The following is a 72089-nucleotide window of genomic DNA, read 5'->3' on the forward strand; positions in this document are numbered from 1 at the left end:
ATCAGATGCATACATGCATATTTTATATTTTTATATTGTGTATTATCTATATATCTTAAAACATACAATTTTCATAGCAGCACAATTTACAATAGCCAAGTGTTGGAAGCAACCTAAATGCCCATCAGTAGATGATTGGATCAAAAAGTTATGGTATATATACACAATGGAATACTATGCAGCAGAAAGAAAAAAAAAACTACTAAACTTCACGACAGCATGGATGGAACTGGAGAGCATTATACTAAGCGAAATAAGCCAGGGGGCAAAAGACAAATACCATATGATCTCACCTACAAGCGGAACCTAACCAACAATACAAAGATGCAAGGAAAATAAGACCAGCAACACTGAAAGGAAAAGAAATCAACAGAGACAAGAGGGAAGGAGGAAGTGGGGGCAGGGACAAGGAAGGGAAGGGGAAAGTCAAGGAACACATAGCAAGGACTCATGGACAAAACCAAAGGGGAAGAACTGAGGGAAGGAAGGAGGGAGGGGGCAAGGGAAAGTGGTGGGGGGTTGGCAGAGACAAATGTATTTGAAAAAATAAATTAAAATAAAATTAAAAAAAATAAATAAATAAAAGGGGGAAAAGCATACAATTTTAAAAAATGGAAATAAAATATAAAACAAAGTTAAAAGTTAATATTTTTCATTGACCAATTATTGTGAACAATTTTTCATGCTTTTAAATATTTTTCTACAATTTGATTTTCATTGGCTATGTAAAACTCCATTCCATGATAAAAAATTCCTTCATTGTACTTTAAATTGTTTCTAATATTTGCTATTACAATGAATAATCTGGATATATTTTTCCTTTGGCACATTTATATAGTTATTCCTTATATAAAATTTTAGAAGTAGAACTATTAGATTAAGAGATACGAACATTGTATTATATATAATTTTGATATTTTGATACATTTTGATAAATGGCTATTCAGATAAATTATACTAGTTATCAATTTCACTCAGAAGGTATGAGAATTCTCCCCATACTCCATATGTTATCATTTAAACACATTATTATTTTATTTTTTAAAAATTTTTATTGTTCATATACATTGTCTTCTTTTACCCACCACCACTTTCCCCTTCCACTCCCATAACTACTTTCCACCTTCAACTCCTCCCCACCATGTGTTCTGCATACATGTTCCTTGATTTGACATTTCCCCTTCTTTTCCCCGCTACCTCCATCCCTCCTTCCCTCTTGTTTCTGTTGGTTTCTTATTTCTTTAAGTGTTGCTGGTTATATTTTCCTTGTTTGTTTTGTTTATTAGGTTCCACTTATAGGTGAGATCATATGGTATTTGTCTTTTACCCCCTGGATTATTTCACTAAGCATAATGTTCTCCAGTTCCATCCATTCTGTCGTAAAGGGGAGTAGCTCTTTCTTTCTACTGCGTAGTATTCCATTGTGTAAATGTATCATAGTTTTTTGATCCACTCATTTAGTGATGGACACTTAGGCTGTTTCTAGCACTTGGCTATTGGAAATTCTCTGCTATGAACATTGGGGTGGGTAGGTTCTTTGAACTGGTGTTTTTGGGATTCTTAAGAGATAGTCCCAGCAGTGGAATTGCTGGGTCAAAAGAGAGTTCCATTTTTAGCTTTTTGAGGAAATTCCTAACTGTTTTCCACAGTGACTGTACCAGTTTGCATTCCCACCAATAGTGTACTAGGGTTACCCTTTCTCCATATTCTCGCCAGCACCCATTGTTTGTTGATCTGTTTATGATGGCCATCCTGACTGCTGTGAAGTGGTATCTGACTGTGGTTTCAATTTGCAATTATCTGATGGCTAGTGATGAAGAGCATCCTTTCATATGTCCCTGGGCCCTGTGTATGTATTCCTTGGAAAAGTGTCTGTTCAGGTCCTTTGCCCATTTTTTAATTGGTTTGTTTGTCTTCCTGGAGTGGAGTCATGTGAGTTCTTTGTTATTTTGGAGGTCAAACCCCTGTCTGAGGTGTCATTGGCAAATATATTTTCCCATACAGTTGGTTCCCATTTCATTTTGCTGATGTTTTCTTAAGCCATGCAGAAGCTTCTTATTTTGATGAAGTCCCATTTGTTTACTCTTTCCCTTATGTCCCTTGCTCTAGGGGATATATTGGTGGAAATATTGCTGCGTGGAATATCTGAGACTTTCCTACCTAGGTTCTCCTCTAGGACTTTTGTTGTGTCATGACTTACATTTAAGTCTTTTATCCATCTTGAGTTTATATTTGTATACGGTGTAAGTTGGTGGTCAAATTTCAATTTTTTTCATGTAGCTGTTCAGCTTTTCCAACACCATTTGTTGAAGGGCTATTTTTACTCCATTTTATGCTTCTGCCCCTTTGTTGAATATTGATTGGCCATAGAGACATGGGTTTATTTCTGAGCTCTCTACTCTGTTCCATGGTTCAATGTGTCTGTTCTTATGTCAGTACCAGACTGTTTTGATCACAGTGGCCTTGTAATGTAGTTTGATGAAAGGTATTGTGATCCCTCCTACATTGTTCTTCTTTCTCCATTTTGTTTCGGCTATTTGGGGTCATTTATGGCTTCATATAAATTTTTTAAATGTTTGTTCTATGTCTGTGAAATATGCCATAGGTATTTTAATAAGGGTTGCATTGAATCTATATATTGCTTTGGGTATTATGGACATTTTGATGATGTTAATTCCTCCAATCCAGGAGCAAGGTTTCTGTTTCCATTTCTTTGTGTCTTCCTTAATTTCCTTATTCAGTGTTGTTTAGTTTTCTGCATAGAGGTCTTTTACCTCATTGGGTAAGTTAATTCCTAGGTACTTTATTTTTCTTGTTGCTATAGCAAATGGGAGATTTTTTCCTGATATCTGCTCCAGAAATTTCATTGTTGGTGTACAAAAATATCTTTGATTTCTGAATATTGACTTTGTTTCCTACTGTTTTGCCAAATTCACTTATTATGTCAAGTAGTTTTTTGGTGGAGTCTATGGGCTTTTCTATGTACACTATCATGTCATCTGCAAACAATCATAGTTTTACTTCCTCTTTTCCAATTTGGATGCCTTTTATTTCTTTTTCTTGTCTGATCGTTGTGGCTAGGACTTCCAATGCTATGTTGAATAGTTGTGGTGTAAATGGACATCCTTGTCTTGTTCCCAATCCTAGTAGAAAAGCTTTTAGTTTTTGCCCAATGAGTATGATGTTGGCTGTAGGTTTTTCATATGTGGCCTTTATTATGTTGAGGTATGTCCCCCTTATTTCCATTTTGCTGAGTGTTTTTTTAATAATAAATTTGTGCTATATCTTATCAAATGCGTTTTCTGCATCTATTGATATTATCGTTTGATTTTTGTCTTTCGTTTTTGTTAAGTGTTGTATTATGTTTATAGATTTGCAAATATTGACCCATCCTTGCAGCTCTGGGATGAATCCTACTTGATCATAGTGGATGATCTTTTTAATGTATTGTTGGAAGCAGTTTGTCAATATTTTGTTGAGGATTTTAGCATCTATGTTAATCAGCAATATTGACCTATAGTTTTCTTTCTTTTTTCTCTCTTTATCTGGTTTGGGGATTGGAATGATTCTGGCCTCATAAAAAAAGTTTTGGAGTCTTCCTTCTTCTTGGATATTTTGGAATAGTCTGAGAAGGACAAGGGTTAACTCTTCCTTAAATGTTTTGTAAAATTTTCCTGTGAAACCATCCAGTCCAGCACTTTTGTGCAGTGGGAATTTTTTGACTACTGCTTCAATTTCACCAGCTGTTATTGGTCTCTTCAGGCTTTCTACTTCTTCTTCTTTCAGAAATTTGTCCATTTGATCAAGGTTTTCAAATTTCTTTGCATATAATTGTTTATTGTAATTTCTTAAAATCCTTGCATTTCTGTGGTGTAAGTTGTTATTTCTCCGCTTTCATTTCTGATATTATTTATTTAGGTCTTCTCTATATTTTTCTTCATGAGTCTGTTTAAAAGTTTGTTGATTTTGTTTATCTTTTTAAGGAACCAGTTCCTGGATTGGCTGATCTTTTGAATTGTTATTTTGGTCTCTATGTCATTCAGTTCTGCTCTGATCTTCTTTATTTCCTTTCTCCTCATTGCTCTGGTCTTTGTTTGTTGTTGTTTCTCCAGTTCTTGAAGCTGTAGGGTCAGGTCATTTATTTGAAATGTTTTTAGGTAGGCCTGTATTGCTATGAACTTCCTTCTCAGGACTGCCTTCACTGTGTCCCCTAGGTTTTGGACTGTCGTGTGTTAATTTTCATTTGTTTACAGAAATTTTTTGATTTCTTATCTCATTATTGACTTATTCATTGTTTAATAGTGTACTATTCAGTCTCCATGAGTTTGAATGCTTTTGAGTTTTTTCCTTGAGGCTGGTTTCTAGTTTCAAGCCTTTGTGGTCCAAGAAAATGCTTGTTATGATTTCAAAGTTCCTGAATTTGTTGAGGTTTGTTTTGTTTCCTATCATGTGGCCTATCTTTGAAAGTGTTCCATGTGCATTGGAAAAGAATGTGTGTTTTGCTTCTTTGGGATGAAAGGTTCTGTATATGTAATTTAAGTTCATTTGATCTAGTGTGTCGTCCAGTTCCACAATGTCCTTGTTGATGTTTTGTTTGGAAGATCTATTCACTTTTGACAGTGGGGTGTTAAAATCCCATATTATCAGTGTGTTGCTGTCTATATCTCTCTTGAAGTCCTTCAACATTTTCCTTATATATTTGGGTGCTCCTATTTTGGGTGCACATAGGTTTACAATATTCATATTTTTTGATGGATTCTTCCTCTGAATATTAAAAAGTGTCCTTCTATGTCTCTTTTTATGGCCTTTGTTTTGAAATCTATTTTGTCTGATATAAATATTGCTATCCTGGCTTTTTTTTCCCTGTCCCTTTGCTTGGAGTATTTTTTTCCATCCCTTTACTTTCAGTCTGTATAGGTCCTTTGTTCTGAGGTGAGTCTCTTGTAGGCAGCATATGTGTGGGTCATGTTTTCTTATCCATTCAGCTATCCTAGGTGTTTTGATTGGGGCATTTAATCCATGTACATTTAAAGTTATTATTTGAGAGGTACTTATTCATTTTTTCCCTTTGTACCTGTGTTCTTCTCTTTCTCACTCTTTTTTTTTTTTTATCTTCTTAAAGCAGTCCCTTTAGCATATCTTGTAGTGCTGGTTTGGTGGAGGTATATTCTTTTAGCCTTCTTTTGTCTGGGAAACTCCTTATTTCACCTTCCATTTTAATTGAGAGCCTTGCTGGGTAGAGCTGTCTTGGTTGCAGGCTTTTGCTTTTCATTACTTGGAATATTTCTTGTCATTACTTTCTGGCTGGCAGTGTTTCTGTTTGGAAGTTTGTTGCTAGCTGTATTGGGACTCCCTTGTATATTACTACCTGTTTCTCCCTTACTTCCTTTAGGATTTTCTGTTTGTCTTTGATATTTTCCATTTTGATGATGATGTGTCTTGGAGTGGGCCTCTTTGGGTTCCTCTTGAGTGGAATCCTCTGTGCTTCCAGGAGTTGTGTGACTTTTTCTCTCCTCCAATTAGGGAAGTTTTCCATCATTACTTTTTCAAGCAGATTCTCTATCCCTTGCTCCTCTTCTCCTTCTGGTACCTATTATGTGGATACTATTACATTTCAGGTTATCTTGCATTTCCCTAAATGCCTCTTCATTCTTTTTGAGTCTTTTTTCAATTTCTTGCTCTTTCTGGGAGGTCTTTTCTGTCCTGTCCTCCTGCTCACTGAGTCAATGCTCTTCTTCAGTTAGCCTGCTTTTGATTCCTTCCACTGTGTTCTTCAATACATAAATTGAATTCTTCATTTCCACTCCCTCTTGTTGAGAGTTTCTGTGTCCTTTTTCATGCTAATATAGTTGGTAGTGAGTTCTTTGTAACTTCGCTGTAGTTTTTGGTAATTCTCACTAAACTCAATGAGCTCACTGAGTTTCCTTAGAACCATTGTTTTGAACTCAGTATCTGATAGTTTACTCTCAGGGGTGTGGTCTGCCTGAGCAAGATAGCAGCTGCCAAATGTGGGGATGAGTAAGCACTGGGACCCTGCTGGTCACTTTCTCAGTTCTTTCCTGGTAGCCTCCCTCCCCAGTCTCTCCTCAGGCGGCTCCAGCCCACCTCTACTCCTACCTTTGCCACAACCTGGGGTAAGAGGCTACTACTACAAATTTTTGTGTTTAAATGGCTCTTTGTGTCTCCAGCCGCCTGTCTCTGGCAGAGAGCACCCCCATCCTTTTCACGTCTCTCTGTTGTCTGCGTGCTTTTAGGGGGCCCTGGTGCTGTAGGCTGGAAATCCCTGCCTATGTCTTAGACTCCACTCTTCTCAGGGGGATCCAACTGGCCATTTCAATATCCCTCTGGTGCTTCCACCTGTGGGTGCCCAGCCCAACTTCTCAAGCCTCTACTGCTCTCTTGACCAGTTAGGCTGTGCTAAAGCCAATTCCTCTGTCCAAGGTTCCAAGGCTCCTCTCTCACTATCGTTCTGTTGTTTTCCAGGTGATTTCTCCACAATTTAGTTGCAACTTCAGTTGGGTCCTGGGTGCAGGCCAGAGCGACTTCCACTCACTCCTCTGCCACCTTGAAGTCTTGCTTTAATATGACAGCTTTGATGGTTGTTGAGCAAGATCCATTTCATTTATTTTCCATTTATATTCTTCTGGTTTGAATTGCATTTTAAAGTCTTTGGTCTTAATTCTCTTGAGGTGTTTAGTAATAGCAATTTATTTTGGAATATAAATATTTAATATTAACAATAATTTAATAAGCATAGTAGTAATCATGACAGCAAACATTTAGTAAGCCTTTCACTGTGCTGTCATGTATTATCTCTTTTAATCCTCACAATCCTCTTAGATATATTCAATTATTATTTTCATTAAAATGATACAAATTTGTGAAGATTCAATGAACCATCCAAACTCACAGTTAGTAACACAGGTTGACTTATTCAGAGCTTTATTTAGAATTTTAACCACTTGCCTGTCTTATTGTTTTAAGTTTTCTCCTGGTTTATTGTTCATTCTTTAATTTAATTAATGCTTTTTTTTTACAGAAAATTTAAAATTTTTATATAGTGCTTCATGTTAATTTTCTCTTTACTAAACATATTTGTGCATATACATGGGGACACTGTCCCTAGTAAAAATCAGATAAGTATTTAGCTATACTGTATTCTAGTTTTTTATTGGTTATTTTCAGTATGTAACTCTGTAATTAATTTTATCATTCATCATATGTGAAATTGTCCTATATATCTATTTGGGTTTGATCTTATAGTTTATCCTATTCATTCTATTTAGTTGATTTGTCATTGATCTTACTCTAATATCATGTTGTCTGAATCACTGCACCTTTGTAACATGTTGATATTCAATGAGGCATGCCTTCTCTTTCTTTGGTCAAAGTGTTCTTGGCTATTTCTCCAGATGGCTTTTAATCAAGGCTCATTCTGTGTAGATTTATCATAGGGCTCTGGCAAGTTCAATTGTAGTTACCCTACTGATAACAAAATTGTCTGGCATTTGGTTGGTGAATCAATCTTTTGAGGTGTTTTTTGATAAGTGTGTGGCTTTGCATTCCTTTCAGATAGAATTGAGGAACCATTCAATGAAGAATCTTACCTGACCCTCTTTGGCAGTTGGTGCCTTGCTTCTCTGAGCAATCTGAGAACTGGCAAACAAGACTGGAGACTTCACAAACTTCCAAAACATATGCAGACTGGTTGTGTTTTACTTTATTGAGAGCTGCTCTGAGTATTCTTCCTCAGCTCTTCACCAATAACAGTTTTTGTTAATCTAACAGAGTTTCTATCTAGACAAACATTTGCTGGAAGAGTTAGCAATCTCCATACCAGCACATATGGTATTCAGGTGACCTCAGAAATCCCCAGAGATGCCTGGGATAACATTAAATAAAAACTAAAGGACCTTGGAGAGGACCTATTCCAATCCTGTCATTTTATAAAGTGAAGCTTCTCCAGCATGCTTCCTCCCAAATAACTGTCACTCTTCTAACAGCTCCAAATGGTTAGCGAGGAAACTAGCACTGGAACTCAGGGGCCCTGATTTATACTCCAGTGTCTTTTCTTTGGGACTAACAGACCTTTCTCACCTAGGATTTTCAGTGGCAAGGATTAAATACATTCATCAACATATGGAAAAGAATTCTCCATGACTTCTTAGTTTTCTCCTTCTACTCAAACATACAATTGAGTCTTATTTTGGTTAAATTTTGGCCATTTTACTATCAACTAAGCCCCTGGTTCAGCCATTTGGGAAACTACTTCATTGGGACTGGCTGGAAGAAACATGTGGCTGCTGTGCTGAAGATACTGTTACATGGCTAATTAAAAAAAGCAGTGCAGTTTTCCTACTATGACAACAAACTACTGACTTTGGGAGACAATATCAAGGTCTTAACAATCCAATGATGTCCAGGCCTTACTTGTAGTCATAAATAAAATATTAAAACCTTGGTTATTTTCTTCTTTAAAACTAGCTATTTACACTCACCATTCCTTACTGCACATCTTTTATTTCTTCTAAAAATAGAATGGTAGAAGAAACAATTGGTTTTCATTTACCTCCACAGTTAGAAATAATTAGGAACTAATTTTTGGGAAAGTAATATACAACTAATTTTTTCAATTAGTTGTATAATTGAATAAGTTTTATTTTTTTTCAAGGTTCTATTTATTTATTTTTAGAGAAAGAGAGGGGAAGGGCAGGGGAAAGAGAGGGAGAGAAACATTGATGTGAGAGAGAAACATTAATTGGTTGCTTCTCATATGTGTCCTGACCAGGGATCAAACCCACAACTCAAGCGTGTGCCCTGACTGGGAATTGAATCAGTGACCCTTTGCTTTGTAGGATGATGCCCAACCAAGTGAGCCACACTGGTTAGGGATCAACATAAGTTTTTGAACATATACTATGAGCTTGACTCTGTGGTAGGTGCTTAGCAGAAAAGTTAGTGAGCAAAAGAAAGATCACTGTCCTCACAGAACACAAATTCCAGTGAGGGAAATTAGGCAATAAACAACAGACAAACTAAATTAACACACTTTATAACACATTAGGTTATAAGTGTTATAGAGAAAGAAAAATTAGAGTAGGGAAGGGGAATTAGGAAAAACTGACATTTGAGCAAAGATTTGAAGGAGGCAAGGAGGTTAGCTATATATACTAGTGGGGCTGCCTCCAAAAAACTGGAATTATCTTCTGGAAGCTGGGCTCCTTGTAGTGCAGACATCTGCAAATAGGTGAGTGTTCTAAGAATCCATCTGTATAAGTGTACCAGCCAGTGTTGTTGTGGGGGGCTGAGTTCAGCTTCAGTGAATTTTTTTCCAAGACTCTTTTAATGCATTTGCTCATTTCATGATGGGTGATCCATGAGTGCACTTGCCCCTATTGCATTGAGTGTTCAGCAATATTTGACCAAGAATGGCATGACCCCTGTACCACACCCTCCTTATTTAACTGATCTCACCAGAATGACTTCTTTTTTGTTTCTCTTGATGAAAAAAGTCTTCAAAGTGAAATGTCTTGTCTGTGTGGAAGACGTGTAACAAAAAACAGCAGAAGCACTAAAAAGCATCATAATCAATGAATTCAAAAACTGTTTTGAGCAGTGAAAAAATATCTTGATAGGTGTATTGAATTAAATGGAGAGTACTCTTTAAAAAAATTTTATTTTAATTTATTTTTTCAAATACATTAGTCTCTGCCTACCCCTCACCACTTTCCCTTGCCCCCTGCCTCCTTCCCTCCCTCAGCTCTTCCCCTTTGGTTTTGTCCATGAGTCCTTGCTATATGTTCCTTGACTTTCCCCTTCACTTCCTTCCCCCCCCCCCCTTTAAGCATGTAAGAGTAAATACACAAATTTTTATAAATAAATTTTGGGTTTTTGGGGGTCCTTCTCATATGTGCAAGGAAGAATGTGCCAGATATAGGAAATTATTTTTGGATATGTAACTTACACAGCAATCCCTATGCACACCGTACAAGGAGCAAATGCTCTTTGAATGCATATTGAAGAGTATTGAGTACACAAAAACACATCTCCCACACACATCTCTTTCTCTAGAAAAAGAAATAAGAATTTAATGTATAGATTAACAATTATTTTGCAAATAAACTCAGAGATATAGAAAACAGAAGGATGCTTACCAAATGGGAAGAGGCTAGAGGGAGGTTGAAGAGGGTAAAGTAGGTCAAATATATGGTGACAGAGGCCAACTAGATTTTGCTGGTGAGTACACAATGCCATATATAGATTATGTATTTTAGAATTGTACACTTGAAACATATAATACTATTAACCAATGTCATCCTAATAAACTTAACAAAAAACAAAAACAAAATAATTCTTTTGTACGTAAACAATTATTAGGTATGTGGGGAAATTATGGACACATGTCCCTTTGTGCACATGATAATGGGAAATGAGAAAACCCGAACACTTCAATCTCTCTCTCCCTTAGCCAAATGGGTGCATGTTGATCTCTCATAGTTGCATGTTACTGCTTGTTCTGTCTCAATTTATACCCAAAGAGACAAATTTTGGAAAGAATCCAAGAAAGAAAGTAATAAGAAGGGGTATATAGGAGGAAAAGGAGGCATAAGCCAGAGGAGACCTTTCCTTCTGCCCTTCTGTATTGGAAATGTGGTCCCAGGAAGACAAGGCTACAGGACCATGGGACCAGAAGCATGCAGTGAAGAGCTGTGGGTGTTCCTGATGCAGATATGGCTCCTGTTTGGCCCTTAGCCAATCTTCAGAGGTTGTCTTATCTGTTGGGCATCCTGGGGAAGAAGCCCCAGGTAGCATTTGCTCTGCTGTCCTGCCGTCTCTGCTATCAGCTGGCTCTTGAGAAACCATGGGAAAGAATCCTCATCTTGAATTTTTCTCTGCTATCCTACTCTATGCCTTATCAGTTATACCAAGTGTGAAAACCTGTAGGTATCCACAGTCATGATTGTCTTATCTTTAATTTGTCATTGAGACATCTCCCTACCAAAACTGGTAGATCTTGTAGGAAATCAATTGAACCTGTGCAAATGAGGACCTCTCATCTATATTTGGTCATTGTTAATGATGCTTGATTCTCATGGATTCCTCTAAGGTTTATGAAAAAAGTGAGCAATGAACTAGGAACAGCAGCAAGACATGTGCTATCCAGAGCTGCATGATTCATCTAGCAGGGGTGTACAAACTTTCAGCATCTCTGGACCACAGCGAAAGAAGATGAGTTGTTTTGGGCCACACATTAGATACATTGCAACACATAATCACAAAAAAATCTCATAATGTTTTAAGTAAACTTACCACTTTATGTTAGGTCATATTCATAGCCATCATGAACTGCATGTGGCCCATGGGCTGCAGGTTGGACAATCCTGATTCTAGAACAATGTGTATCAAACTTCTAGACCAAGATGGAAAGGTAGAACCATCATGACTTGAGGGGTGGAGATGCCCTAAAAATCCCCTTCAAAGTAAAATATCATGGAGTCTCATGTTTTATATTCAAATTTCTTACAAGTTTTATATACATTATAAGTTATCCATTCTTAAATATAAAAAAAAACCTTGGACTTGATCTTAAACCAAAAGACAATTTCTTAATTCCCCTTTTACCCAAATCTTCTAGTGAAACATGCTCAGGAGAAAGTATTCAATGCTTATTGTTTATTTATATACTAAATATCCTAGTATATCCCTGCTTCCTCCTGGTGTAAAACCCACTCTAATGGACAAGCATGTACCCCTGAATCTTTGAAAAGATCATGTTCCAGGCACCAAATTGAAGGGAGTTTTGGGTGGGGGTTCTTGTTAAACCTCATCTGCTGGTTGTCCTGGTTCTGCTTAGGTTTGACTAAGTGCCCAGGGTGTGGTAGAAGTAGAGGAAATAAGAATTGAGAGCATTAAAAATAAACTAAATCTAACCATTTTCTTTCCAATATCCAGCCATCATCAACATCTTTTACATATTAATTATACATTTTATAAAAATTTGTTTATTTAAATAACCAAACTTCTGAAGTCTGCCTGGTCACTGTCAGTATATTGCTGGAGAAGAATTGTTTTTTCTTGACTTCAAGGTTGGCATTTACCAGGTTTGTCATTCCAAGACTACACCTGACACTAACAAATCTGATTTTTTTCCCTGCATATATTACCAGGTACTGAACTTGAACACACAAATGTAGATGCTCCCATGTTAAGTTGTTTTCTGCTTGTAGCCCAGGTTGGGTTCTAGTTCTCATTTATTTGAAAGGAACAGAGGGACTTAAAGTATTGTTAGTGGCTGACAAGGTGCCACTTTTTTGGCTGTTTTCCACAGCATTCAGATTCATATCTGAGCTTCACATGCTTTGCATATTTTTCTCCACATGCTGGAACAGGCTTGTTTTCAGAGACAAACTTCAGGAGTGGGGGAAGAGGCTTGTTTTTACACATGATCATCAGCATGAAGCAATCTTCCCTGGAAATGGGAAAGTTCCACTCACTGAAGATGTGTTTCCCTTGGTCAGCCTTTCTTCCAGGAGCCTACTGAAGGATTTTCACTCCATTCCCCAACCCTGGGACCCACCCTTTAAGTGAAAAAAAAAAGAAAGACAACATTTCTACTCCCTTTTTGATACTTTATCTGAATCCTTGGCAAAAATCTAGCTTATATATTTTTTAATTAGGATGCCCGTATTTGAAAAGATGGTGACACGGGAGCTCCAGGCACATCTGGTTTATCACACGCTCCAGGACAGGTATAGGTTTGGATTTCAATCAAGTAATAACATGAAACCAGGATCTGTGATAATCTAATTATGCACATGAACAGAGGCTTTTTGAAATAGTGATGCTCTAGTGACCAAGACCTCCAGTGTCCTTTCACACTATGACCTTGGATTAAAATTTCTCACCAGTAGTTTGAACTTGTTTCTTACCTTGCAAAAGATTATCTTTTCTTTTGACAACAATTAATATTTTGGCTCACATGGGCAAATCATTTAGAGTATAGGTATATTCTACCTTGCAGGGAATTTGTCAATACTTAGTTCAAAGGAAGCTACCAAAACTGTATAACTTGAGGGCTGTCCTGAAAGGCCAGCTTCACATGTCCTCACAAGTTGCCTGACATCTTCGTTCTTGGACTCTCTGGTCTAAGGCAGTTATTGGAATGCCAGCTTGGGCATCAAAAGCTTATGCATCGTTTTCTCTATATGCCAGATTGTCCCATTTCACTGCTGGGCCAAGATTTATTTTGCAAACTGTTTGTAGAAACAACTTTTTCTCCTGAAAAACAACAATTATGTGTACAGGTCCTGCTGGAACATGGTCTTTAGCTCCAGCTGCTTCTGACTTGCCTGGAAGATCCCCGAGGTAAACTCTTCCCACTTGAGATCTATGAACAGGTTGATCAAACTGTTTGGGCTGATGGAATCCCAGGTAAAGCAGTTAATATCCAACCCATAAAAATTAACCTAAAATAAGGGGCGTAGACCCAATGGAAGAAATAGTACCCCCTGAAAGAGGAGGCTCTAGAGTAGATTAAGCCAATATTACAAAAATTCTTAAAATCAGGGCTAATTTTGGCATTCCAGTCTCCCTATAACACTCTTGTTTTGCTAGTCAAAAAGCCTCACTTTGATGAATATTGATTCGTACAGAATTTTAGAGCCATAAGTGATATTCATTCATCCGGCAATGCCCACCCTTATACTCTGTTGACCATGGTGCCTGGAGATAGCAAAATGGTTTTCAGTCCTAGATATCAAGGATGCCTTTTTCTGCATGCTAATAGAAGGACAGGCTTAACTACTGTTTGCCTTTGAATGGCAAGACCTGGAAACTGAAGTCATGCTCCAATATTGATGGACTGTGCTGCCACAAGGATTTAATAACTTCCCCCTATATTTGGAGAAGTGCTGGAAAAAGATTTAAGGGATGTTTCAATTGAAATTAAGAGGGTTTTTTTTACAACATATAAATGACATACAGGGTCTGGCAGAAATAACACCCCATTTTTATTACAAAATCAAAAGCATGTAATTCTGTAACATAACAATATCACACTCAAGCACACCATATGACATTTTAGGTGAAATGTTTAAATTAAAATTATAAATTAGTACGCCCATATTGTTACTCCACCAACCACACTCAAGTAGGCTTTACTTCTGCTGGACCCTGCATAGATAGCTAACACTACCTATGAGGACTAATGGTGTTTGCTCAACACCATCACTGTTCTAAATCATTTGGAAAAAAGGAGAAAAAGGTATTGCCCCACAAGGCACAGATTTGCAAACAGGAGGTGGCACATCTGGGATTTCAACTGAAACAGGGTACTAGGAGCTTGATGGAAGATAGAAAACAAGACCTTGATGCAGTAAAAATCCCAGAGAACCAAGGCAGCTTCGTGAGTTCTCAGGGATCACTGGGTTCTGCTGAATTTGCATTCCAAACTTTGGACTTACAGCAAAACCCCTCTACAATTCTTTAAAAGGCCTAGACTCTGAACCCTTTGAATGGACAAGTAATTGTCAGGTAGCATTTGACACTATAAAGGAAAAGCTAGTTTTGGCTCCCAGACTAGGATTGCCCAATTTACAGAAGCTTTTCAAATTGTACGTTCATGAAAGTCAAGAGATTGGAATGGGTTTATTAACCCAGATCCTGGGAAGCATCCCTAGGCCCATTGCCTATCTCTCAAATAAAATGGATCACATGACAAAGGGGTGGCCACCATGTCTTTGAGCAGTAGCAGCTACCTGTGACATCTTACAGGAAGCTGAGAAGTTTACTTTGGGGCAGCCTACTATAGTATTGGTACACCAGGTCCTAACTCTGTTGGAACAGAAAAGAGGGTACTGGCTGACAGCAGGGCACATGGGAAAATGTCAGACCATTCTGCTGGACAACCCACATGTTTCTTTACAGACTACTACAAACTTGAACCTGACCACCCTGATCCCAGACACAGAGACTCAGTCCTCAAGCATAACTGCTTGGAAATCATTGGTCAAGTTTATTCTAGCAGGCTGGATCTACTGGATGAGCTACTGGCATCACCAGACTGGAGGGTACATACAGAGAGGAGTAGCTTTGTGGACAATGGCCAATGATGAGCAGGGTACACGGGACCCACATTAGACACTGTAATAGAAACCCAAACCCCTGTGCTGGGAACCTCAGCACAAAAGGCTGAGTTGATAGTCCTCATAAGAGCCTTAGTACTGCCCTAAGGAAAGAAGGTTAACATCTACAAGGACTCCAAATATGCCTTCACAGTAGTCCATCTCTATGGAGCAATATGGAAGGAGAGGAGGTTCTTAATCTTGGGGACCAAGGATGTCAAACATGCAGAAGAAATTTTACAATTGCTAGAAGCAGTGAATCATCTACAGAACCAGGCTGCCATAATGCACTCCCAGGACACCAAAGGGATGGTTCCCAAATGAGCCAGGGAAACCAAACCTTTGATAAAGTGGTGAGGAAAGCAGCTGGAGGGCCACCACACCTGGGGGTTTTTATCTCCTGCTTGGACTTGGCAAAATTTAACCCCCATTACACAAAACAAGATGAGGAATGGGCCCATGAATGAGGATGCTCTAACATTGATCTCAATTCCATAAAGAAGATCAACAGCCCTGGCATGATCTTACTCACCAATGCTCTAGTGTATCCCCTCTTCAAACACCAACAAGAAAGGACCCATTATGGAAGGGATGCTTTGATGTACTTCATTAGACCACACATGAAGGGCCCTCATTTGCAAAGGGCTGTTCAGAGGATCACACAAGCCTGCCAGATATGTGCCAAAAACACTCCTAAGGCAGAATGCACTCCAGCAGAAAAGGGAGTGTAATATAAAAGGTTATGCCCATTTGAGGATTGACAAGTGGACTTTACAAAAGTGTCTAAAACCAGAGGGAATTTCAAATTTTTAGTATTTTTTGTGGACACTCTTTCTGTATGGGTAGAGACATACTCCATTAGAACTGAGAAGGCAACTGAGGTAGCAAAACTTTTACTTAAATATTACTGGGTTTGGACTTCATCACAGCATTCAGAGTGACAGTGGATCATTGTTCACTTTGGAGATCTCCCAGAAGGTTGGACAGGCACCACAAATACAGTGGAAGTTACATGCATGTTGGAGGCCTCAATCTATGGAAAAGACCAAGAAAATGAATCACATGATAAAGAAGACCCTGGAAAAAATACGCCAGGAAATGCAGTTGAAATGGGACCAGACACTCCCCATTGTCTTGCTCTAGATTAGGGTAGCTCCCAGAAGTGGACTTAAATTAAGCCCTTTTGAAATAATTTATGGAATACTCTTCCAAATTTTGGTTTTAGGAGTGCCCTCTCCCCAAAGGTTTGAAGCACAAGTCAAAAATTAAACAATATGTGCAACATTTAGGGCAAACACTAATGTTTTTGCAAAAGTTTGCTCCTTGCAGTTCCACCTATCCACATGATGAGCCCTCATACTCATTCCAGCTGAGGGACTGAGTCTTACTAAAAACCTGAAGACTCAAGGCCCCAAACTGCAGCTAGCTAAGCAATGGACTGCTCCCTATGACATCCTATTGACAAAGCACTCTTCCCTGAAACTCATGGGAGTCAAGTCTTGGATCCACCATACAAGGATAATATAGGCTCACCCAAGAAGGACTCAAAGCCTGATGCTGTGGTTGATGCTGAAATGGAAAGCTGGACTTGCACTCTGGAAGGAGATTTGAAATTTCTCTTTCAGATGAAGACAGCAGGCCCCAATGCAAAACTACAACATTTCTTTTATGTTATTTATGTGTTTGCAAATCTAGGAACTTTTAGCTGCTTGATACTGAGTTAGAGTATGGTCCTTCCCAGTATTGAAAAAAACAAGGATTAAAAGTGAGTTGTGACTAAAGCTGAATGAGTATAGATAGTTTGAGAGTTTTAAGGAAAGAAATCTCTTCTCTTGGTTCCATGCTTGATTTCTGATTTTGTGGGAACTACTGGGAACTTTGTTGCTTGGTTTATATCAGGAATCATCATGTCTCTACTGTCAGGCTAGTTGGTGCACTGGTAGGCAAGAGAATGTCTCTATCATTGCGACTTTGGGCAGCTGGGACCTAAGATGCTGGTGGGCATACCAGCTGGAGTTAGAGGGCATGTCTCTGCTATAAGACTAGTTGCCACAATGGGGGCTGAGAGAATATCTCTACCATTGGGTTTTGGGCCATTTGGACCTAAGAGAGATCTGTGGGACTGGTTGGTGGGATTGGTTGGTGTGACACAAGATTCTAAGGCAAGTTCTGGTCCTTTCCCTCTTTTTTCTGAACCTTTGTCTTTGTTTCTATTATTAAAAGAAACTGAGGGTCTGTAAGAGTTAAAACTTCACATTAAGTTGGAAAGAAAACAATGGAAAGCATAAGGCATGGAAATGCAATTTTGGTGGATATTGGAAGGATAAGTCTTTTCCTTTTTGCTTTGTATTTTTCTCCCTATCTGATACCTCCAGGATTTGGCATTCTTAATGGGTGAATAATGACATAAAGCTTCTTTGCATGAAACCAGTAAGACACACCTCAAGTTGTGGTTTTAATAACAAGACTTTGACTAGAATGTCATGCCCAAAGGAAGCATGCCTGGGAACAGAGATTGACTTTCAAAGACCTTTGCTAGAAAGCCACTGGAGAAATGGCCTGGTACCTTGTTTGGTCATGTGGTTCATGGCAGTTATTCCAGGGAAGGAACGAAGGTTGCTTTCCTGAAAGATGGTTAAGGTATTGTAGGCAAAGCTGGATGGCAGGTGTGGTGTATGGCTTCTGTGTCCTGAAGGGCTAAGTGTCAATCTAAAGGTTCTTTGCGGAAGTTCAAGGAAAGCAGATTTAAAGAGCTTAGGTGATCAATTGCTGTTATTGTTATGGTCACACAAATGATGAGGCAAAATTAAAAACTAGCTGCCTCTTTGATGACAATGAGGATAATCTTAGGGAGAAAAATTAGATATCAATGAAAATCATAATGCTAAGTTGTGAATATCAGAACACAGCTAACTGTATTCAAAGTTTTGTTTTCACTTGGCAGCTGAATTGGCTTACCTCAGCACCTGATGACATCACCAGAGATGTTTAATTTACAGGTATGAAGGATTTGTCAAATTCCACTGTTTGATACCATTCTAGCAAAGGTCTTGCAACTGCATGTCTTCTCAAAGGACAGTTTCGCAGACTCAGAGACAGGTTTGTGATTTGTTGTGTGAATTAACCTGTGTGTCCTTCCTTCTGTTTTCATAGGGTGAGTGCCTATGACCTCATTTACCTGGGTGTTTGCTTACACAGTATAAGCCCCACTTCGTAAACCCATCTGCATCACTGCCTCCTGAAACTCAACAATATGGTTGGACTAAATAGTTGAGTTGGTGAAGTATGGGGGAGCCTATTGGCTTCACTTTACAACTGCTTTCCTTTTCTGACCTAATGGTTTAGACAGAAAAGGCCCAGAAGTGTTAAAGAGTGGAATTTCAGAATGTTTCCCTCAGCCTAATTTAAGTGTAGTGGGCAGTAGGGCACCAGACAGATGTGACACTCCTTGCACACTTTCCTCCAAGGAAGCAACTTTTTCTTAATTAGGGGTACTGTAGAATTAGTCTCTACTTTTATCATTTAGTTGTTATGGTTCTGATTGTGCCTTCTAACCCTTTTGCTGTATTTGTCACTTCTAGAATATAAGATTTCTAACTTGTCCAGCAATGCCATCCTTTGGATATCACACACAGCACTTCCAGGGATAACCAACTGGCTTGGACTTTGCAAGATCTTTCTCCCTTGCATAAAGGCTCTCCTCTACTCTGGAGTCCTTTTTGTTAAGGATCTGTGGATCAAGGGATAGGTAGGACTATGTTTCTGGCCAACAGAAAATTGCTACAGAAGAATGAGACTTTCATCCATTTGTCTATGTAAAATTACAAAGTCTAGATGTGTTAAAGGTGGGAACTGTAATGTGGGGTCTGGCCAGATTGCTGGGCACAAGAGAATGGGAACCCCAGGAACAGCATGAGAGGCTGTACACCAACTCTCCAGCACAGAGATTGGGGAGGGGTTGAGGAACGCTGAGGAATGTGCATGAGCAGTTGCCCTGGCAACCAGACAATGAGCAGTTATGGAACTAAGTATCTTCCTGTGTGCTTCTGCTATGTAGAGGATTTCAAACCAGACTATATCAAGTGAAGAGCACAGAAATACAACTCTCTTTGTTCGCCTCTCTTTCCAGGCCACCAGGGACTCAAGTCGCTAGAGACCGTGTAGTCCATGAATGTTCCTGGCATCCCTACCCTAGTTCTGCATGGGCCTGGTTGGCCAGAAGAACAGCAGGTGCTGGGCCAGTTTGGGAGAAGGGGAGAAAACCTGGGGCTCTGAAAGCTGCCTGGCCAGGTGACAAGCCCCGTGCCCCTCTGCCACACGAGAAGCCAAGGCAGCACAGGTGACTGGAGCTGTGCTAGCTGGCTAGGTACACAGACACACTGAAGGGCAGTTGCCAGAGGAAGAGGGCAGCTAACCATGAGTAGGACACCTGGATGTACGGACTCTGAAAGGTGCTTGAAGCCAGACAGTGACCAGAAACCAGCTAAGCCACCTGCATTTCGTAAAGGATGGTACTTTTTGGGTGAAGAAGAGGTTCTTGGTGCAGCCTTGAACTGAGCCTGCAGAGGGTGGCATGGTGATTTTCTTTGGGTGTCTTAGAGAAGATGGATTTTGAGGCAAAAACTTGTCATTATTTCAAACTGTATTGGCTTTGAATAAAAGATTCCTTTCACATATAGCAAGGACTCATGGACAAAACCAAAGAGGAAGGATTGAGGGAGGGAGAGGGAGGAGGGGGCAAGAGAAAGTGGTGGGGGGAAGGCAGAGACAAATGTATTTGAAAAAATAAATAAATTAACTTTAAAAAAAAGATTCCTTTCCCTTTCCATTGAAGTCTGCCCCCAAAATTTTTGCCTGCTGGAGGCAAGCAGTAAGACCTCACTGGTTTTTTGGTTATACTTTTTTGTTGTTCTTGAAGGCAGAAGAGCAAATCTGAATCTGATCCCTGTTACTCCATCACTGCCAAAAGTACATATCCTGAATTTAGTTCTGTTTTAATTTCCTTACGATTAGTACTGATGCATTCTCTTCTCCAGTTTCAGTGTCCACCATCAGTCTGTTCTCCAAATTGTTTCTATTTTTTTGGTTGTTTATTTTGTTTTTCAGATTCAATGAGTAAGTGAAATCATATAATGTTTGTTTGACTTATTTCACTTAGCATAATACCCTCTAGGTCGAGGTAATATTTCATTCTTTTTTTCTGGCTGAGTAGTATTCCATTGTGTATTTGTACCACAGCTTTTTTAATCCACTCATCTAATAAGGAGCATTAGGGTTGCTTCCTTTCTTGTCTATTGTAAATAATGATACCATATAATTTCACTCATGTGGAATCTAATGAACAAACTGAGCTAACAAGAGATAGACTCATAGATAGCAGGATGAGCTAGTTGTGGAGGATTAGGGGATGGAGGGATTGAGCAAGAAGGAAAAAAGACTTATGGACATGGACAACAGTGTGGTGATTGCTGGGGGGAGGATAGTAAAAGAGAACTAAATGGTAATGGAAAAAATATAATAAAGATTAAATAAAAAATTAAAAATAAAAAAATGAACATTGAGAGTGCATACATTTTCTCAAATCAGTGTTTTGGGTTTCTTTTAATATAGTTCTAGAAGTGAAATTGGTTCATGAAGAAGTTTTATTTTTAATTTTCTGTGGAATATTCACACTGTTTTGCATAGTGGGTGCACCAATCAGTATTCCCACCAACTGTGCACTAGCATTCCCTTTTCTCCACATTCTTGCCAACACTTGTTTGTTGATTTATTGGTGATAGCCATTCTAACAGGTGTGAAGTGGTATTTCATTGTTGTTTTCATTTGTATTTTATGATGATTAGTGATATTGAGCAACTTTTCACATGTCTATTAGCTGTCTGTATGTCTAATTTGATTTTTATTTTACTTAAATCTTTAAAATCAGGATTCTCTTTATTCCTCTTGTTTCCCTGTTGAAATCTTGAATTCTGAAAATGTACTAGATCATCTTTGTCTTGTAATTGCTAAAATGTGTCTGGAAATAAACTCCTTTCAACATAGAGAGAGGCTTTTTCTTTCCTTTTCTTTTATTTTTAAATTAATTTATTCCACAAACTTTTATTGATCACCTATTATTTTAATACTTCCCTGTTTAGAAGATTGCACCATATTTGGGAGGGTTATCATAACAATATGGTAAGTATGATGACAGGACACAAGGTACCATGAGATGACAGAGATGGAAGTCAAGTCTAATTTTCCTGGAAGAGATCTTACCAGAAGTAGGAGGAGAAAGAGTTTAGCAGGCAACTAGTTAGAAATGAAATAATTTCTGTTGTTTTATTTTTCTTCTAGATGGCAGCCTTTAGAAAAATGATAGAGATTAGAGTACAACAATCTAAAATAAGGTATGAAGTTTGCTTTGGTTAGATTATAGAAGGACAAGACAGAAATGATAAGGGTCAAACAAGAAGACATAAGAAGGTGACAGGTCTTGAAGGATATTGCATGGCATGTGAAAATTTTTGGACCTTTTACAGAAGTGTTTGGAGAAAAAGTTAAAGCTTTTTTGCTAATGAAGTGATAAGACCAGATTAAATTTTATAAAGATCATTCTGGATGCTGTGAAGAATGTATTATGTCAGAGCAAAACTGTAGGGAGAATGACAGGGAGGCTTGGTTTATTTCATATATGAAAATATGATGAACTAAGAGTGGCACTGGGAATTGAGACAGAAGAGATGAAATCAGGGAATATGTGATGAACTGGCAGAACAGAGGAAATTGGTAGAATTTGGTGACTGATTGGATGTGGCGGGAGAAAGAGACAGATGATTCAAAGATGACCCTTATGTCTCTAGGTCTAATGGCTGTGAGAATATCTGGGCTATTCACTGGAAAGTAGGGTACTAAAGAAAGAATGTATTTGGACTACAAAGATAATGAACTCGATTTTAGATATATCAAATTTGAACTGCTTTTGACATATAACTGTAGTTGTCTGGACATATATTGTTGCAGCTCTGTAGAGATATTTATGAGTGATATAGGGTTCTTCGGTTTATAATTGATAGATTTAGATGGTGACCCTGGAATGGATGCAAGTTATTCCTAGGGGACAAATTTGCACTTGTATCTGGAACTTAAGTACTTTGAATATCTATATTCCATTATTTTCTATTTCTAAAGAATTATGAAAACAAGACCTCAATCATTGTGTCTCTTTGTCATTACATCTGACATCTAAAAGAAAATTTGGCAATTAATTAAATAATTTTTCATTAATAATTGCAACTTGCACATGCACATTTTTCCACTAACTAAGAAAAAGCATGAGGCTTTAAAACCATATAGATGTAAACTCTGTCCCTGTAGTGGAAATATGGGGGTTGAGTTAAACACTTGGTCTTTAGTAACCTTTTGGAATGTTTTTACTGTTAAACCCATGACAATGAACTTCTTTTTTATATAGTCTGTCCTGTGATTCCCCAAAACAATAGATATCTTTCTGAGTTTTTTGACCTATATTCTCATATTGCACACAATCTCATATTGCCCTATTGGCCAATCTTAATCTTATACATCGATTATTTTAGTTACTATTCATGTAAAGTTGGACTTTTTTAGAACTTTCCCCTTGTTTTTCAGTGCAATATGACCTTTGAATTCAGACAGGCTTGTCTGAGCCCAGCTCTGTTACTGACTGGCTCTATGACAACAAGAAAACCCTTGAACCTTTCTGAGTCTGGATTTCTGCATCTAAAAATTGAGGATGAAATGAAATTGTTGTAGGGTTGTTGCAAGGATTACATTATATAATACATATGAAGTGCTTGATACAGTGACTGAAACATACACATACTTAATAAGTTGGTCATTGCTGTTTATGTTGTTACTGTGTACTTGGTGTCTTCTCTAGTGATCAGTCTAATTCAGTCTCACCAGCACTTGGTGAGAACCTTATGCTTTGCTCAGGCCCCACACTAGAGGCACATTCAAAGATGAACAAGCCCTAATTAGCATCCTGAAAGAATTCACCCTAAGGTTTTATCACCATTATTTCTTACTTTACATTTGCTTGTGGTATCCAACCCCTTACTCCACCCAGGGGAAATATTTTTAAAGCTTTTTCCAATCATCTTTGGACTTTGAGAGACTTTTGGTCTGTGGTGACTGGGAATTCTCACTTGGAACTCTTTGTTCAGGCCTCTGTCAGAAAAGAACACACACACACACACACACACACACACACACACACACACACACACTATACTAATTTAGGAAAATAACATTTGGCAGGAACTTGGCAATAATTAACCTTTGTTGCCAGAATTCTTGTTCACAGTGTGGGAGGCTCAGATGACAATTAAATGCATTTTCCTATAAATTCTCAGTAGTATGCTTAGTTTTTATTGGTGGCTAATAGCTACCCTATCTCTAAGGCAACCAAAATTCACAGCTTGCATAATAGGCGGATCAGCATACATAAATATCATGTTGCATTGTTGGAGCCCAGCTCCATTTCTCATCATTTTTGAGTGACATTGGACTTATCTATATTTTTTTTTCCACTTAGTGCTTTGTCATTCAGTACTTTCCTTCTATCTGAAAGACCAAGATACCTATTTAATAAAAAACAATACCTACTATTTTGAGTGCCAACTGAGTTATGAGCTGTACTCAGAACTTCATATTCATTATCTGATTTAATTTGCACAGCTCTTCAAGGTAGGTATTAGTATTCCCATTTAAAAGATGGTGAAAACAAGATTTAAAGATAAGCAAGTGCTTAGTTTAAGGTGATTCAGCTGGAAACTGATGGATGTGAAGAGTCCTCTGAAATATTTGTCTGAGGCCAAAGCCCGCAATTGTTCCTTCATACTCTGTGGACTTTATTAAGGTAAGGTGCTATCATGTTTTTAGATACTCTCATTGTACCTGTCATCACACAATGCATTTCCAGAAAATTACTGATGCATCTATTCAGCTCCACAGCTCACACTTGAGCATTTTCTGTTCAGTACAGGAACATTAAGAAGATAATGCAGAAAGACAAAGGACAAAATACTTCCCTGTCTCCTTCCTCAGCTGCTGTGTGGTGCCAGGTAAAATATTTAAATTTGTTTTTGTCATGTTTTTGAGTTACCAAAGATGTTTACTTATATACACACACAGCTTTTTATATAATTGAAGACAAAGGTAAAGGTTGGCCAAAAGCTGTGAACTGGAGCAGGGAAAAAACATGAGATGCATTAGTTGTTTGCTCTTAATTTGCGGTTTCTGATCTTGTCTGTTTCTTTGTAGGTTTATAGCCTAGTGGGAGGAGCCATACACATTAGCACAAATGATATTTTTAACAAATATTTTCAACTTTGTCTCCTCTGATATATTGCTATAGATTTGATTAAATACTGTATTTGGGCTTAATGTGAAAAGATGTTTTTCAAGGTCCAGAATTTGGCAACTATTTTCTTTTAGCACACACTTTGTGACAGCATGGATGGAACTAGAGAGCATTATGCTAAGCGAAAAAAGCCAGGGGGCAAAAGACAAATACCATATGATCTCACCTATAAGCGGAACTTAACCAACAATACAAAGAGGCAAGGAAAATAAGACCAGCAACACTGAAAGGAAAAGAAACCAACAGAGACAAGAGGGAAGGAGGGGGGGGGGGAAGGAAAGGAAGGGGGAAAGTCAAGGAACATATAGCAAGGACTCATGGACAAAACCAAAGAGGTAGAGTTGAGGGAGGATGGGAGGGAGGGAGGGGGCAAGGGAAAGTGGTGGGGGGTAGGTAGAGACAAATGTAGTTGAAAAAATAAATTAATTAATTAAAAAAAGAAACCGGATACAAATGTATTTGAAAAAATAAATTAACTAATTAAAAAGAAGAAAAAAGAAACCAACAGAGACAAGAGGGAAAGAGAGAAGGATGGACAGGGAAAAGGAAGGAAAGGGTCAAGTCAAGGAACATATAGCAAGGACTCATGGACACAGCCAAAGTGGGGAAGGGAGAGGGAGAGGGGCGGGGGGGCAGGGGAAAGTGGTGGGGGGTAGGCAGAGACAAATGTGTTTGAAAAAAAAGAAAGAAAGAAAGAAAGAAAGAATTAAAAAAAAATAAAGATCATTTCATTATCTTCTGGATTCTATTGTTTCTCCTGAAAAGTCTATTATAGGTATAGTTTTTGCTATTCTGAATGTGATATAGTTCCCTCGTTACTGCCTTCAGCTCTCACCCCTGGCTACTTTTAAGATTTCTTTTTGTTTTTAGTTTTCAGCATGTTGACGTATGATGTTGTCATACTGATGTAACTCTGAGGTATTTAAAAGTATTTTTTCTCTTTTGTATTTACCCTACTTTAAATTTATGGAGTTTCTTAAACATGTGGAGTAATGTTCTAACCATTTTGGAAAAATTGTTGGCTAATTCCTCTTCAAATATAGCTTTTGGTCCTTTACATCTTTCTTTTTCTCTCTTCTCCTTAAACTACAGTTACTAATAAGTTAGATCTTTTTCACTGTGTCATGTATTTCTTATGCCCTTATATTTATTTTCTACATTTTTTCCTTTGCTTCAGTCTTTTAACTAACTGGTTTCCCAATCATTAATTCTATCTGCTGGTTCTGTTTTGTTTATCATTGAGTACATCTTTGAATTCTTAATTTTGATAACTATATTTTTAATTTCTAACCTTTTGATTTTTAATAAGTTGTTATAAATATAAGTTACCCATCTTTGTCATCTATTTTTGTGACTGTATTAATCATAGCTATTTAAAAATTCTATCTGATAACAACAATACTTAGATCACTTGTGGGTCTGTTGCTATTGTCTACACTTTCTCCTATTTTTCATTCATTTTGTTCTATTTATCAACATACTTGATAATTTATGATTGAATATTGCAGATAAAATCATATATTCTCTAGTAATGTTACTTTTTATCACAGAGTATTTACTTTTTATTCTGACAGATACATAAGGGCAGATCATCTTGATCCAATAAGGGGTTGAGATGCTTCAACTCTTTATGTGGGCTATTCTATTTCTAGTTTTCTCTTATTATCAGGGCCTACATCTTCAGGTGTTTCTCTTTTCTTTCAGATACCATGAGTTTTCTGAAAGCTCTGCTAAGTTTTGTTGCCTCTTGGCTGATACTCTCCTACTGGCTTCTCAGATTCATTGCACAGTTTGGGAGCTGACAAATACCTCAGGATGAAATGCAATGCAGGACCTTGTGCTCAATTATCTGTGATTTCTGTGTCTCCAAATTCTTGGATTCTTTAGTACTGCTGCCTTGGTAGTCCTGGATTCCAATTTCCTCTCCTTTGTTCTGTGACACCTGATGGAAGCTGCTTTCTGCCTGTGCTGGTGTTGTTTAGGATATAGCAAATGCTTCAAGGGGAAAGCAAAAAAGAATTCAGAGCTCACCTATGTTGTTGTTTTTGTTGTTTTCTGAGATCATTCTTCTTCAAATCTTGGATGACTTGGGTACTGTCTTTTGTCTTTCAACAACTGCTTTTGTAATTTCTTCAGGTTTCATAGCTGTTCTAAATAGGTTGGTAAGATTGAACCAGGCTACTACTACTTCAGAGCTAGAAATAAATGTCCTATCTTAATAATTTTGAGTTAAGAGCTCCATTTCTTTTTTAGTCTCATTTAACCTACTCAGATGATTAAATACTTGTATTTAGGTCACAGCACTAAAAATAAAATAAGAAAATTGTGTTTCATTCCATACTCAAGTATAAAATGTTGTGATAATGACTTTCTGGTCTCAATCCCCCCATCTGTAAAATGGGCACTCCTTTTTCATTTATATAATTGTCAGGGCCACTGAATCTAAAGAAAATAGAGATTTTTTTTCCTGAAAAAAGGTGTTATTATTCTTCCATATCCTCTTTAAGTTAGTTTCATGTGGAAATTGAAAAATGAATTCTTTTTTTTTTAAGGATTGCTTTTTATTTCTGCTGGGAGATTTCCCTTTGGAACTCCCATGTTGGTTCTGAGAGGATGACATGGAAGAGCCACTTGAAGAAAAGGAAGATGATGATGCCATACAAGAATTAGATGATGGTGTAGTTTTCAATGAGCTTGAGGAGCCTAACCCTGAAGATGACTTCATGCCAGTGCTTGAACCAGTTCCAGATGTATGAGAATGACCAGAACATGAACTGATAGGGAACTTGGCTTTGGAGGATTGGAGAGTCCTGGGAATGGGCTTCATTGGAGAGGCGAGCTTATCAGAGCCTCCAGGTGGCCTTAAATGAGAAGGGGATATGTTTGGTTTACTTAAAGGATTCATAAGTGATGATGGCTTTTCTTGAAGTTTCATCTTGGTGCTGCTGGAGCCACTGCTCAGTTCATGCTTCGTAATGGGAGAGGAGCCTGGCTTTCCCCCAGACTGGGATGAATTTTTGGACTGGCTAGACCCAGAAGACCCTTGGCTAGAATATATGCTGCTACTTAACTTGGAACTTGAATCTTCGGATTTACTGTTTTTAATCTTGCCTGAGTTGAAAGCAAAAGATGAGGAAGAGGAGGAGGAAGAATAGCTATGGTGGCTTTTGCTGCCTGAGGAAGACACAGAACCATTTCTGGCCTGTTGACTGTGAAAATAGGGCTTGCCCACCATCACAGTTCCCTTAGGAATCTGAATAGTGATTTTGGGAATAGATAGTGTGGCAAAACCTGGGGGAGTCTGAGATCTTCCTGAACTGCCTGGAGACTTGGATCCATCTATACTGGTAGATGGGGTGAAAGGTTGGTTAGAAGAACTGTGAGATGGGGACTTCCCCTCAGTGTCTGCCTTCTTCTGTTCTGGAGGCTTATCTTTGCTTTTGCCATCATTAGAAGGGGTCCTACTGAACTTCCCTTGTTTGCTATCTAATCCTGGCCCTGACAGACTACTATTACTGGTGCCATTGCCTTCCTTCACTCTCTTTTGAGTCTCGTCTTTCCCTAAGTCCCCAGTGGTCAGTAAAGGACTCTGGCTACCACTGTGATGCTCCAAAAGATCTGCAGAACCCCAAACCTTACCAGCCACTGCTGTAATACTGAAATTGACTGTGTCAGCTTGGCTATTGCCTTTAAACTTAGTCTCCTCATTATGACCTCCACGCATTGGCACCCTCAAAATTCTTAGTGTCTGAAATGCACATCCTTTAAAATCATCATTATCTCCACTTTGGTTGCTTTAATCAAAGTATTCTTCTCCAAACCACTTTGGCTCTGGCTGTTCAACAAATAAGGATTGAAATCTACTCCATCAGAAAAAAAAAATGATTGGTAGGAGAGTCACTACTGGGGCTTCCAGCAGCATCTGCAATAGGTCAGCTGGATCCATGTATGGATTTTCATTGTTATTGGTTTGAAAGATATCAGGGGTATCAATGGGTGGGCAATCATCACTAGTGCTGGGAAGCTTAGAGGCTTCTTCTGCAAAGTCTGAAAGGAGATCAGTTACATCTGGGCTGATGCTGTCTGAACTGGATAGTCGGACTATCCTTTGAATACTGGGCTGGGGCAGAGGTACTGGTTGTGGGTAAGTTGTCAGGGGAATACTACAGTGGCTTGGAGCTGGAGTTATGTGTGGTGTATCCAGTGTATCAGCTGTCATGTTGACATCAATGATAGGGTTCTGTGAGTCAACATCCATTGAAAATAGCTCCCTCTGAAAGTCATCTTCAGTCTGGTGCTTGGGTTTGTCAGGTAGTAATCTTGATGATTTCTTCTTTGTCTTGTTGCTTCTCGAGCACATTTCCATCTGGGGTGAGCCAGAAGGGGAGTTCTGCCTTTCTAAAGGACTGCATCCATAAAGGGTTGAGAAATCCTGGGCAGGATTATCTTTAAGAAGGTTCATGAACATTGAGTGGTTCTTGGTGTTGCTGGCCATCAAAGAGACAGGTAGCAGCATGTGATGAGGAGGGGTTGGACTCGAGCCAAGGGTAGACTCCCAGTTCCCTGTGATTTGCAACAAACTGGTAAGAATTGGGTTCTGAGACACCTTGCTGAAGTCCTCCCCATGGCCAACTGACTCATGTTGATCTTTGATGCTCATGTTCATATTAAATAAGGTGGGACCCCCCTGAAAGGTGTTGGTTGGTGTAGTGGTACCACTCATTGGGTTGTTGCCTGTGGTCTGCTAGCTGGGGGCAGGAAAAATGAATTCTTAATAAAAAATATTGCTATAACAACCACCAGCAACAGTAATTCTCACATTGTATGATGCCTGTGTTTATCATCTCTCCAACCATTAAAGAAAACCAAAGAGAGGAATGAGCAGATGTTAACTCAGTGTGAAATTGTAGTCAGACTGCAACTTATGTTGAATTTGTATTTTCTTTACAGACTTGGCTTGCACAGCATTTGGAATAGATTTCAAGATATTTTCAGAGTAAAAATGAAATGGATTTGTTCACAGAGGTGACTCTTACCTAGATCATATGTGTCCATCAGATGCCACAGAGAGCTATGAGAGTAGATATGTGCCTGTTTTTTTGAGCACTGCTAAGTACATAAGTAGGTAAGCTGTTAATGTATATATAATCTTGGTAATCTTAGTAAGCCAAAATTGAGTCTAGGTTAATCTAATGTAAAAATAACACTTTCCTCTCTTATTAATAGGCTAGTTATTATCTAATGCTTGCTGTGGGTTCAGGGCTCCAGAATAAGTCATGCTTTGATGATAGGGTGGTTTGAGTTGTGCTGAGTTATTCATAAAGGGCCTGGACACAGAGTTTTGGTCGGCCTCAGGTCTCAGCTGAGATAGGGCTTATCAGATCCTCAGTCTTGCTTATCTCACGCAGGAGGAGGCACAGGAAATCTTGTATTGAATGTAGCAAGAAACACTGTGTGGTTGCAGTAGGGCAAAGAATAAACCATCTGAAAAAATATTATTTCTTCTTCTAGTTCCACTAATATATTTTGTCCCATTATTAATTCAAGTCATGAACTAGAATGAAAGTCAAGATATCCTAGAGATTAACCCTAGGGTATACAAGGTCTGTCTAGAAGGTATCTCACCATGTAATATGAAAAATAGAGACATTTATTGAAGAAAACACAAGATACAAGAAGCATTGTACATAGGAAAGTGATGCTTCAGTCCCCTTCAAAGTAGGCACCTTGGGATCTCACATAGTTCTTCCAATCACCATCAGCTGCCACATCGTATTTTCCTGAACTTCATCAACACTCTGAAATCTCTTCCCTTTCAAAGGTGATTTTAGTTTTGGGAGAAGCCAGAAATCACAGGGCACTAAATCTGACCTATAAGGGAACTGAGTCACCTGGGTGATTTGATGTTTTGACAAAAACTCAGCATAAGACATGATCCATGCACAGGCGCATTGTTGTGAGGAAGCTGCCAATCACCAGTTGCTCATACCTGTGGCCACTGAGTCATCTGAATAGTTTTCTTGGAGGAATATTTGAGCTTAATGCAAAATTTGATGCAGGTTTGTTGCTCTACTCACCCAGTCTTTTTGAATGTGACAGCCACACAGTACACCTGCTCACTCAATGATGTCTACTGCTAGATGAACTCCACTGACTAGTATGGTGAAGTTGCCATTTTTCATGCATGCATATTCCAGTCCACTCTTCCTGGCTTCTAGGTTGCATTGATGTGGTGCAAACCACTCTCATTATATTAACAATGGCTGGAATTTTTCTGGACAGACATTGTATATACACCATAGTCCTTCAAGTTCAGTAGTCCTCCATATATTTTAAAATATTCCCCAGTATAGGGGCTCTATGTCCTTCTCATTTTGACAATGTCTCATGGCCCACTACATGGGACCAGGGAAGATCTGAGCTGGAAGAAAACCAGGGAAAATAGATTTTGAATTTCTGATGGAGGTGGAGGTAGAGGCTATTTCCCCTGACCTCATTGACTGAATTTGTTCAGCAAGATCACTCTTGTAACACTTCAAATAGGCCCAAGCAAGATGAGAGAAGGCATGTGTCTTACCCATTTTTTCATCTTTCATGCTTAGCACAGTGCCTGACACAAAGGAGGCACCCAACAGGTGCTGAACTGAATGAAGAGGCTTTAGAATATGTCTCAGCATAAGCAGGGGTATTTCCATTCAAAGAACAATGAAAAGATATACTGTGCCTGCCTTCTCCTCTACCCAGGTGCAAAGCCTTTCTTTTATTACCCAAGTCTGATGATCTAGTAAAGCAATAAAATGACTGGCTATTTTTTTACATTACATGTAATTTATTGATATCTGTTGCAGCCTTTGATCTCAATAAGATGTGAAAGGAGAGAAGAGTGATGAGGTATGCATGGGGATGGGTCAGCTGGAGAGATGGCTAGTAACAGGTTGAAGGGAGAGAAACATGAAGAGCAGGAGGTTAAGGCTGAAGATACAATTTGATGTGTGTTCCAGTTTGTAACCTGCAGCTGTTGCCCAGCAATACAACCTGGGAGAAGGTATTTGAATGTTGGTCTTGCCACAAGAGCCCACGTTTTATTATTATCTATATTCTCTGCTGGGGAAAATGGAAGTTCTTTTAGTCCCATTGGAAAGTAAGTCTTATCCTCTTTATATTTTAGGCACTTCAGGGAATTTTGCTGTGCTCTAAATTTGGGTACTTTTTCAGATTACTTTCAGATGATCTGGAATGATGGCTGGTCTCTGGTGGGTTTACTTTTCTGTTAGAGAGCTCCAAGGTGCAACTGTTGTGGATGATATTTGTTTTGTTTGATTTGTGAAGATTTGGACCTTGTCCTTTACTGTCATTGTCTCAAAGGATTTAATCAAAGGCTATATGGAAGTAATGTCAACTAATTAGCTGTTTAAGTTACAGGGTAACTCTCTCTTAGTGCCTCAAATCTTTCACCTGAAACACAAACATGCATTAATTGTCAAGGAAGATGAGAAGTATATCAAATCATTTGCTGAGTTAAGGCCTCCCTGTTGACATAAGTACAGGAGCCCACAGGCTTGTGCAAGGTGGCTTGCAGCTGCAGATCTACTGTGCCGCAAGCAAGCTATCCAGCTGACAGCAGGTGAGTAACAAGTCTGATCTCAAGCAGGTTCACGAATGAGAGCACTATGATCTTGGCTCAGTTGCATTGTCTCTCTGCTCTGTTCATGGACAGTACTTGTTACAATCAGACTGCACACAACTCCTTTCTCAAATCAGAACTTTCAAGAGAAATATGAGATGGGATTTAAATGCACTTTGTTTATATTTTTAATACTTGTTTGTGGTTTTATAAAGGGGCCTTCTTTCATTCAGCCAATAACATTATTTTAGCACCAAGTATGTACCAGATAACATAGATACAAAGATCTGAATCCTACCAAGAAAGGGCTTGCAGCCCAGAATTGGAAAGAAATAGGAGATAATTACAAAACATCATTTAAAAAGTGTCTTGATAGGCAATGCTCTAAGTTTGGCACTTTACTAAGTGGATGGAGGTGAGGAGGTAGAATCAAGGGCTTTATACCACAGACTTAAATGAAGAAAAGAACTGTGTGGGTATTGACAGATATTGCCATATTTATATATGACTGATTTGGCTTAAAATCTGAGTGTGGCTCATATGAAAATTACCAGGCTAATATTAGCCACATTCATTTGCATTCAGGCTGTGGGCAGTCTACCTCTCTCCAGCTTCTTAATGTGTCTAACAATGCTGTTTGTATAGCCTTCACAATGAATCTGTTTCCCTTAACATTTTTCTGGATGATGAGATTATCCAATGTTGATGTTTACTAGTTTCAACATTAGCCATTATCTGGTTTGACACATATCATCTGTTTAACTCTGTATTTGTGCAATATAAACCAATTGACTTGAAGTTTTATAGTTCACATGTGTAGTAATTTGGACAGAAGTTGAACTGATTCACTTTGAACTACTAGCCAAAGGTAGAATTTGACAAATAAATCGATAATTAAAGAAAATTACAAGGGCTTATTTAATACTCTCAAAGAAAACCAATCATTTTAAAGCCTTTTAACTTGACAAGTATCCATTTTCTTTGAAAAGGATAAGAATTTTATTTCATATATTTTCCTGAAGAGCTACACATAAGTATCAGAGTCTAGTTCTATTATTCAAATTTTTAAAAAGATACTCAAATTGAACTTTTTAAAAAATCTGTAAGATTTTTTTCCAAATCATAGTGTAAATTAAGGTCATTTAATCGTTTAATTGAATTATTAATATTAACAGAATGATTCAAATAAGGATCAAGTTGGTTGATGTAAGAGAATTGTTCTTAAACTTTCTAAGGACATGAACCTTATGGACAGGCAGACTTACATCATAGTCGTAGTGGAAGGAAGGTTAGTTGCGACACGGACAAGTGATTTTGAAACTTCACCCAAAGACCACACATGGAACAGCAGGGACTGGAAGGGACCCTGAACCCTTTATTGCTCTCATCAGACCCCCAACTCTGGCTCCATGAAGCTACTTTGCAATGCTGTTCCCACTACCACTTGGTGGCCACAGTGGTTCCCTGGAATGAGTGGCAGCTCTCCATATCCACTGCTGGGCCCCACGTGTTATTCTTATTTTGACCCACTCATAATCAATTGTCCTTTAAGGTGGAGGGTTCATTGCTGAAGCCAAATGCTTGCAGATGAGTTGGGTGGGATCCACATCCCATAAGTGACTGTGACCTGAGTGAACCATACCTTCCTTCCACCATGTTCACTGGGCTCCTAATCCCAGGACCTTGGTCCTGACACTCTCTTCTACCAGTCTTTCTTTGAGTGTCCTGGTGCTATGTGGCCTTGCCCCACTCCAGGCCCCGGTGGGTGTGTGCATGTGTTCATGTTTTTGCAGTCCTTCTTCATGGCCCTTCTGCAGCATGCAGTGGCTGAGTGTGAGCTCTGGGGTTGGTCTGTCTAGATAGGAAACTTATTGTCGCTTTCCAGCTGTGTGACTTGGGGCTGAGTTTCTCATCTCTCTGTGTAACTTTTCTTTCACCTATAAAATAGGATGATACTAGTACTTACCATCTGGGGTAATTTGAGGATTAAATGGGTTAATACACTTGAATCACTTACAACAATGTTTGGCCATGGTAAACAGTCACTAAATATTCATTATTTAACTTGACAAATTAACAATATTCATACTATTCATTATGATCTTTATGTCCAAACTGTGTGAATGGGTTTGTGTGTGTGTAGGGGGAGAGCCTGTCAGTGAGTGGATTTATTATTTATCCTTTTGCCTCAGTTTCTTCATATGTAAAGCAGAAATAAAAATTCTGCCTTCCTTGCATGATTTTTCATATTAAGCCCTTAGAACAATACCTGGCACATAGAATTCAGTAAATATTTGTTGCTATTTTTGTGAATATGATTTATTAATTATTCACTCAAATTTAGAATACTGGTCTCTTGTGTTCATGAAGCCTTCTTGCTCAAATGTAATTCATGGATGAAAATAGATTTATAGAATGGAGCACGTAAGACCCAAATACAAAAGGATATTTAGTTGGAGGAGTGAAACTTAATTCTAGGACAGAACTGAAACTGTAGGCTCTTGTCCAAACAGTGTAAACAAAAAAAAAAATCCTGATAGGATGCTATCTTAGTTTCTTCTAGCTATTATAACAATTTACCATAAATTTAGTGGCTCAAAACAACACAAATTTATGCTCTAATATGCCTGGAGGCCAGAAGTCCAAAATCAGTTTCCTTGGACTGAAGTCAGGGTGTCAGCAGGGCTGGTTCCTTCTGGAACCTCTACAGGAAAATCCCACCCACATTCCTTAATCATATCTGCAAAGTCTCTATTGTCAGATAAGGTAATTTCACAAGTTCTAGGGATTTGAAAGTAGACATATTTGGGGGAGCCACTACTTAGCTGACCATAGATACTGAGAATATACCTTGAAAATGTCTCTTCCAGATTAGTTTCTTCACCTTCCTTTAAAATGAGAGTTGCCATTTCCTAAAATGAGTTCATCTAAGACAGAGTGCTGGGAGAAACTGTAACTCTTTAGGCTCTGGATGGGCAGAGGGGAGGAGAGCCTGGGGAAGCTTTTGGATCACACAGATTGAGAATAGACATAGTTTATGGCAATTATAAAATAAGAATGGACCACTCATTGGGTTGGTATATAGCAGCTGATAGAACAGACTGGGATGGTGTGGCTGGGTGTTTATTTGGCTATTTTTCTGTGCATTTACAGAATACACCATGACTCTACCACATTGGTGGTTCCATATCCAGACATGACACGGTAGGGAGGGGTGGTGGACCTAGGCTGTGGTCTCAGACAACTTTAAAAACCTCCAGTCATCTGAAATAACAGGGTCAAGCTCCAGAAGGGCTGACTTGGCCTCTTAATGACCTCATCCTGTCTGTTCTACTGATTCACTGGGCTTTCCTGACTTCTATAATGAAGATGCAGAGGCTTTGGGCATAACCATGCAACACCTGGTCCATAGGAAAGATAATTTGTGACCTGATGGTCAGAGAGTCTGTGTGATGAACTGGCTCAAGAAGGCTTGGAGGCTTTAAGAAAATGATTGGATGACAATATAATCACATGTGCTTTCAATAAGAAAGAAGAGAAAGCATATAGAGAAACAAATGCTGACCCTGGAAGCAGCTGCATGACTTAGGTTTTAAAGGAAAGATAAAAGGAGAGCCTGATAGCCAATGATCCATGCAGTCAGGAGAAGTGGGTGGGAGAGCAAAAGCAGAGAAAAAGCTGTGGCTTATGAAAATACTAAGGATGCAACGAGAGGTTTTCAAGAAGCCATTGTTTGGAGTAAACTCCACATGGAATGTGTAGACTCTGAGCTTGAGGTGGTGGGCTGATGCTGAGATGAAAGTGTGAACACAGAATTATTTAATCCTCAATTTACATCTGCCTTTTCCTTGGAGGAGAGTGATATTAAAACTCAAGTAAATGGGACAAATAAAAGATCATTAAGAGGGCTTTAAAATTCAAAATAAATAAGGAATAGTTTGCTTAATTATTAAATGAGATTTAGTTTTGGCATGACGATTGATGGTATCTTCTGATATCCTAGGGTGGAGATATAAAGATATGTGGGTTGAATTATAGGGCATTGTGATGGATTTATGGCTGACAGAATAACTGCAGGTATGTAAATTTGAAATGACATGCTGTGGTGTTGGACTTGGAGGGACAGTGAAGGCTACAGTTCAGCCTTGTGGGGTCTCCCACATGCCCCTGTTCCATGTGCAGGAACCAGGCCCTCAAGTGCACCTGGACAGCCTGAGAAGGATCTCTCCATTCCTCTCACTTTGGTCACGTGGCCATGGGCTTGTAAGAAAAGATGACTAATGACTATCTGCTTCTCAGACAGATGGTGTTCAGTCTTCCTTATTTTAACTTACTTTTATTTCCAGTCCTGAAAAGGACAGTTATGAAAGTTCCTGAGTCTTTGGTGATTTCCTGATATAATTTGGGCTGATTTTCAGCCTTTTCCTTCTGATACCTGTGGATTTAGCTTTCTGGGTCTGTATGCTATTTACAATAATTTCACATGTGCTTTCCAGCTTCCAGCATGTGGTGGCTGTTTTCTCCTGCTCTCCCCATGGGTTTATATCTTTAAATAACCCTTGACTAGTTTTAGTAAGATTTCCACAGGAATAAAAAGTTGCATTGATTCAAGCAACTTTCTTAATCTGGAAGCCAGTGCTTTATATTTCCTATAGTCACACTATGAGGTGGCTCACCAAGTATGTCAGAGTGAAAGAACTTGTGTGCTTTTTCAGGATGGAAGCTCAATAATGCCAATGATGGCACTGGGAATTTTCTGGAGAAAGTTAAAGTCTGCAAAGTGTATCATAAACTGGGAGTTTCTATGGATGTTTTCTGCCCATTTATCAGTTCAATATTTCAGGTGGCAAAGATCCCAATGACAAAGAACCTTTCAAAATTACCCCAGAGCTTGGGGGCCCATAATACAGAGGAGGATCCATGATTCTGACATTCAGCCATGTCTCCCAGCTTTAAGCTGTCCCTTTCAGACAGTTTGTTATCTCTAAGTTTCTCCCCTGTCTTTTTCTGTTTTATACCCCAGCTTTACCTATTAGTAGACACTATAAATATCACTTAGAGTTATTAAGTAATAGAGACTGCAAACATCTAAGCAGTGTAAAGATAGTCTTTGCATTTGGTAATATTTGCACACTGTATTTGTGGAATTTCTAGGGGAGAAACTAATTAATCTGTTAAGGGTAAGCATTTAAGTCACACAATATGTGGTTTAATTGGCTCCATTAATGCTTGAGATGAAAACCTTAGCTTCTATCTCTTACATGCTTAGAATGAAAAGTATGTGTAATTTAAAAGGAAACTGATCCAGTAGTCATGAAAGTACATCCTGAAGAGTAATTATAGAAGATGTGGCAGCTGTCAGCCAAGAAAATGATAGAAAGAGAACAGAAGAGTTTGTAAAATCATATTACAACCTATTGGAATGTTCTTGTTTGCTCTGAGCTGGCTTTGTGGAAAGTGTGTGCCTTTGTTGGCTCTGTCTGTCAGCTGCACACTGGCCCCTGGCCTGAAAGAGGGATGTCATTTGTGGAGCAGATGACTTTCTTCTGTTAGGATGTGACACTCTGTTAAGGTGTGAAAGTCATGTGCTATTGGTCCTGTTACTTCATTGGGGCCATTTCGGAATTTTGGGTTTGGCTCCTGCCACTGCTTTCTTTAGGAACAGACTGTGAAGTCTCTGAATGAGGCCCATATGCCTCACTCGGCAATAATAAACTGGTTGGAACTTAACAGATATCAGTTGAATGTCCAATGACCACTGACCATTTCTTTTTTTTTCTGGTTTAATGATTTTATTAATAATCAACAAGACTATTTCCATTTTTGTAGTCACTGACCTGGTTCAAGTAAGCATTAATTTGTGTCTAATCAAGTGTCATTTATACTGTGGGTACTTATAAATTCTTTTTGGTAAATGAGCAATATCTGGATTAATGAAACAGCCTTTTGTCTCACTCAGTTTCTTCCAATTATTATCTATTCTATATCTGTCAGGAATAAAGCACCTTTTCTTGAATTTCCACCTATATTTAATTCTCTGTTTATGAAACTACAGTTTAATTATTTAACAGAATCAAAATTCTTGTGCCTGGAATTAATTTTTTTGCACCAGTTTCCCTAGGTATTTATTCCTTCCTCTTTTTTAATCTCCTATTAGTTCACTGCATCTATATTTTTTAAAAAGTGCAGTTCAATTTTTTGATGTCTACCAAAAATTTTAATTTTTTGGCATTATAATCTCAAAAGTGTAAGTTTAAGAATTTCTCAAATAAATATACTAGCTTGTTGGAAAACAAAGGATAAAAGAAGGTTTCTGTGATTTCAGAAAATTCCATTTTCTTGGATCTAAATCAAAGGTGACTTGGGCAAGAATGGAATAAGCTCTGAGGGTGAAGTAGAAATGATGACTTATTGGGCCTTTCTCTTCGACAGCTGCTTCTTTTCCTTATTGTTGATACCAACTGAAAGGTTTTAATGTTCAAAGGAATAGAAATATTTTTCAGAGAAAGTTATCAGTGTAGTTTCTAACCTAGAGTATGCATACTATGTATGCATTTTAACCCTTAGATGGGGTTTTCAGAGGTTCTAGTGTTATAGATGCATGTCACACACAATTGAATTGTGCAGAGACTCTGTCCAGGTGCCATATTGGTAGTCAACCAAAATTTGTAATTTGTGCCAGAAGAATACATTGTGAATTCAACGATATAAGCCAGACCTTTGGAAGATCATGTATTTGTAAAGCAAATGTTTTTAAAAAATACAAATTAGGAGGAAGATGGTGGAGGAGTGAATGGGAGTCACGCTGACCTCCTCCCGAGACCAAACTGGAATTGTGACTAAATAGTGGAGAAATCACCTGGAAAACAATGGAACGATAAAGGGAGAGGAACCTTGGAGCCACGGACAGACAATGAATTCAATTCTCACACATCCCAATGGGTGAGAAGTGCGGTGGAGCCTCAAGAGGGTGGGCTGGGCACTCTCAGGCACCAGCACCAGAGGGACATTGAAACGGCCAGTTGGATCCCCCTGAGAAGAACAAGGTCTGAACCATGAACAAGGACCCCTAGACTACAGCAGCTAAAACCAGGAAAACACACAGACAAAACACAACCCCGAAAAGCTTAGGAGTACTCTCTGCCAGAGACAGGTGGCTGGAGATGCGAAGAGACATTTAAAGGGCCAACGCACAAATTTGCCGTCGCAACCACCCTCCTTGATCTCTGGGTAGAGGCGGCAGCAGAGTAGGCTGGTGCCAGAGGAAAGATTGGTGAGGAAAACTTTGTGAAGAGAACTGAGACAGTGGCCGGCGGAGCCCTGGTGATAACTCACTTCCCACTCTGTAGCTACCATCTCACTCAGGCATAAAGGAATCAATTAACCTGCCTTTTGTGCACTCCACACACAGCTTGTGCGCATGTGAGCTGGTGGGCTAAGTGCAGACAGGCTGGAAGAAATAGAGGATCCCTGGCCAAAGGGGTCACACTGCTGCATAGAGAGCCTTGAGGACAGACTAGAGACGGAGGCATTGGGGAAAGAACAGGAGGAGGAACCGGGGAGTCCCGACTCCCTCCCCATTCCATAGTCTCCAATTTGGGCAGGCAGGGCGCGCCCCCAAAGAGGCAGAAGGGGGCACGGACGAGCCAGACGGGCCGCAATTACAATGCGGTCCGCAGAAATAGTGGCTCCTTGGCTGAAGGGGTCACAGAACTGCCTAGAGACCCCTGAGGAGAGACTGGAGACAGAGGTGTTGGGGATAGAATAGGAAGAGGAACTTGGGAGTCCCGACTCCTTCTTCTCTCCGTAGTCTCCATTGTGCGGGAACAGGCCACACCACCAAAGAGCCAAAAGCTGAAAAGCACACAATAGACAGCCCCAAACCACCCAGTGCTGGCCTGCACACTCGCGCCAAGTGGCCGGCGAGGGTTGGTGAGCTTGTGTGTGGACCCGCATGGGATGGTGAGGGCTCCTGCAGGTTGGCGCTGACGTGGCCTGCAAGGGAGTGTGCAGATCGGTGAGGGCAGGCGTAAACTGACCAGTGCGGCCTGCGAGTACAGGGCGGTCTGCAGAAATAGTGGATCCGGGGCCGAAGGGGTCACAGAGCTGCCCAGAGTCACTGGAGGAGAGACTGGAGACAGGATTAACTGGAGAGTCCTAGAGCTGACTTCCTCCCATTTACATAGTCTCTATCTGGCGAGGGCAGGAAACACCCCCAAAGAGCCAAAAGCAGGGAAAGAACACTATAAAAGACCTTAAACTGACCAGTCCCAGGGTGCCCACCGGACACAGGCGCCAGAGAAGTGCCCGAGGTTGGGCGAATAAGCGCCCAGGTGGGCTGGAGATTCTGTCCGGCCGGGGAGCATGCTCAAGGACCTGCGTGAGAGTGCAAACTGATCCACAGAAATAGTGGATCCTTGACTGAAGGGGTCAAAGAGCTACCCCAGGCAGGAGTCAGACACAGACAATAGACTCCTGGAAAGCTCAAGCAAACAACCCAAGGTCATATAGGGTCAACAACTGAGATTATCAGAGGAGGCCCAGAAAGAAAACTAAAGAAAAAAATTTTTTTTAAATAAATAAATAAAAAGACCACCTACTACCATAGAAGTTTAATTCACAAAGTCAGGAAATCTAGACGGCTCAATTGAAGCAGAAGCAAAAACAGATAGATAGATAAATAAATAAATAAATAAATAACAGACTCCCACAAAAATAGGAAGAAAAAAAAGTTCCCCCCAAATAAGTGGAAAAGGGGACTCTCCACAGAGAGAGCTAATTGAAATAGAGACAAGGGAACTATCAGATATTGAATTCAAAACAATGGTTCTAAGGAAGCTCAATGAGCTTAGCCAGCTCACAGATAACTATGAGAAACTGCAGAGAAACAATCAGGATCTTACAGCAAGCTATATAAACCTTGAAAAGGACATAGAAACTATCAAGAAGACACAGAGGATATGAAGAATACTATTTCTGAATTGAAGAACACAGTAGAAGGAATCCAAAGCAGGCTGGATGAAGCCGAGGATCAAATCAGTGAGACAGAGGATAAGGTAGACAAAAGCTCCCAGAAAGAACAAGAAATGGAAAAAAGACTAAAAAAGAATGAAGAGGCCTTTAGGGAAATGCAGGACAACCTGAAACGCAATAATATCCACATAATAAAGATCCCAGAAGGAGAAGAAGAGGAGCAAGAGATAGAGAACCTCTTTGAAAAAGTAATGATGGAAAATTTCCCCAATTTGAGGAGAGAAAAGGTCTCATGGCTCCAGGAGGCACAGAGGGTCCCACTCAAGAGGGACTCAAGGAGGTCCACTCCAAGACACATCATCATTACAATGGCAAATGTCAAAGACAAAGAGAGAATCCTCAAGGCAGCAAGGGAGAAGGAGAAAGTAACATACAAGGGGACCCCAATGCGCCTAGGAGCTGACTTCTCAACAGAAACACTACAAGCCAGAAGGGAATGGCAACAAATATTCCAAGTCATGAAAAGCAAGGACCTACAACCAATGCTGCTCTACCCAGCAAGGCTCTCAATTAAAATAGAAGGTGAAATAAGGAGTTTCCTAGACAAAGAAGGCTAAAAGAATACATCTCTACCAAACCAGCACTACAAGATACACTAAAGGGACTGGTGTAAGAAGATGATGGAAAGAGTGAGAAAGAGAAAAACAAAGGTACAAAGAGAAAAAATGAATAGGTTTCTATCAGTAATAACTCTCAATGTAAATGGACTGAATGCCCCAATCAAAAGACACAGGGTAGCTGAATGGATAAGAAAACATGACCCACACATATGCTGCCTACAAGAGACCCACCTCAGAGCAAGAGACCTACACAGATTGAAAGTAAAGGGATGGAATTTTTTGGTAGAGTCTACAGGGTTCTCTATGTACACTATCATGTCATCTGCAAACAATGATAGCTTTACTTCCTCCTTTCCTATTTGGATGCCTTTTATCTCTTTTTCTTGTCTGACCGCTGTGGCTAGGACTTCCAATACGATGTTGAAAAGAAGCGGTGAGAGCGGATATCCTTGTCGTGTTCCCAATCTTAGTGGGAAAGCTTTCAGTTTTTGCCCATTGAGTATGATATTGGCTGTAGGTTTTTCATATATGGCCTTTATTACGTTGAGGAATGCCCCCTTTATTCCCATTTTGCTGAGTGTTTTGATCATAAATGGGTGCTGTACCTTATCGAATGCTTTTTCAGCATCTATCGAGATGATCATGTGGTTTTTGTCTTTTCTTTTATTGATGTGATGTATCACGTTTACTGATTTGCGTATATTGAACCATCCCTGCATCCCTGGGATGAATCCCACTTGATCGTGGTGGATAATCTTTTTAATGTATTGCTCGATGCAGAAAGACAAATACCATATGATCTCACCTATAAGCGAAACCTAACCAGCAATACAAAGATGCAAGGAAAATAGGACCAGCAACACTGAAAGGAAAAGAAATCAACAGAGACAAGAGGGAAGAAGGGGGGGCAGGGAAAAGGAAGGGAAGGGGAAAGTCAAGGAACATATAGCAAGGACTCATGGACAAAACCAAAGGGGAAGAGCTGAGGGAGGGATGGAGGGAGGGGGCAAGGGAAAGTGGTGGTGGGGGGGAGGCAGAGACAAATGTATTTAAAAAATAAAGAAAGAAAGAAAGAAATACTTGAAAAAAAAATAAGTAAATGGATGGAAAAAATATTCCAAGCAAGTGGGCAAGAGAAGAAAGCAGGGGTTGCAATACTTATATCAGACAAAATAGATTTCAAAGCAAAGGCCATAAAAAGAGACCCAGACGGACACTTTATAATACTCAGAGGAAAAATCCATCAAGGAAACATAAACATTATAAACATATATGCCCCCAATATATGAGCACCCAAATATATAAGGAAAATCTTGGACAACTTTAAAAAAGATAAAGACAGTATCACACTGATAGTAGGGGATTTCAATACCCCAGTGTCAAAAATGGACAGATCTTCCAAACAAAACATTAATAAAGATATTGTGGCGCTGAATGACACACTGAATCAAAGAGACTTTACTGACATATATAGAACCTTACATCCCAAAGAAGAAAAATACACATTCTTTTCAAAAGTGCATGGAGGTTTTTCAAAGGTAGACCACATGATAGGACACAAAGCAAGCCTCAACAAGTTCAGGAAAATTGAAATAATACCAAACTTTTTCTCAGACAAATACCATATGATCTCACCTATAAGTGGAACCTAACCAACAATACAAAGATGCAAGGAAAAAAAGACCAGCAGCACTGAAAGGAAAGGAAACCAACAGAGACAAGAGGGAAGGAGGGGGGAGGGGCAGGTGGACAAGGAAAGGAAAGGGCAAGTCAAGGAACATATAGCAAGGACTCATGGTCAAAACCAAAGGAGAAGGGTTGAGGAAGGGAGTGGGGTGGGAGCAAGGGAAATTGGTTGGGGGAAGGCAAAGAATGTATTTGGAAAAAAAAATAAATTTTAAAAATGCAAATTAATTATTTTTTTAAATTTTAAGGTAGCTCTTAATTTTTTATTCTTTTAATTTATTTTTTTATTCAAATACATTTTCCTCTGCTTTCCCAGCACCAGTTTCCCCTACCCCTCTCCCTCTTCTCCCTCCCTAAATCTTTCCCCACTTTGGCTTTGTACATTAGTCTTTGCTATAGGTTCCTTGACATGACCCTTCCGTTCCTTTTCCCCACCCACCCCTCCGTCCTTTCCTCTTGACTCTTTCAGTTTCTTTTTCTTTTAGTGTTTCTGGTTTCAAATTCGTGAGTTATAGCAAGTGGCCTCGTCCTTCTATAACCAACCTGTATGATTTTCCTGCTCCCAATCATTGCTATTTCTAGTTATAGGAAATCCAGTTTACCCCTCTCTCCTTGGCTCCCCCTTGACCTCTTTTCCTGTGTTGACTCATTCATTCTTCAAAGGATGAAGAACTTCTCAAAGCTTGTATTTTGTTCTTGGCTCTGCCATTGTTTTAACTCTATGATTGTAGTGTAACCAAACCCAAGGGGTTCACCATCTGGGGTGCTCTATTTGAAAACAAGATATGATTGTTGCAAGGTAGTTTTATTTACTTGCAGCAAGTAAAAGAGACAGGAATTTCATATCCAAAGCTCTGCCTTACCAAAAGAAGTTTAACCATTATTTATACACACTATTTGGTCATTTACATCTTGATTTCTTCTTTGCAGAAGACTTGTCTCATCTGATAGTGTTCTTGTCAGACCATCCCATTTACAGCTGCATCTAAAATACTGTGCTACATTTTATTTATTTTTTTCAATTATATTTTATTGATTGTGTTATTACAGTTGTCCCAATTTTTGCCCCATAGTCCCCTCTACTCCGCACCTTCCTCTCCCTCAGGCAATCTCCACACCATTGTTCATGTCCATGGGTCACACGTATAAATTCTATGGCTACTCCATTCCCTATTCTGTAATTTATATCCCGATGGCTATTCTGTAACTACTTGTTTTTACTTAATCTCCTTACCTCTTCACCCATTCCCTATCCCACTACTCTCTGGCAACCATCGAAATGCTCTCCGTATCCATGATTCTGTCTCTGTTCTTCTTGTTTGCTTACTTTGTTTTTTAGATTCAATTGTTGATAGATATGTATTTATTGCCATTTTATTGTTCATTGTATTGATCTTCTTTTTATTAAATAAGTCCCTTTAACATTTCATATAATAATAGTTTGGTAATGATGAACTTCCTTAGTTTTTTCTTGTCTGGGAAGCTCTTAATCTGCCCTTTGATTTTAAATGATACCTTTGCTGGGTAGAACAATCTTAGCTGTAAGTCACTGCTTTTAATGACTTTGAATATTTCTTGCCAATCCCTTCTAGCCTGCAAACTTTCTTTTGAGAAATCAGCTGACAGTCTTATGGCAACTCTGCTGTAGGTAACTGTTTTTCTTTTGCTGCATTTTAAGATTCTCTTTATCTTTAATCCTTGGCATTTTAATTATGATGTATCTTGGTGTGTACCTCTTTGCATCCATCATAATTGGGACTCTCTGTGCTTCCTGGACTTGCATGTCTGTCTCCTTTGCCAAATTAAGGGAGTTTTTTTTCATTATTTTTTTTTCAAATAGATTTCCAATTTCTTGCTTTTTTTCTTCTTCAGGCACTCCTATGATCTGAATGTTGGAACACTTGAAGTTGTCCCAGAGGATCCTTCCATGATCCTCATTTTTTTTTAATTATTTTTGTTGTTGTTGTGATTGGTTGTCTTTTATTTTATTATGTTCCAAATCATTGATTTGATTCTCAGCTTCATCCACTCTTCTGTTGTTTCCCTGTAAATTGTACTTTTCTATATCAATTAGTGTATCCTTTGTTTCTGACTATTTTGTTTTTATGCTTTTGAAGTCCTCACTAAGTTCTTTGTGCACCCTTATAATCAGTGTTTTGAACTCTGCATTTGAATGATTGCTTATTTCCATTTTGTTTAGTTCTTTTTTGGAGCTATGATCTGTTCTTTCATTTGGGCCATGTTTCCTTTTATCCTCGTTTGGCAGCCTCCCTGTGTTTTTTTCTATGTATTAGATAGAGCTGCTATGAATCTGTGTCTTGGTAGCATGGCATAATGTAGTAGGTGTCCTGTAGGGTTCAGGGGCACAGCCTCCTCTATTACCCAAGATGGATACTCGAGGTGTGCCCTTCATGTGGATTGAGTGCACTTTCCTCTTGTAGTTGAGCTTTTGTTGCTGTTGGCAGATCAATGGGAGGGATATACCCAGGCTAGCCAACTTCAAGGAATGCTATGACCACTTACCACCCACCCCTGCCCTCCGTGGAGGATCAGCTGTGCAGGGTCTGAGTGGGGGTGTACCAACATGGACTATAGCTGTCCACTGCATGTGCAGGCTCAGGGGTTTCCCAGGTAGTGTAGGTCAAGGTCAGCCCCCACCTGTGTTCTGCCTAGGGTCACCCTGCCTCAGGTATAAAAGCCATCTGAGATGGTTGCTACTTGTGCTGGGCTTGGAGATTCCCAAGCAAAGCCAAGCTATGAATCTAGGCTGGCTGCTCCTAGTCCCAGGCCTGGGGCCACTTGGCAGGAGGCACAGGGGTTGAGGGTTTACTGAGGCCAGCTGTTGCTTGTTTGATAGGATTTAGGTAGTTGTGAAGCATGAGTCAATACCACCCATTTATATGGAAAAGCCATGGTTAACAGTTTGGATGGGCCTGTCAGTTGGGTGGGACAGAGTCTAAGGGGGTATACAAGGAGTGACAAACAATGTTAGCTAGGTTGATGGTGTCTCAGATATGGCACCCACCTACTGCCCCTGTGGCTCTGGGGGAGAAGGGCTCAGAAAAGGACAGTGGACTGTGTCTGGGAGAAAGCTGTACCCCTAGTTCCTACCTTGATGCCAGACACTTAAGTTTCTCCATGTATGACACTGGTGTTTTCAAGCTGCTACCTTGGTGCTGGAACTCAGAGGGAGTGAGTCTGAGTAAGTCCACGTGTGGGTTCTTTAAGAGGAATTGCTTGGGACTTCAGAAGTCTTCTACAAACTCAATCCTTGATGGTTTTTGGAACCCAGAATTATGGGGACTTATCTTTCTGGTACTGGAACCCTGAGCTGGGTGTCCTGGTGTAGGACTGAGACTCCTCACTCTTGATATATCCCTCTCAAATTTTAATCCACTGTGTGCTGATGCGGGGTTAGCCCATTCCATACCTCTGCCCCTCCTATTAGTATGGTGGATGTGGTTTCCTTAATTCCATAGTTGTCAGACTTCCATTCAACTCAGTTTCTGGTGGTTCTGAATGATGGTTGTTTTATATTTTGTTGTAATTTTGATGTGGTTATGGAAGGAGGTGAGCTGTTTTACCTCTGCTGCCATCTTGACTGGAAGTCTATGCTACATTTTAACACAACAAGAAATAACATTTAGAACTGCCCAGACCTTGAGACCCTTGTCCTATTTAACATTAGAACAGTCTCTAAGAGAAGACTAAAAGAATACATCTCTACCAAACAAGCACTCCAAGATATGCTAAGGGGACTGGTTTAAGCAGATGAAGGAAAAGAATGAGAGAGAGAGGAACACAGGTACAAAGAGAAAAGATGAGTAAGTTTTTATCAGTAATATCTCTCAATGTGAATGGACTAAATGCCCCAATCAAAAGACAGAGGGTAGCTGAATGGATAAGAAAACATGACCCACACATATGCTGCCTACAAGAGACCCACCTCAGAGCAAGAGACCTACACAGATTGAAAGTAAAGTGATGGAAAAAAATATTCCAAGCAAATGGGCATGAGAAAAAGGTCGGGGTTGCCATACTTGTATCAGACAAAGTAGATTTCTTTTTTTTTTAAATTTATTTACTTTTTAAATACATTTGTCTCTGCCTCCCCCCCACCTCTTTCCCTTGCCCCCTCCCACCTTCCCTCCCTCAGCTCTTCCCCTTTGGTTTTGTCCATGAGTCCTTGCTATATGTTCCTTGACTTTCCCCTTCCCTTCCCTTTCCTTGCCCTCCCCTTCCCTCTTGTCTTTGTTGATTTCTTTTCCTTTCAGTGTTGCTGGTCATATTTTTCTTGCATCTTTGCATTGTTGGTTAGGTTCCGCTATAGGTGAGATCATACGGTATTTGTCTTTCGCCCCCTGCCTTATTTCGCTTAACATGATGTAGATTTCAAAACAAAGGCCATAAAGAGAGACGCAGAGGGGCACTTTATAATAATTAAAGGAAGAATCTATCAAGAAGACATCAACTTTGTAAACTTCTATGCTCCCAATATAGGAGCCCCCAAGTATATAAGGAAACTGTTGGATGACCTCAAAAATGATATAGACAGCAACACACTGATAGTAGGGGATTTCAACACCCCACTGTCAAAAATGGACAGATCTTCCAAACAAAACATTAATAAAGATATTGTGGTGCTGAATGACACACTGAATCAAAGAGACTTTACTGACATATATAGAACCTTACATCCCAAAGAAGAAAAATACACATTCTTTTCAAATGCTCATGGCAGTTTTTCAAAGATAGACCACATGATAGGACACAAAGCAAGCCTCAGCAAATTCAGGAAAATTGAAATAATACCAAACTTTTTCTTGGACCACAAGGGCTTGAAACTGAAAATCAACCTCAAAGAGAAACTTCAAAAACTTGGAAACCCATGGAGACTAAACAGTAGACTTTTAAACAATGAATGGGTCAATAATGAGATAACAGAAGATATCAAAAAAATTTCTGGAAACAAATGAAAATGAACAGACAACAGTCCAAAACCTATGGGACACAGCAAAGGTGGTCTTGAGAAGGAAGTTCATAGCAATACAGGCTTACCTAAAAAGATAGAAACATTTCAAATAAAAGACCTAACACTACCACTTCAAGAACTGGAGAAACAGCAAGAAATAAATCCCAGAGCAAGTAGAAGGAAGGAAATAGTCAAGATTAGAACAGAACTGAATGACATAGAGAACAAAAGAACAATTCAGAGGATCAGCCGATCCAGAAGCTGGTTTTTTGAAAAGATAAATAAAATGGACAAGCCTTTAATCAGATTCATCAAGAAAAAAAGGGAGAGGACCCAAATTAATAATATCAGAAATGAAGAGGAGAAATAACAACTGATACCACAGAAATACAAATGATCATCAGAAACTATTATGAACAATTATATGCCAAGAAATTTGAAAATCTTGATGAAATGGACAAATTTTTAGAAAAGTATAATCTTCCAACACTGAAGGAGGAAGAAACAGAAAGCTTGAACAGACCCATAACAGCTGGGGAAATTCAAGCAGTGATCAAGAAACTCCTGGCACACAAAGCCCAGGGCCGGATGGTTTCACAGGAGAATTTTATAAAATATTTAAGGGAGAGCTAACCCCTGTCCTTCTCAGACTATTCCAAAAAATCCAAGAGGAGGGAAGACTGCCAGACTCCTTCTATGAAGCCAGCATCACCCTGATCCCAAAACCAGATAAAGACCCTATGAAGAAAGAAAACTACAGGCCAATTTCGCTGATGAACATAGATGCTAAAATCCTCAACAAAATATTGGCAAACCGCATCCAGCAACACATTAAAAAGATTATCCACCACGATCAAGTGGGATTCATCCCAGGGATGCAGGGATGGTTCAATATACGCAAATCAGTAAACGTGATACATCACATCAATAAAAGAAAAGACAAAAACCACATGATCATCTCGATAGATGCTGAAAAAGCATTCGATAAGGTACAGCACCCATTTATGATCAAAACATTCAGCAAAATGGGACTAAAGGGGGCATTCCTCAACGTAATAAAGACCATATATGAAAAACCTACAGCCAATATCATACTCAATGGGCAAAAACTGAAAGCTTTCCCACTAAGATTGGGAACACGACAAGGATGTCCGCTCTCACCGCTTCTTTTCAACATCGTATTGGAAGTCCTAGCCACAGTGGTCAGACAAGAAAAAGAGATAAATGGCATCCAAATAGGAAAGGAGGAAGTAAAGCTATCATTGTTTGCAGATGACATGATAGTGTACGTAGAGAACCCTGTGGACTCTACCAAAAAATTCCTCAACCTAATAAGTGAATTTGGTAAAACGGCAGGATACATAGTGAACATTTAGAAATCAAAGGCATTTTTGTACACCAGCAATGCAATAGAAGAAGAAGAAATCAGAGAAAATATACCACTTGATATAGCAAGGAGAAAAATAAAGTACCTAGACATAAATTTAACCAAAGACATAAAAGACCTGTATGCAGAAAACTATCCAACATTGAAAATAGAAATTAAGGAAGACACAAATAAATGGAAGTATATACTGTGCTCATGGATTGGAAGAATTAATATCATCAAAATGTCCATACTACCCAAAGCAATTTATAGATTCAATGCAATCCCTATTAAAATACTAACGATGTGTTTCACAGACATAGAGCAGACATTTCAAAAATTTATATGGAACCATAAACATCCCTGAATAGCCGCAGCAATTTTGAGAAAGAAACACAAAGTAGGAGGGATCACAATACTGGACATCAAACTCTACTACAAAGCCACTATACTCAAAACAATCTGCTACTGGCACAAGAACAGACCCATAGACCACTGGAACAGAATAGAAAGTCCAGAAATAAGCCCTGGTCTATATGGGCATCTAATATTTCACAAGGGGGCAGAAGCATAAAATGGAGCAATAACAGCCTCTTCAAGAAATGGTGTTGGGAGAGCTGGTCGGCTACATGTAAAAAATTGAAATTGGATCATCAGCTGACACCATACACAAAAATAAACTCAAGATGGATAAAAGACTTCAATATAAGTCGCAACACCATCAAAGTCCTAGAGGAGAACATTGGCAGGAAATTCTCAGATATCCCACGCAGCAATTTTTTCACTGATATGTCTCCTAAAGCAAGGGACATAAAGGAAAAAATAAACAAGTGGGACCTCATCAAAATAAGAAGCTTCTTCATGGCTAAAGAAAACATCAGCAAAATGTGAAGGGAGCCAACCCTATGGGAATATATATTCGCTAATGATACATCAGATAGAGGTTTGATCTCCAAGATATATAAAGAACTCACTCGACTCCATTGCAAGAAGACAAACGATCCAATCAAAAAATGGGCAAAGGACCTGGGCAGACGCTTTTCCAAGGAGGAGATACAGAGGGCCCAGAGGCATTTGAAAGGATGCTCAGCATCACTGGCCATCAGAGAAATGCAGATCAAAACCACCATGAGGTACCACCTCACACAGGTCAGAATGGCCATCATAAACAGATCAACAAACAACAGGTGCTGGCGAGGCTGTGGAGAAAAGGGAAGCCTAGTACACTGTAGGTGGGAATGCAGACTGGTGCAGCCACTGTGGAAAGCAGTGTGGAATTTCCTCAAAAAGCTGAAAATGGAACTGCCTTTTGATCCAGTGATTCCCCTGCTGGGACTATACCTTACAAATCCCAAAATGCCAATACAGAAGAACCTATGCACCCCAATGTTCATAGCAGCACAATTTACAATAGCCAAATGTTGGAAGGAACCTAAATGCCCATCAGTAGATGATTGGATCAAAAAATTATGGTACATATATACAATGGAATACTACGCAGCAGAAAGAAAAAAAGAACTACTAAACTTTGCGACAGCATGGATGGAACTGGAGAGCAATATGCTAAGTGAAATAAGCCAGGGGGCAAAAGACAAATACCATATGGTCTCACCTAAGCGGAACCTAACCAACAATACAAAGATGCAAGGAAAATATGACCAGCAACACTGAAAGGAAAAAAAATCAACAGAGACAGAGGGAAGGAGAGAGGGGGTGCAGGGAAAGGCAAGGGAAGGGAAAAGTCAAGGAACATATAGCAAGGACTCATGGACAAAACTAAAGGGGAAGAGCTGAGGGAGGGATGGAGGGTGGGGGCAAGGGAAAGTGGTGGAAGGGAGGCAGAGACAAATGTATTTTAAAAATAAATTAATTAATTAATTAATTAAAAAAAAGAACAGTCTCAAACTTTCTGATCTCAGTTTCATCACTTGTAAATGAGAGGTTCATACTAGATGACATCCAGGATTTTCCAACTTTGATATTCTGTGATTCTATTTTCATTTTCCCCCTTTAATCATTCTCACTAATCTTACCTTTTTGTTCAGCTTGCTGATTTTATGACATCATCCTCCCTCATCTTTTCCTTGAGTCATTGTTTCATCTATTCCTCCTGCTTCTTTCTTTATACAACGGTTCATCTCCTCTCTCATTCCTATAGGTTGGATATCTACTTGTGGGATTTTCTTTTGTGTTTTACTTTGTTCTTTCCCTCCCCCTCTAGGAACCAGTTCCCACAAAGATTAAGAATCTTTTTCTTAATCCCAAAATGCACATTTACAATATATGCACATTTATAGTTGAAGAGGTTGCACCATTTACTCTAATACTTTCTGAACATGTTCTTCATCTTTCATTTTGGAAAATAAGCTTGAACTTTATTAAGTGTTGTGCATATTAAGAGCATACAATGTTTTTATCTGTGGGTAAAACCTTAATGAAACCTCTAAGAAAGCTGGATGAGTATGTGTCTTTTTGTGTCAGACACTATTGAAACATTTAGTATTCGTGAACTCTCAACAAATGAGATATTCCTCTACCTGTTTTGCCAAAAATTTAATTTCATAAATTCTGGCTTGACATAGCAAAATATATTGCATTTATCTGAACACACTTAACCTCAAAATAGGAGGAAGGCCCAGAAAAATAAATGGTGTAACAGGCCTAAATTTTATTTCATAAGAGATTTTCTTTCATCTTCTGGTGAGTTCCAGAGGCTCAGTTTTCTTTAAGTTGTTTTTCTTAACCAACCAAGAAGAATAATCACAGTTGAATGAATATATCTCCCAACTGTATAACCATTCATTTATTTCAATTTCTTCTGCCCTAAATGCTAAGCATTTTCAGCTAGCAGACAAAGTGACTGATGCCAGTTACACTTTTTGTTTGTTCTTGTTTATTCCTTGCTAATAATCAAGGGCCTCTGGTAACAGAGGTCCTCAAGGGGAAGAAAATGGTAATCCTGGTGTTTGGAGAATAAGGGTTTATCATCATCATTGCTTGGAAAAACAGCAACATTACAACTATACATTGTTCAAGTTAACTTCATCACCAAGATAAACTGTACTGATTTCCACTTTCTTGCAACTAAACTTTAATAATTTTGGGGGGATGAGGGAATAAAAGTAGATGCTTACTTTTTAAGCCTTCCTTATCACTAGGGATGACACATTTGTCCCAGTGACAGATGCTGCAGTTCAAGCCAATTAGACATAACCATAAATCTCTTGTGGAGGTTTGGGAATGCTTCTTTCTTCCTAATAAAAAGGGAAAGTTACGGCTAGTGTGTTCTTTTCTTCTTCTTCCTGTATTAAATGGGAATGTAATAGTTCAAGCTGCAACAACTATTTTGCAACCTTGAGGAAAAGAGTAAAAGAAGTACAGAGGTGTAAGCCATGGCACTACTGGCTGCTGACCTTACAGAGCAATGGCTTACACTGAAACTTTTTATTATGTCAAAAAATGAACACTTCTTATAAAGCCACTATAGTTGGGTTTTCTGTTAATTGAAGCTCAGTGCTTTTTCTAACTGATAATCTCTCACATATTTTATTACCCAAGACTAGGTGTCCACCCTCTGCTTTTCCTCCTGTTACAGACAAACATGTACTTCTATTCACTTATTATAAACACCATTTCTGGAAGTCTTTGTTTCTATTAAGAACCTACCCAAATACACATGGGTTAAAACATGCTTAGTTGGAAGACTTTGTGGAGTCACCCTGCTCAGACTCTGCAGAAGAAATAGTGCTGCTGCCAACAGTGGGCTGGTGGCAATTATCTGAAGTGGGATTGTGTGCAGGAAAAAAATTCAGCTCAAGGACAACCACAGATAAACTCTATGAGGAAGTAACCCAGTGCTTTCTTGCTCACCCAAACCCTTCTTCCTACTCACTACTTGAGATTGTCATTAGGTTTGCACATTTAACCATCATAGTTTGATATGGTTAGACTTGAAAATTATGACTTTTTCCTTGTCCCAGACATGAACAAATCAACCTTTATCCTTTATCTGCCACTCCCTCCTTAATAAATTAGCAGAGTTTACATAAGTCACAGTCTGGTAGTTTATATTAAGCATGATTAAACACTATTATGCAGTTCTTGGCGTCAGCACACATTTTTCCAGGTGGAAATTTCCTCCTGTTAGTTATTGTCTGAAGGCAGAAAAATTTGAAATTCTCTTCTGTATGACATTTAAAAATGTGAGAAGGTAGTTAACTTTGCTTTCATAAGTGCCTAAAATAACTAACCAGGAGAGGGTACTCATTAAGTGCCAGGAAAAGTGCTAAGCATTCTCTGTGCATTATTCCATCTAATTATTATAATATTCCTAAGAATCAGGTATTATTATTTTCCCCACTGATAAATGAGAAAAAAAGAGGCTGTGAAATATTGGATAGACCCCTGAGATTGCCTGAGTTCTGGATCTGTGTCACAGGATATCCAGAAAGAGGTAGAGCACAGTCCAGACTCTCACCTTTCTTAGACTTTGAGAGGTTCCTGGCATCTAAAAGTACCAGAGCAGGGCAGAATAAATCATCTGCTCATTGCTGTACTTGGACTTTAACATCAGTGAATCATTGCAGTTTTAACATGGTGGTTCATGACCTACAGAATTAATTTGTTCCAGTTTTATTCATTTGAGTCCTAAATAAGCGATCTATTCAAATTTAATCAGCAATCATGATTTAGACCTCCTGACTTACAGTTTAGCATAGGTTGTAGTGGGCAAGGGGGTAAGATTGTGCTCTTGTGTCTGTTTCCTTACCATAACCAAATGTGGTTCCTCTGAAGTGGTTCTGAAAGTAGTCTTCAGCCCGCTGGGGGTCAGAGACATTGAGTCTTTTTCGCTGTCACACTGATGGTACCAAAGCAGTGATGGGCAAAGCACTGGCCTCCGGTCATTGTGATTCTCCACATAGTCTTATATGCAAATGAGCAAAACCAAAAACTAGCTTCATTTAAGAATATCCTTGATAAAATATCAATAATAAAAATCATTGATTGCATTTCGTCTTGGTCCTGGAGAACAGATCCTTTTCCCATTTTGGGTGATAGATGGGTCATCCACATCAAGCATTTACGCAGCATAACTAGTGCATGATCATCTCCAGGAAAGCTGCATGGAGACTGATTTATGAACTAGACCAGTGCTTTTTCATGGTACCACATTTTTACATGCAAGAACAAATGACAGGAAAAGTTAATGTTATTTGGACTTGAGTGCATGACAGATATTTTCTTCAAAATGAAGAAAGTGAGTCTATTTCTTTATGGAAGAGAAATAATTGTATTTGTTGCCAATGATAAACTTTGAGTTTTGAAGTGAAAACTAGAATTTTGCAAAACTTTTATCCATCACTACAAGCTTTACAGTTTCCAGATACTTAAAGATTTTTCTAATAAAATCAGAGTTAATATTAATGTTAACAAAAAAATATATGAGGTTTGGCTGCCTGCTGCCACAAAAGGCAAACTTGAGAGGTAGAGGCTAATGAGAAAGGAAAGTTTTTATTTGAATGCAGAATTATAGAGAGAATGGGGGACTCACTGTCTTAAAGCTCATCTCCTCTACAAAACCCAGACAAAATCCAGCTGTCCTCATCAAGACCAAAACAAAAGACAGTTCCCAGGGTTTCTTTTTAATTTTAAAGTACCATCCCTTGGAGTTTGTAGGTGGCTACCAAACAGTCATCCAGGTAACTAAGGCTTGTTTCCAGATGCTGTCCAGCTTCAGGTTCCCTCCTGGAGGTTGTGTATGGAGCCAGCATGGCCGTGGCCATGTGGCTGCTAAGGCCACAAGGTCATGTACTCCTGTGCAAGGGAGTGTGCAAATGCACCAGCAAATTCTCCACCAAGTCAGTGAGAGAAAGAGAGAGAGTCTCTCCTGCAGGCCACGGGCCACACAACTATTAAGGTGATGTGGCCCAAGGAGTGGACAGGCCAGTGCACTATTTGAGTGCATTGTCTGAGTAACAAGCAAAAGTGTGTTTCTTCATTGTCCTGGGACTATATTTGTTTTGGGTGTGGGATAGACCAGGTGATTTCTCAGAATGACCAATCAACCTCTAGAACTTGCTTGCACTTTGGGTGGGACCACCTCCTAATTCCTGCCTTTCCCAGGCTAGACTGACAGGCCTCTTTGATCTGACACCTCCCCCAGCCACCATTTTAACTTATATTGTGCATGTGCCTACCTTCCCCTAGTCTCACCTCCAATATGGTACTGGAAGGGGGTAGAGGTTTTTTTTTTTTTTTTTTTCCTTTTTCCAATTATCCTGCTAGCATTGCATATGCTCAGTGTAAGAACCTCCCTCTGCCACCATCATGGCTGAGAACAGGGAGATTCCCCTGGCACTCTGTCAGAGCTCCACACCTCCCATACCCTATTCCCTACATGCAGCAAGTTGCTCATAGCCCACCAGTAGAGAGTGATTGAACCAAAGGAAAATGGGAAACTCTGCACAACCTACAGGTAGTGCCCAGAATGTGGCCTTAGCGGGAGCAACAGGGCATCTGTGGCTAGGAACAGGACCTCTGTGCCTGAGATGGAGCATCCACAAGTCAGGAGCTCAATTACTTGGGTAATACACCCTCCCAGTCGAGTGAAAGTGCAACCTGGCACTGAAAAACTCAATGTCTTCACCATGGCCCCAGGTGGTTCACAAAGGCATTCTTTGTGGCACACCATGCCCTCAGTATTCAAACCTCTAACCTCCATGCCCGAACTACTGACCTCTATCCCTGAAACACCAACCTCCATCCCTAAGGAGTGTAGTCAGTACACAAGTGGCTCCCAGGTCCAGTTCCTGTAGCCTAACTCCATCTCCTCTGGCAGCCCCTCCTGTTCCCAGCCCTCAGCCCACCCCCAGCAGTCTGGACAGGCTGTCTATTGGTATCACTAATTTTTAATATTATATACTGAAAATTTCAACATTGGAAGACCTATCAGTATAGAACCATGAAGCCCTATTTTTCAAATGACCAATGTATGATGTTTCAAAATAATGCATGAGAGAGCAATGGCTTTTAAGGTAACAACATGAAAAGTTCTTTGATATAGTTTTAGATTCCACATTAAAACTCATCTTTAAGAAACTACTACTTCTCAAGTTTTGATGTAGAATCAAAAATATACAGTTATCTGAATAGGCATTTAAAAAGCTTTCTTTTATTCCCAATTAAGTATTTACATATGTATGAGTTGTGATTTTCTGAACTTGAGCCAAAACAACATATTGCAGATAACTGAATGCAGAGCTGACATGAGAGTCCCTACATGAAAGAGATATACAACAATGTAAAACAATGCCACTGTTGGGGCAAGCAGAGGCCATTGGCCTTTTTCTGAGCCCTCCCCCTACAGAACAATGGAACCAGCAGGCTGGTGCCATATTTGACTCCATTACCCTGGCTAACACTGTTTCCCCCACCTTGGAGATCCCCAGAGACTCTATCCCACCCGACTTATGGGCCCACCCATGATATTTTTCCATATGAATAACTGATTTTGGATCATGCTCCTCACCTTCCTAAATCCTTTCAAACAAGTAGCAGCTGGCCTTAGTGAGCTCCAGATCAGGTATTAGCAGTAGCCAGATTAGTTTTGCAGCTTGGCTTCACCTGGGCCCAGCACAAGTAGCAGCCACCTCAGATTGTTTTATAGCTCAGGAAGGGCAGCCCCAGGGAATGCACAGGTGAGGGTTGACCTTGGCCTGCACAATCCAGGAAACCCCAGGACTTGTGTACCCAGTGCATAGCTACAGACCATGTCAGAGCACCACCACCCTGCCCCTTCATAGCTGATCCTCCATGGAGGGCAGAGGTTGGTGGTAAGAGGTCAGAGATAATTCTTACAGCTGACTGGCCTGCGTAAATCCCTCCCATTGATCTGCCAAAAGCAATGAAGCCTCAAATATAAGAGGAAGGTGTACTCAGTACACACCAAGGGCACATCTTGAGTACTCAGCTTGGGTAATATGAGAGGCTGTGCCACTGGACCCTACAGAACATCTACTATTCTAGGGAATATTACCAAGACACGGAGTCAAATTAGCTCTACCCTGATAGATAGAAACAAACATAGGGAGGCTGCCAAAACAAGGAGACAAAGAAAAATGGCCCAAATCAAAGAATAGATCAAAACTTCAGAAAAAGAGCTAAACAAAATGTAGGTAAGCAATCTATCAGATGCAGAATTCAAAACATTGATTATAAGGATTCTCAAATAAGGACCTCAACAGCATAAAAAAAATCCAGTCAGAAATGTTGGATTCACTAATTGAAATAAAGAATAATATACAGGGAGGTGGCTGCAAAAAAGAAAAAAGAAAGAATAATATACAGAGAAACAACAGTAGAGCGGATGAAGCTGAGAATTAAATCAATGATTTGGAACATAAAGCAAAAAACAACCAATAAGAACAAGAAAAAAAAACATTAAAAAAATGAGGTACTATAAACAGCCTCTGGGACAATTTCAAGAGGTGCAACATTTGTGTCATTGGGGTGCCAGAAGGAAAAGAGAAAGAGCAAAAAATTGGAAATCTATTTGAAAAAAATAATGGAAGAAAACTTCCCTAATTTGGCAAAGGAAATAGACATGCAAGTCCAGGAAGCACAGAGAGTCCCAGTTATGATGGACGCAAAGAGGCCCACATCGAGACACATCATAATCAAAGAGCCAAGGGTTAGAAATAAAGAGGGAATCTTACAAGCAGCAAGAGAAAAAGCAGAAAGTTACCTACAAAGGAGTTCCTGTAAGATTGTCAGGTTATTTCTCAAAAGAAACTTTGCAGGCAAGCAGGGAATGGCAAGAAGTATTCAAAGTTATGAAAAGCAAGGACCTACAACCAAGATTACTGTATCCAGCAAAACGATCATTTAGAATGAAAGAGCAGATAAAGTGCTTCCCAGACAAGGTAAAAACTAAAGGAATTCACCATCACCAATCCCTTATTATATGAAATGTTAAAAGGACTTGTTTAAGAAAAAGAAAATCAAAATTATGAACATTAAAATGAAAACAAACAACTATTGGAACTGAATTAAAAAAACAAACAAAAATGAACTAAGCAAACAACTAGAACAGGAGTAGAATCATAGGTATAGGGATCATTTGGAGGATTATCAACTGGAAAAGAGAAGAGGAAGAAAGGGGGAAATGGTGTAGGGGTCAAGAAGCATAATTGGAAGGAACAAAATAGATAGGGGGATGTTAAGTATAGTATAGGAGAGGGAGAAGCTAAAGAACTTACAGGCATGACCTATAGACATGAATTGTAGGGGGGGGGGTGATTGCTGGAGGGAAGGGAGTACCAGGTAGAGGAGGGCAAAGGGAAAAAAATTGGGACAATTGTAACTGCATAATCAATAAAATATACTATAAAAACAATGCCACTTTTCTCAGTATGTTTTGAAAACAGTTTTCCTTGATGAATTTATTATTTTATTTTATGTTTTAAATATGTTTTATTGTTACCCAAGTACAGTTATCTCTATTTTCCTGCAATCACTTCCCCCTTCACCCTCAATCCTACCGCCCTCTGGTTTTGTTTATGGGTCCATTATAATTTTTCTTTGATGACCCTTCCCCTTCATTCCCTGTTATCGCCCTCCTCCTCTTTAGGAGGTAATGGGCTCTAAGGGAATTTCTAGTTCTTTTTCTTGCTCTGGTACTTGGAAGAAAGATGGATAGACTATAAAATCCTAGTTTCTTTATGTTATACATGTAGAGTTTTAATATTCTTCTGGGCCCTTAGCATTACAGCTTTTATTTCCATAAAGGAATAAATCCTCTCTACAAAATCCTCTCTACAAAATTTAGCTGGCACTGACTGAGCCAAGAATACAATCACACACCCTGAGCTTTATGCCTAAGCTGATATTGTGGACCATACTCTAGTATGGCCCTTAGCAATTACTTATCTAAGGGAACATCAGATCTACCAGTGGAGCTGATAAAATGAAAATATTTATTCCTAAGTTTTACTGCTAGAGACCTGTCGTTTGGAAAGTCTCCAACTTCTGATCCTGGACTTGGGCAAGATGGCAGAGAGGTGAATGGGATTCACACTGAACCTCCTCCTAGGACCGATCTGTAATTACAACTAAATTGTGGAGAAATCATTTGGAACAAACAACTGAACAATAGCGAGAGAGAAGCCTTCTAACCTCGGACAGACAGAAGAATCAGCTTCAATGCAACCTGACTAGTGAGGAATGCGGTGGAGATTCGAGAAGGCTGGCTGGGTACCCACAGGAAGCAGCAGCAGAGGGATATTTAAACAGCCAGTTGTATCCCCCTGAGAACAGTGGGAGCTGAACCATAAGTGGGGATCCCCAGCCTATAGTACCAGAGCCCAAAAAGTACACAGATATCAGCCAGCTGCAAAAAGCTGAAGGGTTGCTCTCTGCCAGAGATGGGCAGCTAGAGACACATAGAGCCCTTTAAAGGGCCAAGGCCTAAATTTTTATTTGGAGCCACTTACCCTGGCCTCCAGCAAGGGCAGCGGGAGAGGGAGCTAGAGATGCCTGAGGAGAGACTGGGGAGAGACCTGAGGGAATAACTGGTAGGATCTGGTGCTGACTGCTCCCCTACATGGCAGCAGCCATTCTGCTCAGGCACAACACACCCCAAGCCACAACAGCATAAGAGGAAACAATAGCCCCACCTCCAGGAGGGTCTTAGCCCTACCCTATGTTGCGTAAACCTGGCTGCTGAGTGCAGAAAGACTAGATTAACAACTGAGGAGACAGCCACAGACAGTTGATTCCTGGATGTCTTGAACAGAATACCTATGGTCAGATGGGGTCAACATCTTACATCATCACAGGCAGATCCAGAAAGACAAAGCAGTGGTAAATACAGGAGGCTACAGACGTGAAATCCACTGAGGTCCTCTCCATGATTGGCAATATTTCCTTTACTACATAGCTTTTTAGTGTTCAAACTTGGTCCTTCAAGTTTGTGCATATTAAGTCGTTAGCTTTTATACTAATAGTTTACTGTTCTCCTTTCTTATAATAGTCTTAATCTCTTTATAGCCTTATTAATATTGGTTCATTTGCTGTTGAGATTGGGATTGCAAGAGCAGTTATTTTGTGGATGTGGGTTTGTTTCCTGGGCTTTGGGGTTTTGTTCTGGCAGCACCTGCACAACTATACACAAGACATAGTGGGCAGAGTACATTCAGACAACCAGTTTGAAGGTAGGACCCACCAAAGAATTACCAAACAATCAAAACCCAATTACTTCCAGAGAGCCGAGATGAATGGCATAAAAGGCATCCAAAGAGCAGCAACTTTAGGAGGTCAAGGAAACCGCACAGCTGAACCTCACAGGTCTCCTACCATAGGAGTTTACACCAAAAAGTCAGAAGTCAAGACAGATTAATTTAAGAAGCAGAAACAAAAAAGAAGAGTCTCAAAAATAATGGGAAGACAAAGAAACAACTCCCAACTGAAGGGAAAGGAGGAATCACCAGAAGGAGAACTAAAGGAAATAGAGGCAAGTAAACTATCAGATATTGAGTTCAAAACAATGGTTCTAAGGAAGCTGGGTGAGTTAAATGAGCTCAGAGAGAATTAACAAAAACTATTGTAAAACTAGGTGGAACTTACTGCAAATTACATCAGCATGAAAAAGGACATAAAAACCCTCAAGAAGAAGTAAGAGGAAATGAAGAATACAATTTCTGATGTGAAGACAGAGTAGAAGGAATCAAAAGCAGACTAGATGAAGCAGAGGGTTGGAATCAGTGACATGGAAAACAAAGTAGAAAAAAGCTCTCAGAAAGAGCAAGAAAATGAAAAAAAGACTCAAAAAGAATGAAGAGACATTTAGGGAAATGGAGGAGACCATAAAACATAATAATATCTGAATAATAGGGATACCAGATGGAGAAGAAGAGGAGGAAGGCATAGAGAACCTGTTTGAAAAAGTAATGATAGAAAACTTCCCTAATGGGAGAAGAGAAAATGTCACACAAGCTCAGGACACAAAGGGTCCCACTCAAGAGGAACCCAATGAGGTCCACTGCAAAACACATCATAGTTAAAATGGCAAATATCAAACACAGAGAGAATCTTAATGGCAGCAAAGGAGAAACAGGTAGGAACATACAAGGTGGGGGCTGATAAGGTTAGTAGCTGACTTCTCAACAGAAACAATATCAGCGAAGAGGGAATTGCAAGAAATATTCCAAGACATAAAAAGCAAAGGGCTGCAACCAAGATTACTACACCACCAAAACTCTCAATTAAAATGGAATGTGACCAATGGTCCAAAATTTAATGAAATCATTGTTATAGGTATAAGAAGCCAAATTAACCCCTGGTAGAATAAATATTAATATAACATTATATTATCTTCTAGATATTAACTTATTTCTTATGTTGTAAGTGCTTCACTGATCTGAGTTTGACTTGCATTTGCCATCGAGCCTCACTATGACCCTATTTTTCTATTAGTTACTTTTATTTAAACCTCATACCAGGATGATACCTTTGGTTTTCACCTGCAATAAAATTATTACTTGCCCCCCCAAAGAAAATAAAATAAAATGGAAGTTGAAATAAGGAGTTTTCCAGACAAAAGAAGGCTAAAAGAATACACCCCCACCAATCCAGCACTGCAGGATGTGTTGCTAAAAGGACAGCTTTAAGAAGATGTAGAAAAGGAGTGAGAAAGAGAGGAACACAGTATAAAGGGAAAAAATGAATAAGTACCTATCAATAGCAACCTTAAATGTACATGGGTTAAATGCTTCAATCAAAAGACATAGGGTAACTGAATATAAAAAAAACATGACCCACACATATGCTGCTCACCAGAGACTCACCTCAGAACAAAAGACATACACAGACTGAAAGTAATGGCATGGAAAAAAAAATGATTTCAAACAAATGCACAGGGAATGAAAGCAAGGGTCGCAATGCTTATACGAGACAAAATAAATTTCAAAACAAAGGCCATAAAAAGAGACCCAGAAGAACACTTCATAATATTCAAAGATCAAGAATAATCTTCAGTATTTAATATTCATCAAGAAGATATAAATATTGTAAACTTCTAGGCACCCAACATAGGTGCACCTAAATATTTAAGGAAAATCTTGAAGGACTTCAAGAAAGATATAGACAGCAACACACAGATAGTAGGGGATTTTAACACCCTCACTGTCAAAAATGGATGGATCTTCCAAAAAAAAACATCAACAAGAATATTGTGGAACTGAATGACACATTATGAAATGGACTTAACTGATATATATAGAACCTTTCATCCCAAAGAAGCAAAATACACATTTTTTTTCCAAATGCATATGGAACATTTTAAAATATAGACCACATGATAGGATACAAAACAATTCTTGACAAATTCAAGAAAATTGAAATAATAAGTATTTTCTCAGATCATAAGAGCTTGAAAGTAGAAACTGAACTCAAGGAAAAAACTCAAAAACATTCAAACTCATGGATAATGAATAGCAGGCTATAAAACCATGAATGGGTCAATAATGAGATCAAAGAAGAAATCAAAAAGTTTCTGGAAACAAATGAAAATGAACACACAACAGTCCAAAACCTATGGGATCCAGCAAAGGCAGTCCTGTGATGGAAGTTCAGAGCAACACAGGAGTACCTAGAAAAGATAAAAACATTTCAAATAAGGAACCTAACCATACAGCTTCAAGACTGGGGAAACAAGAAGAAACAAAGCCCAGAGATAGTAGAAAGAAGGAGATAATCAAGATCAGAACAGAAATGAATGACATAGAGACGAAAAGAACAATTCAAAGGATCAACCAATCCAGGAGTTGGTTTTCTGGAAACATAAACAAAGTTGACAAACTTTTGAGCAGATTCTTCAAGAAAAAAAAGGATAGGACCCAAATAAATAATATCAGAAATGAAAGAGGAGATATTACAACTGATATCACAGAAATGCAAAGGATTGTAAGAAATTACTATGAACAATTATATGCCAAGAAATTTGAAAACCTCGATGAAATGGACAAATTTCTGGAAAAATGGCCTTCCAACACTGAATGATGAAAAAGGAAAAAGTCTGAAAATACCAATAACAGCTGATGAAATCGAAGCAGTAATCAAAAAACTCCCAACACACAAAAGCCCTAGACCAGAAGGTTTGACAAGAGAATTTTACAAAAACATTTAAGGAAGAGCTAACTTCTCTCTTTCTCAGACTATTTGAAAAATGCAACAAGATGGAAGACTCCCAAACTCTTTATTAGGCCAGTATCATCATAAATCCAAAACCAGATAATGACAAATTAAGAAAGATAACCACAAGCCTGTATCGCTGATGAACATAGACACTAAAATCCTCAACAAAATATTGGCAAACTGCATCCAGCAATACATGAAAAAGATCATTCATCATGATCAAGTGAGATTAATCCCAGGGATGCAAGGATGGTTCAATATACACAAATCAATAAATGTAATATATCACAAAAACAAAAAGAAAGAGAAAAACCACATGATCCTCTTGACAGATGCGGAAACAGCATTCGATAAGGTACAACACTCATTTATGATAAAAAGACTCAGCAAAATGGGAATAATGGGGAAATACCTCAACATAATAAAGGCCATATATGAAAAACCTACAGCCAATATCATACTCAATGGGCAAAAACAAAAAGTTTTCCCACTAAAATCGGGAACATGACAAGGATGTCCACTTTTACCACTTCTATTCAACATACTATTGGAATCCTCAGCCACAGCAGTCAGGCAAAAGAAAGAAATAAAAGGCATCCAAATTGGAAAGGAGAAAGTAAATCCATCATTGTTTGCAGATGACATGATAGTGTACATAGAAAACCCTATAGACTACACCAAAAAACTACTTGACCTAATGAGTGAATTTGACAAAACAGCAGAATAAAAGTCAATATTCATAAATCGAAGCCATTTTTGTACACCAACAATGAAATAGCAGAAGCAGAAATCAGAAAAAAATCCCATTTGCTATAGCAACAAGAAAAATAAAGTACCAAGGAATAAATTTAACCAAGGAGGTACAAGGCCTGTATGCAGAAAACTATACAACACTGAAGAAAGAAATTAAGGAAGACACAAAGAAACGGAAACATAAACCGTGCTCCTGGATTGGAAAAATTAACATCATTAAACTACATTTTACCCAAAGCAATTTATAGATTCAATGCAATCCCTATTAAAATACCAACGATGTCTTTCACAGACATAGAGCAGACATTTCAAAAATTTATATGGAACCATAAACAACCCCAAATAGCTACAGCAATTTTGAGAAAGAAAAACAAAGTAGGAGGGATTACAATACTGGACATCAAACTGTATTACAAGGCCAGTGTAATCAGAACAGTCTGGTACTGGCACAAGAACAGACACATAGATCAGTGGAACAGAATAGAAAGCCCAGAAATAAACCCATGTCTCTATGGGCATCTAATATTTGACAAAGGGGGCAAAAGCAGCAATTAGAGTAACAATAGCCTCTTCAACAAATGGTGTTGGGAGAGTTCGACAGCTACATGCAAAAAATTGAAATTTGATTACCAACTGACAGCATGCACAAAAATAAACTCAAGATGGATAAAAGACTTAAATATAAGTTGCAACACCATAAAAGTCCTAGAGGAGAACATTAGCAGGAAATTCTCAGATATCCCATGCAGCAATATTTTCACCGATATGTCCCTTAAAGCAAGGGACATATAGGAAAGAATAAACAAGTGGGACCTCATCAAAATAAGAAGCTTCTGCATGACTAAAGAAAATATCAGCAAAATGAAAAGGGAGCCAACCGTATGGAAAAATATATTTGACAATGACACCTATATAGAGGTTTGATCTCCAAAATACATAAAGAACTCACATGACTCCACTCCAAGAAGACAAGCCAATTAAAAAAAGGGCAAGGGACCTGGGCATACACTTCTCCAAGGAATAGATTCAGAGGGCCCAGAGACATATAAAAGGATGCTCAGCATCACTCGGCATCAGAGAAATGCAAATTGAAACCACAATGAGATACCACTTCACACCGGTCAGAATGGCCATAATAAACAAATCAACAAACAACAGGTGCTGGTGAGGTTGTAGAGAAAAGGGACCCTAGTACAATTTTTGTGGGAATGCAGACTGATGCAGCTACTATGGAAAACAGTTTAGAATTTCCTCAAAAAGCTAAAAATGGAACTGCCTTTTGACCCAGAGTTCCACTGCTGGGATTATACCCTAAGAATCCCAAAACGCCAATTCAATAGAACCTGTGCACCCCAAAGTTTGTAGATGCAGAGTTTACAATAGCAAAATGCTGCCAGAACCTATATGCCCATCAGTAAATGAGTGGATCTAAAAACTATGGTACATTTACACAATGGAATACTATGAAGCAGGAAGAAAGAAAGAACTACTACTCTTTGTGACAGCATGGATGGAACTGGAGAGCATTATGCTATGCGAATTAAGCCAGGGGATGAAAGACAAACACCATGTCATATCAGTTATAAGTGGAACATAATCAAGAAAACAAACAAGCAAGAAATATATGACCAGCAACACTGAAAGAAAAACACACCGACAATAATGAGAGTGGAGGAGAGAGAGGGTAATGGAGAGAAGGGGTAGGGTCAAGTCAAAGAAAATGTATAAAGGACCCATGGACAAAGCCAAAGTGAGGAGAGGTTGAGGTAGGGGAGTTGGAGGTGCAGGGGAAAGTGGTGACAAGAAAATAGTGACAAATGTCTTTGAACAATATAAAACCCCCCCAAAACAGAATCCTTAAGCCTAAATCTTATCTAATCAGTTCTATGATTCACACATTTTAATTATTAATATTTTAATTAAGAGTTATTCATCTCAATTTTTTCCAGATCAAGTCTAATTTCTGAGTCTGTTATACAGTGTTTGCAAGTTTGTTACTTGAAAAGAAAATCAATTTACTCTTTTGTGACAAGAATAGTGTCCTTATTTAGGAAAGCCTTTAAATTATAGAGCTAGTCTGAAAATAGTTTGAAAATCAAACTATAGAGCTAGTTTGAAAATCAAATTCAAACAAAATTTACCAAACTTGACTCTAGAATCATGCTTTTCATTTGATATAATGTGACCTACACTTCTTCCATAATGTAATTCTCTTAACCAGTTACCATCCAAGGAGGCCTGTGGGAAGTTTAGGTTTATGCTTTGAATGAGAGTATCATTTCCTTCTTTGGGGCAAAGAAGACATGAGAGTTTTCTGGAAATAAAAAAGCTTTATATGAAGGACAAAATGATAGCCATGTTCCAATATAAAAGTGATAGAATAAAATTATCTGTAAAGAAGAATTACAGGTTAAAAATGTAAGTAAATGTTATGACTCTGAGACTTTGATTTTTAATGCCACATATCAGTGTATAGGCTATGATTGTGTTGTTTTAGAATGTTCCTCTCACTGACTTTAAGAAAAAAAAGCGTACTATACTCTTTGCCACGCTTCATGATGTCACATTTTGTTATAACATTTTAACATTCATTACAATTGGTTTTATATTCCTTTTTTTATATTTAATTTATTTTTATTTGTTTATTGTTCAAATACATTTGGCTCCATTTTCCCGCCACCACTTTCCTCTCTGCTGCACTGACCCCCAACTTCCACACTCAATTCATCCCCACTTTAGGTTTGTCCATGGGGTCCTTTTCGCACGTTACTTGACTTGACCCTTCCACTTCTTTTCCTTGTTTCCTCCCATCATCCTCTCCTCTGGTTACTTTCTGTTTGGGTTTTTGGGAATTTTTTTTGACGGTAATATATTTTTTTAATTTATTTTTTCAAATATATTTGTCTCTGCCTACCCCCTACCACTTTCCCTTGCCCCCTCCTTTCTTCCCTCCCTCAGCTCTTTCCCTTTGGTTTTGTACATGAGTCTTTGCTATATGTTCCTTGACTTTCCCCTTCCCTTCCTTTTCCCCACCTGCCTCCCTCCTTCCCTCTTCTCTCTGTTGATTTCTTTTCCTTTCAGTGTTGCTGGTCTTATTTTCCTTGCATCTTTGTATTGTTGGTTAGGTTCCACTTATAGGTAAGATCATATGGTATTTGTCTTTTGCTCCCTGGCTTATTTCGCTTAGCATAATGCTCTTGAGTTCCATTCATGCTGTCGCAAAGATTAGTAGTTTTTTTTATTCTTTCTACTGCATAGTATTCCATTGTGTATATGTACCATAATTTTTTGATCCAATCATCTACTGATGGCATTTAGGTTGCTTCCAACACTTGGCTATTGTAAATTGTGCTGCTATGAACATTGGGGTGCATAGGTTCTTTTGTATTGGCGTTTTGGGATTCTTAGGGTATAGTCCCAGCAGAGGAATCACTGGATCAAAAGGCAGTTCCATTTTCAGCTTTTTGAGGAAATTCCACACTGCTTTCCACAGTGGCTGCACCAGTCTGCATTCCCACCAACAGTGTACTAGGCTTCCCTTTTCTCCACAGCCTCGCCAGCACCTGTTGTTTGTTAATCTGTTTATGATGGCCATTCTGACCTGTGTGAGGTGGTACCTCATGGTGGTTTTGATCTGCATTTCTCTGATGGCCAGTGATGCTGAGCATCCTTTCAAATGCCTCTGGGCCCTCTGTATCTCCTCCTTGGAAAAGCGTCTGCCCAGGTCCTTTGCCCATTTTTTGATTGGATCGTTTGTCTTCTTGCAATGGAGTCGAGTGAGTTCTTTATATATCTTGGAGATCAAACCTCTATCTGATGTATCATTAGCGAATATATATTCCCATAGGGTTGGCTCCCTTCACATTTTGCTGATGTTTTCTTTAGCCATGAAGAAGCTTCTTATTTTGATGAGGTCCCACTTGTTTATTTTTTCCTTTATGTCCCTTGCTTTAGGAGACATATCAGTGAAAAAATTGCTGCGTGGGATATCTGAGAATTTCCTGCCAATGTTCTCCTCGAGGACTTTGATGGTGTTGCGACTTATATTGAAGTCTTTTATCCATCTTGAGTTTATTTTTGTGTATGGTGTCAGCTGATGATCCAATTTCAATTTTTTGCAAGTAGCTGTCCAGCTCTCTCAACACCATTTGTTGAAGAGACTACTATTGTTCCATTTTACGCTTCTGCCCCCTTGTCAAATATTAGATGCCCATATAGACCAGGGCTTATTTCTGGACTTTCTATTCTGTTCCAGTGGTCTATGGGTCTGTTCTTGTGCCAGTACCAGATTGTTTTGAGTATAGTGGCTTTGTAGTATAGTTTGATGTCCGGTAATGTGATTCCTCCTACTTTGTTTTTCTTTCTCAAAATTTCTGCGGCTATTCGGGGTTGTTTATGGTTCCACATAAGTTTTTGAAATGTCTGTTCTATTTCTGTGAAATATGCCATTGGTATCTTAATAGGGATTGCATTGAAACTATAAATTGTTTTGGGTAGTATGGACATTTGGATGATATTACTTCTTCCAATTCATGAGCACGGTATATGCTTCCACTTTTTTGTGTCTTCCTTAATTTCTTTCTGTAATGTTGTATACTTTTCTGCATACAGGTCTTTTACCTCCTTGGTTAAACCTATTCCTAGGTATGTTATTTTTCTATATTCCAATTGTTGCTATATTGAATGGTATTTTTTCTGATTTATTCTTCTTCTATTTCCTTGCTGGTGTATAAAAATGCCTTTGATTTCTGAATGTTGACTTTGTATCCTGTTGTTTTGCCAAATTCAATTATTAGGTTGAGGAGTTTTTTGGTAGAGTCTACACGGTTCTCTATGTACACTATCATGTCATCTGCAAACAATGATAGCTTTACTTCCTCCTTTCCTATTCGGATGCTTTTTATTTCTTTTTCTTGTCTGACCGCTATGGCCAGGACTTCCAATATGATGTTGAAAAAAAGCAATGAAAACGGACATCCTTATCGTGTTCCTGATCTCAGTGGGAAAGCTTTCAGTTTTTGCCCGTTGAGTATGAAGTTGGCTGTAGGTTTTTCATATGTGGACTTTATTTCATTGAGGATTGCCCCATTTATTCCCATTTGCTGAGTGTTTTGATCATAAATGGGTGCTGTACCTTATCGAATGCTTTTTCTGAGTCTATCGAGATGATCATGTGGTTTTTGTCTTTTCCTTTATTTATGTGATGTGTCATGTTTATTGACTTCCGTATATTGAAACATCCCTGCATCCTTGGGATGAATCCCACTTGATCGTGGTGGATAATCTTTTGAATGTATTGCTGGATGCGGTTTGCCAATATTTTGTTGAGGATTTTAGCAGCTAGGGTCATCAGCAAAATTGGTCTGTAGTTTTTTTCTTTGTAGGGTCTTTATCTGGTTTTGGGATTAGGATGATGTTGGCCTCATAGAAAGAGTCTGGGAGTTTTCCCTCCTCTTGGATTTTTTGCAATAGTCTGAGAAGGACAGGGGTTAGCTCTTCCATAATTGTTTTGTAAAATTCTCCTGTGAAACATTCCGGCCCTGGGCTTTTGTGCCAGGAGATTCTTGATTACTGTTTCAATTTCCCCAGCTGTTATCAGTCTGTTCAAGCTTTCTGTTTCTTTCTCCTTCAGTGTTGGAAGATTATACTTTCCTAGAAATTTCTCCATTTCATCAAGGTTTTCCAATATCTTGGCATGTAATTGTTCATAGTAGTTTCTGATAATCCTTTGTATTTCTGTGGTATCAGTTGTTACTTCTCCTCTTTTGTTTTTGATATTATTAATTTGGGTCCTCTCACTTTCTTTCTTGAGGAGTCTGCTTAAAGGCTTGCCAATTTTATTTATCTTTTCAAAGAACCATCTTCTGGATGGGTTGAAATTTGAATTGTTCTTTTCTTCTCTATTTCATTCAGTTCTGCTCTAATCTTGACTATTTCCTTCCTTCTACTTGCTCTGGGATTTATTTGTTCTTGTTTCTCCAATTCTTGAAGTTGTAGTGTTAAGTTTCTTATTTGAAATGTTTCTATCTTTTTTGGGTAAGCTTGTATTGCTATGAACTTCCCTCTCAGGACTGCCTTTGCTGTGTCTCATAGGTTTTGGACTGTTGTCTGTTCATTTTCATTTGTTTCCAGAAATTTTTTGATTTCTTCTCTTATCTCCTTATTGACTCATTCTTTGTTTAATAGTCTAATGTTCAGTCTCCATGGGTTTGCAAGTTTTTGAAGTTTCTCTTTGAGGTTGATTTCCAGTTTCAAGCCCTTGTGGTCCAAGAAAAAGTTTGGTATTATTTCAATTTTCCTGAATTTGCTGAGGTTTGCTTTGTGTCCGATCATGTGGTCTATCTTTGAAAAACTGCCATGAGCATTGGAAAACAATGTGAATATTTCTTCTTTGGGATGTAAGTTTTTATATATATCAGTAAAGTCTCTTTGATTCAGTGTGTCATTCAGCGCCACAATATGTTTATTAATGTTCTGTTTGGATGATCTGTCCATTTTTGACAGTGGGGTGTTGAAATCCCCTACTATCAGTGTGTTCCTGTCTATATCTCTTTTGAAGTCATCCAACAATTTCCTTATAATCTTGGGGGCTCCTATATTGGGAGCATATAAGTTTACAAGGTTTATGTCTTCTTGATAGATTCTTCCTTTAAGTATTATAAAGTATCCCTCTGGGTCTCTTTTTATGGCCTTTGTTTTGAAATCTACTTTGTCTGATACAAGAATGGCCTTTTTATCTTGCCCATTTGCTTGGAATTATTTTTTCCATCCCTTTACTTTCAATCTTTGTAGGTGTTTTGCTCTGAGTTGGGTCTCTTGTAGGCAGCATATGTGTGGATCCTATTTTCTTATCCATTCAGCTACCCTGTGTCTTTTGATTGGGGCAATTAGTCCATTCACATTGAGAGATATTGCTGATAGAAACTTACTCATCTTTTCTCCTTGTAGCTGTCTTCCTCTCTCTCTCATTCTTTTCCTTCATCTGCTTAAACCAGTGCCCTTAGCATATCTTGGAGTGCTGGTTTGGGAGATATGTACTCTTTTAGCCTTCTCTTGTCTGGGAAACTCCGTATTTCCCCTTCTATTTTAATTGAGAGCCTAGCTGGGGACAGCAGCCTTGGTTGTAGGTTCTTGCTTTTCATGACTTGGAATATTTGTTGGCATTCCCTTCTGGCTTGTAGTGTTTCTGTTGAGAAGTCAGCTCCTAGGCGCATTGGGGCCCCCTTGTATGTTACTTTCTCCTTCTCCCTTGCTGCTTTGAGGATTCTCTCTTTGTCTTTGATAGTTGCCATTTTAATGATGCTTTGTCTTGGAGTGGAGGTCTTTGAGTCCCTTTGAGTGGGGTCCTCTGTTCCTTCTGGATCCATGAGAGCCTTTCTCTCCTCAAATTAGGGAAAT

General features: G+C 39.0%; 1 protein-coding gene across 1 annotated transcript; it reads right to left on the reverse strand.

The window, feature by feature from the left end:
* Positions 1 to 13292: 13292 nt before the first annotated feature.
* On the reverse strand, positions 13293 to 40497 carry LOC129085587 (mediator of RNA polymerase II transcription subunit 1-like). The gene is given in 7 exon segments (XM_054592003.1): positions 13293 to 13466; positions 27062 to 28329; positions 28332 to 28386; positions 28389 to 28438; positions 28441 to 29251; positions 40036 to 40126; positions 40397 to 40497. Coding segments are annotated over 7 exon segments (2550 nt in total).
* Positions 40498 to 72089: the final 31592 nt, after the last annotated feature.

Source organism: Pteronotus mesoamericanus, unplaced genomic scaffold (assembly GCF_021234165.1).
Source record: "Pteronotus mesoamericanus isolate MK-2021 breed Mesoamerican mustached bat unplaced genomic scaffold, CSHL_Meso_final scaffold_31, whole genome shotgun sequence".
NCBI lineage: Eukaryota > Metazoa > Chordata > Mammalia > Chiroptera > Mormoopidae > Pteronotus > Pteronotus mesoamericanus.